Source organism: Nicotiana tabacum, chromosome 5 (genome assembly GCF_000715075.1).
Source record: "Nicotiana tabacum cultivar K326 chromosome 5, ASM71507v2, whole genome shotgun sequence".
In the NCBI taxonomy this organism is placed as follows: domain Eukaryota; kingdom Viridiplantae; phylum Streptophyta; class Magnoliopsida; order Solanales; family Solanaceae; genus Nicotiana; species Nicotiana tabacum.
In genome coordinates, this window is record NC_134084.1 from 130,601,301 (window position 1) to 130,673,389 (window position 72,089).

A 72,089-nucleotide genomic window follows, 5' to 3' on the forward strand; every position below is an offset into this window, starting at 1 on the left:
TGTAGCAACATTCCCTTTCTTCTTCTTCCCGAGTACCCCTCCATTACCGTTTTGAATGGCCTGGGTGGTCACCTTGATTGCTGAATAACTCATGATCTTGTTGGACTTGAGTCCTTCCTCAACCATGCCTCCCATTTTTACAACTTCATTAAAGGACTTACCTACTGCTGACACCAAGTGACCAAAATAAGTGGGTTCCAAAGCCTGCAAGAAATAATCAACCATCTCACTTTCTTTCATCGGAGGGTCAACCCCCGCTGCTTGCTCTCTCCAACGGAATCCATATTCCCTGAAGCTCTCACCGGGCTTCTTCTCAATCTTTGTCAACGACAGACGGTCTGGGATAATTTCGAGGTTGTACTGAAAATGGCAGGCAAAGGCTTGGGCCAAATCGTCCCATGTGTACCACCTGTTGTGATCTTGTCTGGTATACCATTCTAAGGCCGATCCACTCAGACTTTTGCTGAAATATGTCATCAGCAATTCATCTCTTCCACCTTCTCCTCTCATCTTGCTACAAAATCCTCTTAAGTGTGCTACTGGGTCATCATGCCCATCGTACAGATCAAACTTGGGCATTTTGAACCCCTCTGGCAACTGAACATCTGGGAACAGACATAAGTCCTTATAGGCCACACTTACTTGACCTCCCAACCCCCTCATATCTCGGAATGACTATTCTAAGCTTTTGACCTTTCTGATCTTCTCTTCATGCTCGGGATTTTTGGGCGGCTTCTCGGTCTCTGCCTAGAGATCAAGATGAGGGGTGCAAGAATATGGTTCTGGAACTTTAAAGGTGGGTTCAAGGGGATAGTACTGGTTGTCGTGAGTTTGGAACAGGGGTTCACTGGAAGATCGGTGTAATGTAGCAGGTGGAGGTGCCACAAAAACATGTGTAATTAGTGGGGGAGGGTATGGAACTTGTTTGGGTGGTGGAGCTTGAGAAGTATGAGAAGTGGCGCCATGGCATTATTGGTAGAGGGGAAAGGCTGGAGATGAATTCACAGTGGGAGGCTCCGGAGGTTGGGCTGATGGTGGGATATAAGCAGGGTTGGTGGGATAAACCGATGGTGGATGCCCCTTGGCCCAGGCTTGGTACATTTCAGTCATCTGCTGTTTTAACTTATACATCTCTTCCCTCATTGCATTAACATCTAGTTCTTCCACCTCTTTTGACGGGTCAACAATACTTGTCTCCGGTACTTGGTTGGCCATATTCAGCCTGTCTTTTGATCGGGTGTTGTACGAGTGAGTTGCCAAAATGCCAATCAACTAACCACCTGCCTGGACTTAATACATCAAACAACAACCTTGTTAGCGATTAGGCTTTAACAGATTGGCAACCGCACATTGTGCATGAATGCACCTAAAAGATTAACCATCTCTATTATGTATTTGATCGGTTGCATGCGTCATCCCGGCCTTTTCTTACTTTTAATTGAAAACTTCCCCCTTTTTCTTTCTTTTTCGTTTCCTTCCTTTCACTCTTGCCTCTGTTCTCTCTTTGTTTTTATTCTCTCTTGATTTCTTATTTTCTCTCTTTTCTTTCTTGTTTTTCCGCTCTTTTCTTTTGGTTATGGTCGAATCCTATGGAGACTGCCTACGTATCATGACCCCGCATGAATCAGACCAAGCGTAGTTCTTGGAGATAAGTGCGAAATAAAACATTTTTGGGATTTTCAGTTTTCATAAAAAAAACAAATATCAAAACTAACAAATTCCAAAAAACTAACAGATTTTGATGCAAAGATGAAATACAGACTCCGAAAATAGACTATCATACTCCAACAAAGAAAATACAGACTCGAAAACAATTTTACGGACTCTAGAAGAAAGAAAATACAAACTCAACATGACTGACAGACGCTAACAAAAAAGGAAATACAGACTCAAACGGAAAAATCATGAATACATCAATGCTCCTGGTACCCGCGGGACATCATTCGGTCTTGCCGCGGGCCTATATGCAAGCTCTCTTTGAAGTCGATCCAAGCCGTTCATTATCCGTTTAACAAATGTCATTATTGCTGCAAAGAAGGTAGTGTGAGTCATATCTTCACAAATCTGGCACTTCATAACGGTGTAGTCGGCGATGCTTCTAATTCTGTCTCTTATGGCACCTTTTTCTTGTAACAAACGCCCAATCTGCTGGGCCTTGGCTTCCAAAGTTTGCTCAGCCGCATGATTTTGCTCCTCAAGTTGTTGCAAATCTATTTCTAATTGTGTCAATGCTGTATAACAATGTTCCCTTTCAACCTTGAAGTCTTTTGCCTGTTTGATCATTTTGTTTTCCGTGGCGATGACCCTTTTCTTTAACCATGTGACCTCATCATCGTACTTTTCTTTCAACTGCTTAAATAGGCGTGCTCGTTCATCTGCGTTTTTAGCCAATTGCTTTCGAGCCTTGGCTAGTTTGCTTTCTGCTTTGTTCAAATCAAAACTATAGTCATTTACTTTCTACCTTAGGTTAGCTATGAGTTTTTCATCTCTGTCACTTCGGGCTGGATTTTTTGCAGCTGTTTTCATTTTCTGAATTTGGGCTCGAAGGGCCTCATTTTATTTGGATAGCTTTTTCTTTTCTCCTTCATCCGCCGCGACTTGCAAGCTATTCTCGAATTGAAGTTCTCTGACTTGCTTTCCAGTTTGCTTATGTTAGCCTTGTACTCGTTTTCTTTGGTCAGTCAGTCCCATTGCACTTGTACTCCGTCGGTGAATTGTTGGACATGGAGTTCTTTTGCGGGCCTTTCGAGCTCATGTTGAACTCGGGATCTTTTACCATACCAGGAAGTATAATTAGGCTCTACCGCGCCTCTGGATAGATCTCGCACTTGAGTATTAGGCCCTAAGAATCTGCACTGATGCCAAACCTGACGCACTTTTCCTTCTGGAAAGGCAACTTTTGGCTCTAACTCAATGACTTGCTGACTCAAATCTTCATTATGAGGGATGGTCTAGTATCGGCCTAACTAACGTAGGACTCTGTGCGGAGCATAAGGCTGGATACTCCGAAGACCCATCAACAGCAAAAAATACACCTCAGCCGACATATAGATTACTTCGTCGACCGAGAGCCAACCGAATGTCCATTCGATCTTATTTGCGGTCAAAGATCTCAAATGAGCATGCCATGCTTCCGTACCATCTGGAAACTCATAACCCTCTACTCGTTTTTCATGTTTTTCAATGCACTCGAGGCCAGTCATACCGCAATTCAAGTATCCGGGACGGTGGCAAAGGTGTTCCTCCATCCATATTTGTAACAGCATATTGCACCCTTCAAAGAATTTTGCTCCTTCTCGACAGAGAGTGAGAGATTTGTAAATTTCTGCCAAGATCAGCGACACTATAGTCCCATTCGCCTTTTTCATCGTAAAGTCGGCTATCCCTACTAGCCCCATCTCTATGTTCCCGTCTTTTCTCGGGCAAACCAAAATACCCAGGAACGCCACTATGAAAGCTAATCCTCTCCGAGATTCCCACTTATCTTGATTTTCAACATGAGTAAGACCGGTATCTAGCATTTTGAAGCCACGGGGATTCCCGTAATGTCGATACAGAAAGTAGAAGGTACAAAATCCTTTGGCCAAAGTTCCGTCTCGGATGTTTCGACTGATGCTTAACAAGTCCAAAAATTTGTGAGGGGTCACTATTCTTGGTGCTACCGGGTATTGACTTCTAAGATTCCCCTCGAAACCGGCATAGCCTGCTATCTCTTCCAGTGTAGGAGTTAACTCGAAATCCGCAAAGTGGAACACATTATGTGTTGGGTCCCAAAATGGTATCAAGGCCTCAATCACGTCTTTTCTGGGCTTAACCTTCAAGAACCCAATAAGACTGCCCAATGCTCTTATCACAACTTTTCTGTTGTCGCCTCCCAAATCATGCCACCACATATGTAGCTCCAAAGGGATCTCTTCACAGACTGAGAAAGGTTCATTTTGATTTGTGCTCATTCTGCACATTTATTAAGGTGATTTTAATTGAAAGAAAACCATGACTCATTTTGACTTAAGAGAAATGACCATTTTTCAAAATTTTCACAAAACATCCGACCTTGCCAACGTGGCCTTTCAGAACTTCGAAAACTAAGATTTTACGGTTGTGTCGGCTAACCAGCCAAAACCTTTAAAAGTGACCAAGAGTGGTTGTTCTTGCAAAAACAGCCTTCCGGCACCCTTTTTAGGGACATTCGGCTATTTCTGACAAGAATGGCTTCACCCTAATTATTTTCAAATTAAAGTAAATTTTTTGGGCTTTTGGGCTATTTTTGCAAAAAGGGAAGTTGGACCCCGATGGGGGTTGCTTACGTATCTCACACCCTGTGAGAATCAAACTGGCGTAGTTCGGGCGAATAAAACAAACTATTTTTGAAAACAAGACTCTTTTTTTTTATTATTTCATTGGAAAATAAAACTATTTTTTGAAAACAAAAACTTTTTTTCTTTTTTTCTCAAAAATTCGGCAGAGTTACGACACTATTTGGACATTGGTTTTTTTCAGAACAGGCGATTAACTCTCATACTGCTATTTCACTTTCCTCAACTTTTTCTAATATTCATAAGCCGGTCAGTATGCAAGTCTGCAGCAAATAAATGCACAAATAGCAAGTAGGATGTATCAGGGTGGTCTTTATGTTTCGGGTGCACCTGTCCTAGACAGACCTAACCCATGTGTTGAGTCTCCAAAGTCAAAATGCACATGATGCAAACAAACGTCCCTACTAGGGATACGGCATGAGGTATTGTTATACTATGTTTAAACCTGGGTTTATTTGTTCTATACATGGCTTACCTGAGCGGACAGCTCGAGCCGAGGGGGGGCAACGTACCAGGAATACAGAAGCTTCATCGACTTTGCAACTTGTCTGAACCTCGTTCTAAATTTGGAATATGACTCTAACAGAAAAGAAGTCACACGAAGTGCACATTTCTTCATGATTTAGAAGACTCAGAGAGAAGAGGGGATTTCGCAATAGTTTATATACAGTTCACGGAATATCCAAGTAGTAAAAGCAATCAATTAGCACATTAGGCTCAAATCATTTAACAAAATCAAATAATGGATAAAGCCAACTATAACAATTATTCTAAGCTCGAATTCTTAAACCCTGAACCAGAGATTCTTGGTTCAATGTCCCCAGCAGAGTTGCCAGAGCTGTCACACCTCCTTTTTTACTACACCCCCCTCCCCCGTAAAGGGTATAAGGGAGTTTTTCCAATTAAAGGACAATCGAAACGGGATTTACATTAAGAAATTCAGAGTCTCCACTTGGGATATTTATGGTGTCCCAAGTCACCGGTTGAATCCCGGATCGAGGAAAATATGACGTTGTTTAATAGTCCGCAAACCAGAAATCCGAGTAAGGAATTCTATTAAGCTGGGAGAAGGTGTTAGGCATTCTCGAGTTCCGTGGTTCTAGCACGGTCTCTCAACTGTTATATTCAGCTTAATTATCTGATTTTAAACAATTATGAACCTATGTGCAAATTTTAACTTTTAACCGCTTTTGATCCATTTTTGAAGTAGATTGAACGTCGTTTAAAACATGTCTTTGGATTGCGCCACATGAAATGTACGCGCAATCCGGAACACATTTTCTTGATTTGGGTCACATGAAATGTGCACCCGGGTTTAAGAAGGTAAAATTATTAAATAACGCGCCTAAAAGCAACTAACGCGTTGTTAACTTCGCGAGGGCCATGAAAATTTGCTAAATGGCACGCCTTGAATTCTAAGGATTTTTAAAGGAATAATTAAATAAGGGTCACGCATTTTGAGATTTTATTTGAGCGCAGAACACCTCAATTTATTCTAATTTAAAGGTTTCTCACTAATTCATGAGGACCATAAACTACTTGTACTATAATATGGCATATCTCCAATATTAAAGAAACGACAAATTAATTAAAAGGGCTACTAAAATTGTTATTACTCGATATTAATGGACACGGGTTCTTCTGCGGGCCAAACTAAGAGAATACATTTTATAAATGCAAGAGGCTAACAGTATGAAATCCAAACTTGGGCCCAGCGTGGGGCCTAATGGCTCATAGACGTAGGACATGTTCTGAATTACCAATTGGTTTCAGTCCAAGACTGACTCAAAGGAGAGTCAAAACTTAGACAAGGGCAGCTTCAACCAATGACGAGGTCCCTAGTTCGAGTCCACACATCAACATGGAAGCCAGTCCTTTATATTCATTTTTAAACTATTAAACCAAAGTCAATTCTGAATCACACTATCTCGTGTCAGACCCATTGAAATTTTTTGAGAAAAGCAATTGTGAAGTCTGATGAAATAACGTGAATACCTAACAATCACCTGAACAGGAAAAGCAACTGGAAAAGCAGTTGAATATAAACCTTACTCAAACTTCACACTGAATATAGCTATACATGCTTAATTTTATTACACATTTAGTCATATAATAACCATCCAAATCAGCTTAGAACAATGACATTTGCAAACCAGAACACCTATTTCACTCTCAACTGCTCTCAAACAAAACTGGACCGACCACTGAAATGAAACTTAATGATTTCCATCTTTAAATACATGTTCAATCTTAATTGTAGCAACCTTGTGACTAACAAGACATTCAAAAATCTACGCAATAATATGCATGGATCTCAAGCTGACGATAACCTCTAACAACAGCAGAACTTTGACATTAAACAAATGGAAATCAACAAATACTACATATAGTCACATTGCAGATTTACAATAAAAACTTCAAAACAGCCTGAGAAAACAACATGTTGAGATAAGACTCGACAAAGCAAACTAAAAAAAATCTAAGGGAAGATGATGTCTGGTAAAGGAAAGCACAATTATTCATTTCTCTTCAGCAAAGACATCCCATAAACCATTCTTTACATATTAGGGATTCAGGGCTAAGTACCTGGGAAATAAGAGGAAAACAAGAGCAGGTGAGTTTCAGTAGATGATCGAAGCAGCAGCAGCAGCAGCACAGTAGGACTCAACAAATACAGTCCATTTCAGCCACAAAAATGATGGGAAACAGTCCAGATCTATTCTCAATCAAATAGTAATCGAAGCTGACCTCAACCAGGCTTTTGACAAACCAAATGCAAAGCATTCTACTCTAGATGAACCAGAAATTTGTTTCAAAATATCAAAACTTCCCAAATTCAAAGCAAAATCAATGAAACAGTAGTTTTATCTCTTTTTTTTAGTCGTTTCTCTGTTTTCTGTATTTTTAAGCTCTTCCAAATCTGAATTGAGCTGCAAGTAACTATGCCTTTATAGGCAAGTCACTAGGGCAGCTTTAAAATATTCAAAATTGCACTTAAAACCTTCTGAAATTTTCATTTTAGCTTAGAAATCCCTAGTGTAAACCTCAGAATTTCAAAATAGCCTCCCACCCCAGCTTCTAGGAAGCTTCCTAGTTCAACTATACAAGATTCCCAAGTCTAAACTACCCAAATTACCCTTAACAGCCCGGTTTATTACCCCTGGGCCAGGCAGGCAAATGGGTCAAGTTGACCCAATTCGGTGGGTCTATTGAAAACTCGTTTCAACTCTCTATTGGGCTTTTAATCTTCCAATTCAGATCAGGAGATAGCCCATAAAACTCTCGAGTAATTACTTATAGAGTTTTCTTAAAAAAGAAAAATTGAAAAGGGACTCAGGCCCAAACAGAAATAGAAATCCCACTCTTTTAGACTTGGCACCAAAACAAAATAATACTTAAACACATTTCAAATTGTCATGCAAATGGACGGTGTGAAGGAAAACAAAAGAAAAAGAAAAATAATGGGGCACAAAATCAGAAACTGAAAGAAAGAGCTAGAAGAAGAATGAGAAGAAAACAAAAGAACGGAAATTAAATAATCAAGGTGAAGGAAAAGGAAATTACCCATGCCAAACGGACCAACTCTTGAGAACGAACCTGGCCTTCAATTTTTGGCCGACATGAACCCTAACCGTGTGTTTTCAAACGAACACACACTAATATGGTTAATTTCGACCTTTAATACAGAAGCTCGCAAATTTGGGTGCTGGAAATTTAGGGTTCACACTCTGATCTAATATTCGAGAAGATTTAGGGAGATCCGAAGGAAACTAGTTTGAGATTTGGAAAGAGAAGAGTGCGATGGTTGTTTGGTGTTAATTTGGGTGGGATCGGAGTAGGCGCCGCCGGGCTTGGAGCGGTGGAAAAAGGGGGCGGCGGGCTAGGGTTCTTGATGAGAGTCTCTAGAGGGGGGGTTGAACGACATGAAATGAGGGGGGTAGGGTAGCGTTTGGACATATAAATATCCTTACCTCCCCAGTTCCGATCCGTCCGATCAGATCAATTCAACAGCTCAGATCAACCCAGCGAAACGACGTTGTTTGGGTTTTGAGTAGGACAGACCGGGTTTTGCTAGTCTAGGCCTGGGTTAAACGAGTATTTTAGGTTGGAAAATCAAATTTGGCCCAAAAATCTGATCTCATTTTTTTGTTTTTCTTGTTTTCTTTTTTTCAATTTTTCCTTTAATTTCTTTTAAATAAAATTAAAATTAAAAATAAAACCTAAATTAATTCCTAATCAAATTATCTTATCAAATTGAATTAATTAATTCTAAATAATAATTACCACCACTAATTGAATACCAAATTAACGAAAAGCTACCAAAAATCGAAACTAGAATTAAAAATGCAAAAATAACTTACTTTTTTGTGATTTTTCCATTTTTATAAAATATTTAATTAATAATTAATTTTTAAGAAAATGCAAAGTTAAACTCTAAATGCAAATGTAACATATTTTTGTATTTTTCATTAACTAAAATACACACACAAAATGCAAACAAATAACAGAACATGTCACGAAAATCCACAAAATTGCGAACACTGAAAGAAATTATTTTGCTTTGAATTTATGGGAGTAATTCATATAGGGCAAAAATCATGTGCTTACACATAATAATTTAATTCACCTATGGGGTTAATTCCCTCTTACAAGGTTAGAAAGGAGACTTACCTCGCCCGAAGTTTTATAACTGGCTCCCAAGACATTTAATCAACTCAACTCAATGCTCAACGCTCCCAAAACTAGTCAATAAATGAGAAAATCCATAAATATATGCTCTAATACTCACAACAATTCAATTTAAACAATTTCCTAATTCCGCTCGAAAAGTTGACAAAATCGCCCTCGGGCCCAGATTCCAAAATGTTTAGATGATAAAGTTTACCCATAACCTAACGAACTCAAATATATAATTTATTCTCAATTCCATGCCCAAAATTGTGGTCAAAGTCCAAAAATACCAAATTACAAAACCCCAAATTTCCACTAATTTCCATGTTAAAATCTATACATAATCAATGTATTTAACTCATAAGAGGTGGGGATAACTTACCTTGCCATTGATGATGAAAACCCCCTCTTGGAACCCACCAAGAATCGCCCAAGCAAAGAGAAAAATGAAAGAAAATGGCCAAATCCTATTTTTAAAACAACTCACAGCCCAGCACTACCCTTCTTCGCGAACGCGACAATACCCTCGCATTCGCGAAGCACAACCTGCTTCAGCCCCAAATTCCTTCTTCGCATTCGCGGCCTGATGCTCGCATTCGCAAAGGCCAGATACCCAGACCCTTTGCATTCGCATTCCAGGCCTCGCGTTCATGTAGGCCAATGACCTCAAGCCCAACTTCCCTCCTTCCTTCTATGCGTTTGCGATTGACCATTCACGTTTGCGTAGTCAACTCAACCAACCCCTTCGTGTTCGCGACCTCCACTTCGCGTTCGCGAAGGCCAAATCCTGCAAGATCCAACCTTCCTCTTCGAGAACGCAGAACTCCCATTGCGTTCGTGAAGAAGGAAATCAGATACAGCACACCGGCAACAACTTTCCATCCAAATTCGATCCGAAACCACCCCGAAACACACCTGAGGCCCCCGGGATCCCGTCCAATCATACAATCCAGCCCCATAACATCACCCGGACTTGCTCGAGGCCTCAAATCACATCAAGCAATGCTAAAACCATGAATCGCACTCCAATTAAAGCTTAATAAACTTTAAAATTTTCAACTTCTACATTTGATGCCGAGACCAATCAAATCACGTCCGATTGACCTCAAATTTTGCACACAAGTCATATTTGACATTACGGACCTACTCCAACCTCCGAAATCAGAATTCGACCCCGATATAAAAAAGTCCACCTCCTGTCAAACTTCTCAAAACCTTCAAATTTCTAACAATAGCCAAATGACTCCAAAACGACCTACAGACCTCTGAATCCACTTCTGGACGCGCCCCCAATACCGGGATTACCATATAGAGCTATTCCCAGGCTTAGAATCCCAAACAGACATCAATAACACTGAAATGCACTTCAATCCAAATTTATGAAATTCTTCCAAAAATGCTAACTTCCATAATAGGCGCCGAAACGCTCTTGGGTCATCCAAGACCTGATCTGGACATACACCCAAGTCCAAAATCATCATACGAACTTGTTGGAACCTTCAAATCCTGATTCATTTACTTAACAATCAAACCATAGTCAATTCTTTCACCCTAAAGCTTCCGAAATGAGAATTTTCTTTCTAAATCAAATTCGAACTTCCCAAAATTCAATTCCAACCATGCGTACAAGTCATAATACTTGAAGTGAAGTTTCTCACAGTCTCAAACCACTGAATGACACACTGGAGCTCAAAACGACCAATCAGATCATTATATTCTCTCCCACTTAAACATACGTTCGTCCTCGAACGTACTGAGAATCACGTTGTAGTAGTCTAAAATTACTGTTTAACACCTCGTGCACCTAACCGTGCTACCACAACTCAGTTGAGCACATTAGCTCAATCAAATCTGAAGATATCCTCTTTCATTTAGGAAAATAAGTCTTAGAGCCCAGTTCCAACATCCAGAATTCTCTGTCAGGCTTGCTTCCAACATATGAATGTCGTATCAATCACTACACGTTGTACCAGAATATGACTGCACAAACTTTTTGAACTCACACCATGCAGCACATCATTCACAAGACCATAATAACACTCTCTGATAATAACACCCGACATTTCCCGAATCTGATGCTCACAATGCACCCTATGACATATATAAGTCCTGTTCCAACTCTCGCAATGCTGCCAAGACGAAAGAGATATGTAGAAATTCATAACCAATTGTCGAGTCAACAAATCATTACTCTATACTCTTGACAAGGACCACCACCTCATGTTGAACCAAACAATGGTATTTACTTTTTGATATACTTCGCATAATCCGATGGACTGACCCTGGATCCAATACTCTCGTCTCACCCAGTACGAACTGCTCAAGCAATAAGCCACCCCATACATGACCAAAAGTCTCATATGATGCCACAACGTGCCAATAATCTACAAACTTGAACATGATACATAAGAAAATCGAACGCTGGAAGGGACAACTCAACTCACGCAACTGATATGAACTCTCCTCAGAAAATGGGAAGCAAAACACATAAAAATATAATATAGGGGATTGTACTCAACATCACACTGTTGCAGCGTGCAACCCGATCCAAACAACATACCCGTGGTGGCGTGTCACCCGATCCACACATAAAATTTACCTAAGGAGATACTTACCGAGCTAAATTCCTCATTACTACAAAATTGCCGAATATCGGTCACCAGCATGCTAAGTGCATAATACCATCCCTGGGGAGACAGATAGTGCCATACACTACAAAACTCAAGCACAACTAAAGTGCGATATATGATATGAATCTCGAGAGTCATCCTACTCATATAACACAATCGCTACGCGGAACCTCAACACCTAGGAAAATTATCAAGCTGTCTCACAACTCATACGGCATAATATAGTATTACATGAAATAGCCAATGACGAAATAACATCTAACGTTCGAATACTCCTCCACAAGGAGCGTTATGCTGAAATGAACACACTCAGCCTGATACAGAGCCCATACTCATTTTTAAATCCACCCATCGACATCAAGCCGATTTTGATCGCACTGTACTAGGCTAATAACCTTTCAAGGATCCATAATAACTCCTTTTACTCACAAGAACGACCCTCATATCCGGAGCAAACCTCCACAGTCCACAACGCAATAAACCAAGTGCCCTTCAGTCACAAATTCTCAAATTAGGGATATTACTACAATCTTCATACTTGGTTTAAATTTTTAATCAATCAAGTGACTACATGTCACACTTATACAGTCTTCCCATGAGATACGCTCCCACGACCTTCCGCACTAGGTAACCAGTCTGCACATCCTCACCACCGGTCATACAATGATGTAAAGCAAATCAAGAATCCATAACCAGGATGCAAAGCCTCTTTTACAAAACACCAATCTCAGGTGACGCTGAAGACAATACCAGTTTACTCTAAACATTCAAATCCCTTTCCTGCTCATCCGAGCATGGGACATCCTTGTCAACACCAAACCGCTACCTTGATTCTCACTTTCGAATTCCATACCTCTCACTGAACCTAACATGCCAATATGTGATAGTATAAGAATCTCATCATGATTCCTGAACCACTAATATGGTAAACACTTCATCACATAGAAACTTTTTACTTAACTCATTCCAAGAGAACCATAGGAACACGCTAGTGAATTCTCATAACCGTAGAACATCCAAATCCTCAAGTAGTGGTCTAAACCATCATAACCCTTCCGGGATCCGCCTATACATAATGTCACACCTCCTTTTTCCTACACCCGAAGGTATATAAGGGAGTTTTTCCAATTAAAGTGACATTATTCGAAATGAGATTCGTTTATTTAAAGATTCAGAGTCGCCACTTGGGATAATTTATGGTGTCCCAAGTCACCGGTTCGAATCCCAAATCGAGGAAAAGATTGACTCTGTATTGTAGTCTGCGAACCAGAAATCCGGGTAAGGAATTCTGTTAACCCGGGAGAAGGTGTTAGGCACTCCCGAATTCCGTGGTTCTAGCACGGTCGCTTAACCATTTATACTTGGCTTAAATTATTTAATTATGTGTTTAGAAACTACATACATTTTTACCTTTACCGCTTTTAATTACGTGATTTACTCGTACTTAAAGAATTATCGAGTTACGCATACGTATACTTGTGTGGTTTGGCGTGTCAAGAGTCATGTCACGCGCACGTGTACACAATTCACAACACTTAATTAATTTAAGAAAAAAAACTTAGTCAAAGTCGCGCGGACGCGAACCTTAATTTATTTTTGAAAATTCGTAATTATGTCACGCGAACATGTCCACAATCACAATAATATTTTAAACGGCCCTAAAGGTTTCTCTAGGAATATTTATTATTTTACTTCTACATTATGAAATTAACACAAGAGCCATTTGTTACTAAGTGTCTAACTATGGCTTTCCTCAAATTTCCATTTTTTAAGACCCTAATTATTTAACACTAAAGTACTTGAGAAGTACCTTCCAAAAAACAAGGCTTTATTAAACCATTTTATTAGCGGAAGGGCCTGAATATTTTGGCAACGCCGGCTGCAAGCAAGGACTTCAGGATCGAATCCCTGAAGCCATACCTACCAGTGATCTCTCATAATTTTTTTAACCGTTGAGGAGGGGAGAAAAACTAGTCGGGCATGAATAAGAACTTTATATATATCAATCAACAATAATCCCCTTTTAAACAAAGGCATAAACTATATGGAAACATCAATTGGTTACAGTTAAGACCAGTCAATCTATACATACATAGCCAAAATTTCAGCAGAAGCTATTGTTGTATACAATCTATACCTTGAGCACAGTTGGACAACTTAACACATGAATCATAACAAGAAAACAAAAGTATAAATAGCAGAAGCTAATAGAATTTAACATTCAAACAAGAGTCTTATTCAAATTCCAATTCGAACATCCAAATCTGTATACAAATTCAATCTGGTTCCAACTTGTGGCACTTCATTTGTTAGCAAAGGGTATGAAGGAATACCTGGAAATGAAAGTCAAAAGGGGTGAGATCAGAAGTAAAAACAACAGCAATCACCAGCAGCAACAAAACAGTCGCAGTTATAATCCAGCTATTAACCCCAGAGAGTTCAATGAAACAGTATATGGAAGATGGTTTCAGCCAATTCGAAATTGAAAGCCAGAAAATAAAAATCAATGAAACAGTAAATTCCAGTTTTTTCCCCAGTATTTTTAGAATGTTTTCTTGTCTCCCTCTCTCAGAATCTCTTCCAAGTTTTCTTAGCTCTCTGCCCCTGTATATCCAGTGTATCCAGAGTGTATATTGAGTGTATACCGCTCTCTCCGCCCCCCTCTTTTTTTTCTTCTCTAATCTGATTTTCAGCTCCCTTAAATGGGCATTCAATTAGTACATTTTCCACTAATAATTTAACTTTTTATTTCTTTAATCATCCACTTAATTGTCCGCTCAATTAGTGCTTTAGTTAATTTGATAATGCAAATACTACCCTACCACTATTAGGAGATTCTCAATTAGTAAATTGGCCCAACCAGATTTTCCTCTTCTTATTCTCAATGGGTTTGGCTGAGTTTTGGTTTTGGGCCTGGCTAAATTGGCCCAACCAGATTTTCCTCTTCTTATTCTCTTTTCCTTTTCAATTTTCTTTTCCTTTTTCTTTTCAACAATTAAAACTAAAATCCTAATTAATTATAAAACACCAAATTAACTTTAAAATACTAATTAATTCTAACTAATAATTATCACAAATAATTAAATGCCAAATTAAAAGAAAATCACACAATTTGACTAAAATTACAAAAATATGTTATTTTTTTTTTTGAATTTTCATTTTTGTAAAACATCTAATTATTAATTAATTACTAAAAATGTAAAAATCAAATCTCAAATGAAAATGCTATATTTTTGTATTTTTAATGCATTAATAAAATTAAACATGCACACAAATATATGCGAACAATCAGGGAAATCACACAATAATTCCTAAAAATAACACATAATTAAAGAAAATACCTAATTTTGGGAATTCTTTTGGAGTAATTCGTATGAGGCAAAAATCGCGTGCTCACAGCTGCCCCTCTTTGTCCGGAAACACGAAGAGTTTTCGTGCAAAGATAAAGTGAGCGGATACGAGCGATTTTTGCCTGTTTGAACACTCCGTGGGAAGCATTTTTTGAAAGATTTGACCGAACCTCTGCTTCAAAGGTTTCCTACATATCCTTGGCTATAAAGGAATCAGGTCAATGTGGTTCGGGAAGTTTTGGTAGCTGGGACTACCATGAAGCTGCGATTTTGTTGTTACTGCTGCTGTTGCTGCTGATACTGCCTACTGACCTCCTTATTACATGACAAAAATGAAGAAGCTAGACTAAGCTATAATCTATGCTTTACAAAGATTTATTTCCAAACTTGATCTTGTGACTGATGTTGCCTTGTCGATTTGTGCTTCCTCCGCTATTTCTTTACTTCTGGCTCGACTTGTGGTCTTCCTTCTGATTTTTGCTGGGGATTTTTGTTGTAACCCTCCGCTTTACTGACTTCAAACTTCAATGTATTCCTCTGTTATATAGGCGGGCTCCCAACTTCAAAACTTGAAAAATGTAAAGACTGAAATGTATTCCCTACTCTCTAGGCGGGCTCCTGACTGCTAAACTTGAACTGTTTCTCCCTGTTCTCCAAGCGAGTACCTGATTGTTAGACTTGAAATGTATTCCTTGCTATCCAGGCGGACTCCTAACTGCTAACTTGAAATGTATTCCCTGCTCTTTAGGCGGGCTCCTGAATTCAACCAAAATAGACAAAAACAAAGGAAATTTTTCTGCCCCAGTTTGGGTATCTGGGAACATATGTAAGTGTAAAACGAATCACATTACCAAATATCAATAAGAACTTGAAAAATAAAACTTGAATTGTACTCCCTTGTTCTTCAGGCGGGCTCCTGACTGCTGAACTTGAATGTATTCCCTGCTCTTCAGGCGGGCTCCTGACTGCTAACTTGAAATGTATTCCCTACTCTTCAGGCGGGCTCCTGACTACTGAACTTGAATGTATTACCTGCTCTCCAGGTGGGCTCCTGACTGCTGCGCTTGAAAGTATTCCCGGCTCTCCAGGCGGGCTCCTGACTTCAATGAAACAGATAAAACAAAGAAAACTTTCTGCCCCCGTTTGGAGGTTGGGCACATATGTGAGTGTTAAACTGAATCATAGTACCAAATATTACTAAGAATTCGAAAGCTAGGTCCCATTATCTAGGGGGTCCTGACAATTCTTACCTAAACGACAATTTTAAATCTAAGTTATATCTTCTAAAGGTGTGAATTCTGCTAAATCTTGTTATTTAAGAGGGTCTTAAAGTTATCCCATTATCCAGGAGGGTCCTGAAAATTTCAAATTAAATCTCACCTTAAGAGTGACAACTTCAAAGGTAAATCATATTTCCTAAAGGTAAAACTTACGCTAAATCTTATTTTCTATGAAGGTCTTAGAATTAAATCCCATTGTCCAGGAGGGTCCTGAACACTTAAAACTAAATCCCATTATTCAGGAGGGTCCTGAAGAGCCAAGAATGAACTTACCTGAGCCATGCTTTCTTTCTGGAGGATCTCTGCATGAAGAACAAAATTCCTTGCCTCTGAACCATGCTTTTCCTCATGGAGGGTTCTTACAGATCGAACAAATTTTCCTTTCCCATTCTCAAACCTCCTTTGTGCTGACAAAATTTGGGCATAACATTTGAAAAAAATTCAATCTTCCAAGATTTGATTTGGACACAATATTTGTCCCTGTTTCAAACAAAGAAAACTTGTAAGTTTATAAATATGGTGGTTGCTTTGTGGCATTGACTTTGAAGGCGATTGCTCCTTCACTTCCCATGATAACTTTGGTTTCAACTTGAAAGACCTTGCCTGTTTATTGACTGACCACTTTCTCTGTCACCCTTATCACAAAAAATACCTTTGATCCGTTCAGACCCAATACCTTCTATCTATTGCATTGCTCATGAACCGGCATCTACCAAACCTTTGTGTTTCACATGATCCCCACGGTATATTGATTATTACCAACTTCAATGTACACATTGTTCTTTCCCAATTTAAATCACTGACCTTGGTCTTGAGGTCTATTGCTCCATTGCTTGCCATGATAGCTTTGATTTCTGAATGGAAGATCTTGCTTGTCACTGGTTTACCACCTTTTGTTTTTCCTTGTATTTCACATGGATCCCAACGCATGTTGATTGTTACCAACTCAGTGTATATGTTGTTCTTCCTTGACTTAAACCACTGGCCCTGGCCTTGAGGTCTACTGCTCTCTCGCTTGCCATGATAACTTTGATTTCTGCTTGGAAGACCTCGCTTGCCACTAGTTAACCACTTTTGTCAATCTTAACACAGAAGATACATTTGATCCGTTCACCTAACACCCTCTATTTGTTGCATTGTCTATGGATTGATATGTACCAAAGCTTTGTATTTCACAAGGATCCCAAAGCAAGTTGATTGTTACCAGTTCAGTGCGCTTGTTGTTCTTTACTGACTTATGATGCTTTGATGTGCTAGCCAGATCTCATTTTGTGCACTTGGAAAGCTGGTGGCAAATTTTGAAGTCATTTCTCACTTGTTTGGACCAAACAGACTCAGAAAAAGGAAGTAAACACGACAAAAGAAACAGAGTAAAGGACAAGGGAAAGAGATGATTCCTAACAAGAAAACTACAAATGAGAAACCTATCAGATTGGATACCAACTCTAACGACCATGACATGCACCTATGGTCTATTCTGTCAAGCAAGTCTGATGTTCAACTATTGTTGTACCCTCTAAGCCGTGAAACTGGGCTTCAATGCTCCGATTATCCAATCTGATTTACAATCCTTATTCGACTTGTAGTGCCCAAAGGGTTTTCACCATCAAGCCTCTCTCATTTGATTCTTTCTATCAACTTTCGTCGCCTCAAGGTGCCCGTGAAGGTTTTTACCAATAAGACTCTCATTTTTATTTCTCTCAACTCCCATAGCCTTACAGTGCCAGTGAGGGTTTTCACCGATAAGACTCTCTCATTTTCATTACTTTTCCTGCTTGGACCAGAGTGTTACCCTGATATGAATCACCTCTATTTGCTCGACTTGGCATCTCTTGAAGACTGATCGGAAGGTCTTTATTTGGACTGTAATGTGGGATTTTGGATGGGGTTTGAAAGAAAGGGTATCAAAGGCTCAAAACAGTTCGACGTGAGTTTAAAATTACAACTTTTGGAATCAGATTTCTTACAGCAAACACAACTTCTGTCCCAGTTTCTTTGCTTGGGGACTTTTGGATTTTTATTTTGATGAGACCGAACCGTGAGGCTGCCTACGTATCCTTAAAAGGAATCAGGTCGAACGTAGTTCATGACATAGGAATTGCTCTGTTGTTGCGATTTTTCTTTTCTCTTTCTCTTTTCTTTTCTTTTCTTTCTTCCTTTTTCTTTTTTTTGTTGTTTTGTTGTTTTTTTCTTTCTTCTTTTTCCTCTTTTTTTTCTTTTTCTTCTTTTCTCTTCTTTTTTTTTGTTCAATTTTCATTTTTCTTCTCTCCCTTTTCGTTCTATTCTTTTCTCCTTTTCCTTTACTTATCTTTCACGCTTGTGTTTCTGATCTTTGCTACTAATTCCGAAAGAGGGGTATGAAAGAAAATAAATGAGGCTCAAAGGGGTAACGAAGGATAAGGTGTTTAGATAGCAAAACAAAATGCCTTCGTCATTCCAATCTTCAAAACATGCCAAGTACAAACAACACAATTAAACAAACCAAAGAAAACAATCGTAACATCTTTTCATTGTACCAGACTTGATAACCATATCTACACATTCGCCTTCTACATCTGTTAAATATAAAGTACCATTGGACAACACTCTCACCCTCATTACCACGAACGGCTCCTGTCAATTTGGGCAAACTTGCCTTTAGCTTCAACTCGATGCGGCATGATGCATTTTAGTAGGGTTTTCTTTACGTTCTAACTGCCCCAGTTTCACACAATTCGGGCCGGAAGTAATATCAAAATGCCTTTAATGTCCCTATCATCTTCAAAATTGTTCCATTGTTTCATAACTAAACTGACTTTAAGACCAGGCCTAGAATTTTGCATGCATGTCATGTCACTAGAACCAGCATTAGACAAAAGACAAAATGAAAGGATAGAAAAGAACTAAACAAAGAAAACGACTAGAAATAACAAAAGACAGGACATTGCATTAGACAGATAGTAAAACGGTTCGAATAACAAAACAAGTAAAACAATCTGGGATACAACCCTGGAACAAACCTAGACAGCACTAAATGAGATATTACGACTAAAGGAACTAGACAAAATAAAAGGATAGAAGGGTTTGAGTCACAAGACAATATCCGAATTACAACCCTGAAATAACCCGGACAACAGAAATGACAACAAACTAAGCCACCAAAGCTCCTCCCTGGCTCACCAAGAAAAGAGCATCTTTCCAATCCTCAAACTCAACATCTTAGCCACTGACTTCTGCATCAACAATACTAGGAACTTCACACGTCTTCATCATATTGTTCTTAATAAATTGCTTTTGGGTTCCTTCCGCCGGCTCGTTCTTAAGATCAACCTCTGATAGCGCTGAAAGCTTAGTAACATGTGAGCCTCCGAGGCTCCCAGAAGAATTCTCACATTCCTTTTTAAAATAAATCATACCCACCATATGCGTCTCATTATGCACAGGCGATGGACTTTAGCTGGTGTCTGTTGCATCTGGATTTTGCACGACAATGTCGCTTGCATCAATAAGCTTCTGAATTGCATTCTTCAGATTCCAACACTTCTCTATGTCATGCCCCGGGGCATCTGAGCAATATGCGCAACTTTGAGAAAAATCAAACTTCATTGATAGGGGGTTCGACATTTTTATCTGGATCGGCTTCAACATGTCCAATTGCTTCAACTTTTGGAATAAACTAGCATATGACACTCCCAATGGGGTGAAATCCTTTTCTTTTTTCAGCAACCTCTCATTCTTAAATGCTTGATTGGGTCGGAAACCTGATCCAGGGGGTTTTTGATAGGCTCGTGAGGGTGGATAGGCATTTTGTGGAGCTGGGTAGGATCACCAGGTGCATAATAATATCCACAGGGACGATGTCGAGGCTGGAAGTGTTGATCGGGAAAGCCCATTGGATCATCTTTTCTATTTCTCTTTCTTCCACCCAAGCTTACTGGGATGTTCTGAATATTTTTCGAACAACTCATGATTTTGCCTGACTTGATTCCTTTTTCTACTAGCTCCCCCATTTTTAACACATCATTGAAAGGTTTCCCCAGGGCCGGGATCAAACAACTGAAGTAGGTAGGTCCCTGGGCGTGTAGGAAAAGCTCAACCATTTCTTCTTCACCAATCGGGGTATTGACTCGAGCATCCTGCTCCCTCCATCTGAACCCAAACTCTCTAAAGCTTTCCTGCGGTTTCTTTCCCATCCTAGATAGGGAGGAGCGGTCTGGGATAACACATGATCTGTATTGAAAGCACCGAACAAAATCTTGAGTCATGTCACCTAATGTAGGCCACTTACCAACATCTTGACGAGCATGCCAGTCCAAAGCTGCCCCAGTCAGGCTCTCACTGAAGTACGCCATCAACAAATCATCTTTCTCTCCAACACTTCCCATTTTACTGCAATAATCCCTCAAATGGGCTACTGGATCTTCACACCCATCATACAAGTTAAACTTTGGCACTTTAAACCCCGCGGGCAGGCGAACGTCAGGGGACACAGACAGTTCTTTGTAGGACATAATGCACTGATCTTCCCTTCCTTGTTTGTTCTTCGAGGATTGTTCAATGCCTTTCAGCCTCCTGGGTATCCCCTTTTTCCTTTCTCTTCCTGTGAACCTTTCATTTTCAACATGCAACTTATCCCGAGGGCTCTGTTTGTATGAGTTGGGAACTTTGTGGGCAACCTCTGAGGGGTAATATCGGGCATCGTGAGCTTTGAGTGGGTGCTCATTGTTGGGGATGGTGGAAAAGACAGGAGGGTAATATTTAGGAATGGTAATTGGAAGATAAGTGACGGAGCTACTAGGGTGGTTGGGAAAGCCATGGTAAGCGGGTGAATCTGGAGAGTATGTGGGATCATTTGGCACTGTGACCGGTGTTTGAGTAAGGGTAGCATTTAGGAAGCTACTTGGTGGCGGGGGTGGTGCCCTCCCAGTCATCCAGGCCTGATACATGTCCGTCATGTGTTGTCTTAACATCCTCACCTCTTCAACCAACCCCTTATCATGTTCAACCAACTGCTTTCGGGCACCGGTATCAACCAACTCAGTTCTGTTGTTGTCTGCCATTGCCTTTTGACTTGGTGTTGTGGAGAAGAGTTACCACTTTAAAAACCACAAACCAACCACCCTTCTGCTCTTGAATATAACAAAAGGAAACCATCACGTTAGCGTTAGGGCATTTAACATAAGATAATCTCACTTAATGTGCAATGCACCTAGCCACAGTTATCGGTTCTAAAATGACTTCGAGGGTACAAAGGTCAGTTGGCATCATCCCATTTTGTTCATTTCAACCTCTCTTTTCTTTGTTTTTCTGGTACTTCTTAGCTCGCTCATTTTCCTTCCCCTTTTTCTTTCTGATTATCGCTCTTTTTCTTCTTTCTCATTTCTCACATCCCATGACTTCACCTTTTTTTTTTCTCTCTTTTCCGTTTCCCTTTTTTCTTTCTTTTAACAGTAAAAAAAAGTGATTCGATCGAACCCTATGTAGGTTGTCTACGTATCATGACCCCGCATAAATCAGATCTTTGCGTAGTTCTGGAAGATCAGGAACGAAGTAACAAACCAACATTTCCTTTTTCATTCTCTTCTTCTTTTTTCCCTTTTTACCTTAGTGACTAATCCGATGAGAAAAGAGAAATAAAAGAAGCAAATATTTTTTTTTTGAATTTTCTAGACTGAATGCTCTATAACCTATTCTAAACTCAAGCTTAATGAGCACATATTTTTTCCCTTTTTTTTTGAAACAATACTCTATGGAAAATTATTAAGGAAAATCCTTACAAGAGAAAAAATATTTTTTTGATTTTCTTTTTCTTTTTTAAGAAGGAAATCTAAAGGCTAGATCAAAGAAAAATATTTTGAATTTTCACTTGATATCTTGAAGAAAAGACTTCGAAACAAGAAATGAAAAAGATAAAAAAAACTGTTTTTGAATTTGAATTTTTGATTACCTAAGGAAGAAACTTTGAAAATAAACCAAAGAAAAAGTATTGTTGTTTTCTTTTTCTTATATGTACAATGTCCTAAAATAAAAGAATTTTTTTTTCAAGTCATTTTTCATCAATTTCCCAAAGAAAAACCTCAACAGAAAATCTTTTTGAATTTTTGGATTTAATATCTTAAAAGAAAACTTTTAAAGGGGTACTAAAGAAAATTCTCTTTTTTTTTTTGAATATTTGGTCTTAATATACTAAAGGGAACATAAACAATATCCATGTTAAGTCCTAGATATTAATTGCCTAAAGGAAAAACAACCTCGAAATTTTTTCCATTTCTAAAATTAGTATTCTAAATAAAAGAAAATATAAAGCAGAAAATAACAATAACAAAGGACTTGACATTACTGTACAAAAGTAGAAAGTAAAAGACGACGTAAAATGAAGAACATCCTCAGGACATAAAAATAAAACAAATCTCCTTAAGCAACTCCCGACTAAGCGATCCTGACTGGATGGTCACGAGGTGTCTGTCATGCTTAGACTCCGGTAATAAATTCACACCTGTATAAGAAAACTTAAACCAACACTATGTGAGATAAAAACATTCCTTACTATACACATGGTTGACATGATTGAGGCTACTTTTGCAAAATGACTTATTTGGCCAAAAGGTGGCTATAAGTGCAAAATTTGGCTATGACCCCGCGAAGCCAAGAGCCTAAGATTTACTAGGAAGACCGGACCCTATGTGGGTTGCCTACGTATCACGCCCCGAAAGACGAGAATCAAGTTTGCGTAGTTCGGGTAGATTGGATACGGGCGAGAATAATAAAAAAACCACTAATTTATAGAAATCACATTTTTTTGCTTTTTCTTGAAAAATACCGAAACATGCAAAATCTTTTTGGATTCTCTTTTTGTTTTTATTTTTATTTTCTGATTTTTGACAAATAATGAAAAAGTGCAAAAAAAAAAATTGAATTTTCAAGCTCGCTTTATCTTCACACTTCAGCCTCTTTTTTTTCTTTTTTTCTCTTTTTTTTTTCCATTCGTCCTCAATTATCATTGGTCTGCCAAATGACCCTTTTACCCTTGAAGAAATGCAACATATAGCACATAGGATGCATCAAGATGGTCTGTTATTTTGGGTACACCTGTCCTAGACGGACCCAACCCCTGTGTTGAGTCCCCAAAGTCAAATGCACATGATGCAAACAAACGTGCCTACTAGGGATCCGGCATGAGGCTGAGTTATTCTAGGTTCAAAACCTGGGTTTATTGTTCTAGATCTGGCTTACCCGAGCGGACAACTCGAGCCGAGGGGGGGCAGCATACCGGGAATACAGAAGCTTCACCGGCTTTGCAACTTGTCCGAACCTCGTTCTAAATTTGGAATATAACTCTAACAGAAAAGAAGTCACACGAAGTGCACACTTCTTCATGATTTAGAAGACTCAGATAGAAGAGGGATTTCGCAACAATTTATATACAGTTCACGGAATATCAAAGCGGTAAAAGCAATCAATTAGCACATTAGGCCCAGATCATGTAACAAAATCAAATAATGGATAAAGCCAACTATAACAATTATTCTAAGCTCGAATTCTTGAACCCTGAACCAGAGATTCTGGGTTCTGTCCCTAGCAGAATCGCCTGAGCTGTCATACCTCCTTTTTCCTACACCCGAAGGTATATAAGGGAGTTTTCCAAATTAATGTGACATTATTCGAAATGAGATTCGTTTATTTAAAGATTCAGAGTCGCCACTTGGGATAATTTATGGTGTCCCAAGTCACCGGTTTGAATCCCAAATCGAGGAAAAGATTGACTCTGTATTGTAGTCTGCGAACCAGAAATCCGGGTAAGGAATTCTGTTAACCCGGGAGAAGGTGTTAGGCACTCCCGAATTCCGTGGTTCTAGCACGGTCGCTTAACCATTTATACTTGGCTTAAATTATTTAATTATGTGTTTAGAAACTACATGCATTTTTACCTTTACCGCTTTTAATTACGTGATTTACTCGTACTTAAAGAATTATCGAGTTACGCATACGTATACTCGTGTGGTTTGGCGTGTCAAGAGTCATATCACGCGTACGTGTACACAATTCACAACACTTAATTTATTTAAGAAAAAAAAACTTAGTCAAAGTCGCGCGGACGCGAACCTTAATTTATTTTCGAAAATTCGTAATTATGTCACGCGAACATGTCCACAATCACAATAATATTTTAAACGGCCCTAAAGGTTTCTCTAGGAATATTTATTATTTTACCTTTACATTATGAAATTAACACAAGAGCCATTTGTTACTAAGTGTCTAACTATGGCTTGCCTCAAATTTTTATTTTTTAAGACCCTAATTATTTAACACTAAAGTACTTGAGAAGTCCCTTCCAAACAACATGGCTTTATTAAACCATTTTATTAGCGGAAGGGCCTGAATATCTTGGCAACGCCGGCTGCAAGCAAGAACTTCAGGATCGAATCCCTGAAGCCATACCTACCAGTGATCTCTCATAATCTTTTTAACCGTTGAGGAGGGGGAGAAAAACTAGTCGGGCATGAATAAGAACTTTATATATATCAATCAACAGTAATCCCCTTTTAAACCAAGGCATAAACTATATGGAAACATCAATTGGTTACAGTTAAAACCAGGCAATCTATACATACATAGCCAAAATTTCAGCAGAAGCTATTGTTGTATACAATCTATACCTTGAGCATAGTTGGACAACTTAACACATGAATCATAACAAGAAAACGAAAGTATAAACAGCAGAAGCTAATAGAATTTAACATTCAAACAAGACTCTTATTCAAATTCCAATTCGAACATCCAAATCTGTATACAAATTCAATCTGGTTCCAACTTGTGGCACTTCATTTGTTAACAAAGGGTATGAAGGAATACCTAGAAATGAAAGTCAAAAGGGGGTGAGATCAGAAGTAAAAACAACAACAATCACCAGCAGCAACAAAACAGTCCCAGTTTTAATCCAGCTATTAACCCCAGATAGTTCAATGAAACAGTATATGGAAGATGGTTTCAGCCAATTCGAAATTGAAAACCAGAAAATAGAAATCAATAAAACAGTAAATTCTAGTTTTTTTCCCAGTATTTTTAGAATGTTTTCTTGTCTCCCTCTCTCAGAATCTCTTCCGAGTTTTCTTAGCTCTCTGCCCCTGTATATCCAGTGTAGCCAGGGTGTATATTGAGTGTATGCCGCTCTCTCCGCCCCCCTCTTTTTTTTCTTCTCTAATCTGATTTTCAGCTCCCTTAAATGGGCATTCAATTAGTGCATTTTCCACTACCAATTCAACTTTTTTATTTCTTTAATCATCCACTTAATTGTCCGCTCAATTAGTGCTTTTAGTTAATTGATAATGCAAATACTACCCTACCACTATTAGGAGCTTCTCAAATAGTAAATTGGCCCAACCAGATTTTCCTCTTCTTATTCTCAATGGGTTTGGCTGAGTTTTGGTTTTGGGCCTAGCTAATTTGGCCCAACCAGATTTTCCTCTTCTTATTCTCTTTTCCTTTTCAATTTTCTTTTCCTTTTTCTTTTCAACAATTAAAACTAAAATCCTAATTAATTATAAAACACCAAATTAACTTTAAAATACTAATTAATTCTAACTAATAATTATCACAAATAATTAAATGCCAAATTAAAAGAAAATCACACAATTTGACTAAAATTACAAAAATATGTTATATTTTTTTTTTTGAATTTTCATTTTTGTAAGACATCTAATTATTAATTAGTTCCAAAAAATGTAAAAATCAAATCTCAAATGAAAATGCTATATTTTTGTATTTTTAGTGCATTAACAAAATTAAACATGCACACAAATATATGCGAACAATCAGGGAAATCACACAATAATTCCTAAAAATAACACATAATTAAAGAAAAGACCTAATTTTGGGAATTCTTTTGGAGTAATTCGTATGAGGCAAAAATCGTGTGCTCACACATAATAGGCCATGATACTTGAATACTTCCAAATAAAATCACTTACGGCGGCCATCAAGCCTCGCACGTACTGCCATCGTGTTTTGCTTAGTAAAATTTGTAAAAATTGCACAGGGCGCCCTATTTGGTCGCCCCCATTTAACCTATATTCATTTTTTTTAAAAAGTTTTAACTTGTACCTACTTTTTAAAAAACTTCAGCCCCCTTTCTCCTCCTCCTTCTTCTCATTCGTTTTCTTCTTCTTCTTCTTCTTTTTTGGGGTAATCAGAGATCATTGTTATACAAAGTTCTGTTATGGAGTAATAAAATTCATGTGAGGTAAATTGATCTCAACGTATATGACTTGGGGATTAATCTAGTTTAGTAATCTAACGAAGAGTGAGAGGAATAGGGCTAAAATATGGGGATCTCTAGCTGCTTCACTCCAAAGAAATTGGGAACGAAGGCTTTAATTCTAATTTCTTCTCGCAGATAACATGATTTCGAAGCCTCGTTGATAGGTCATTTAGGAGGAGCGACTGGCGGTAGAAAGCACTTCTAGCTGAAAATATATTGCTAAAATGTAACAGGTAATTAGAGATGAATATAGATGCTTACACATTTTCATGTGTGACACAAGAGCAAATCGAAAATATTTCAGCTCTAGAGCTGAAGTTCGCCAGTTACAAAACAAAAACTTCAGCTCTAGAGCTGAAGTTCGCCAATTACAAAAAAAAATTTCAGCTTTAGAGCTAAAGTCAGTTACAAAAACAAAAACTTCAGCTCTAGAGCTAAAGTTCACCAATTACAAAATAAAAACTTCAGCTCTAGAGCTGAAGTTCGTCAGTTATAAAATAAAAACTTCAGCTCTAGAGCTGAACTTCAGGCCCGGGTACTAGAATGCTGAAGTTTTGTGTGATTGCCTTTGCTACTTCAGCCCCGTATGCTGAAGTTATGCGAAAAAGCGGGTACGCTTGCAATTTTTTGTAAAGCGGGTATAGATGCAAATGCCCCGTAAAATTTTCATTTGTGTTTTACTTCCTCTGGTCCATAATAAGTGACCAATTTGCTTTTTTATTTTGGTCCAAAATAAGTGTTCATTTAAATAGTCAAGAAAAAATTCAATTTGTTTTTACAAAATTATCCTTATGTACATATCCCTAAAAAGTTTTCTTACTCCTCACATTAAATATTTTATTAAGGGTAGTTTAGTCATACAAGATATTTTAGTATAGAATTTAGTATTTTCTCAATGGGCGTACCAAAAGCAAATTGATCACTTATTATGGACCGAAGGGAGTACTACTTTAAGTTAATTGTCAAATTGTTACGTAATCGTGGAAAAGGAGGAACGCCAAACAATTTCTTCTCTTATTTGGTTTGTGAATTGAAAGCGAAAAGGAAAATGGAGGAGGAAAAAAGTCCTTAGAGTGAATTTGCTTCACTAATGAAATTGTTTTCCAAGAGTTACTCCACATTTAAAAGAAGAAATGTTTACCTCATAAAAGATTGATAACAACAATAACAACAAATCCAGTGTATTCCTAAAAATGAGGTCTGAGGAGGATAATGAGTAAGCAGACCTTACCCTACCTTATAAAGATAGAGAGGTTGTTTTCGATAGACTCTCAACTCAAGGAACAATGGAGATAAAATAATAAGTAGCAAACAATAGTAACAACATAAAATATTAAGTTAACGGGTGCGAATGACACTGCATGTAATAGTAAAGAACCATGAATAAGAAAATACAAAAATAATCCTAGTACTACTGGTAAGCCTATGAGGAACACACTACTATCTGTCAAACTAAAACAATAATCCTCGACCTGCACACCTTTTTATCGTGTGTCATATCCTCGGTAAGCTAGAGCAATGACATGTCCTACCTAACTACCTCTCCCAAATACTTCTTAGGCCTGTCCCTTCCTTTTTTCAGACCCGCAATAGACAATTTCTCACACCGGAGCATCTATATCTCTTCTTTTCACATGCCCGAACCATCTCAGCCTCGACTCCTGCAACTTGTCCTCCATTGATGCCACTCCTACCTTATCCCTAATAACTGCATTCCTGATCATGTCCTTCCTGGTATGACCACACATTCATCTCAACATCCTCATTTCAGCTACTTTCATCTTCTGGACATGGGACTTCTTGACGGACCAATACTCAGCCCCACACAACATAGCCGATCTAACCACCACTCTGTAAAACTTGACCTTAAGTCCAGGTAGCACACTCTTATCACACAAAACCCCCTCGGAGAGACTCCATCTCATCCACCCTACTCCAATATGATGGATAACATCCTCGTCAATCTCCTCGTTGCCTTGAATAATAGACCCAAGATACTTGAAACTATCTCTTTTGGGGACGACTTGTGTACCAATCTTCACTTCCTCTCCTTCTTCATGCATCCCATCACTGAACTTGCACTCCAAGTACTCAGTTTTTGACCTACTCAACTTAAAATCCTTAGACTCCAATATTTGTATCCAAACATTCAACCTAGCATTAACTCCGTCACGTATCTCATGATAAGGACTATGTCATCAATGAATAACATACACCATGATACCTTCCCTTGTATGTGTCGCGTTAGCACCTATAATGCTAAGGCAAACAGAAATGTGCTAAGAGTCGATCCCTAATGCAACCCCATCTCCACTAGGAAATTATCCGAGTCTCCTCCCTCAGTCCTCACCCGAGTTTTCGCTCCCTCGTACATGTCCTTAATTACCTTATAGTATGCCATTGGGACAATGCTAGCCGCTATACATCACCTTAGGACCTCTCTAGGGACTTTATCATAGGCCTTCTCCAAGTCTATGAATACCATATGTAAGTTCTTCTTCCTTTCCCTATACTGCTCTACCAATCTCATTACAAGGTGAATGATTTCTATAGTAGACCTTCCCGGCATAATTCCAAACTAGTTCTCGGAAATAGTAACACTACGTCTCACCCTCCTCTTCACACCACTCTCCCAAATTTTCATAGTATGACTCGGTAGCTTGATATCCCTATAGTTGTTGTAGTCCTGAATATCACCTTTGTTCTTGTACAACGAGATCATCAAACTCCACTGCCATTCTTTGGGCATCTTCTTCACCTTGAAAACGCCATTGAACAACCCAGTAAGCTATTCCAAGCCTGCCCGACCCACTTCCTTCTAAAATTCTATTGGGATCTTATCAGGCCCAGTTGTCTTACCTCTAATCATCTTCCGCATTGCCCCCTTAATCTCCTCGCTCCTAATACGCCTGCAAAACCCAAAATCCCTTTGACTCTTGAGTTTTACAACACACCTAGCACGATGTTCCTTTCCCCTTCCTCGTTCAGGGGTCTATGGAAATACTTGTGCCATCTACGCCTAATACACGCCTCTTCCACCAGAACCTTACCATCTTCATTTTTGGTGAACCGCACTTGATCCAGGTCCCAAGCCTTCATCCCCTTAATCTTGGCTAACCTGTACAACTTCCTATCACCTTCTTTTCCCCTAAGATCCTCATATAATCGCTCAAAAGCAACAGCCTTAGCTGCCATGACTGCCAATTTTGCCTTTTTCCTTGCCTTCGTATAACTCTCCCTACACGTCCTCTGCTCCACCTCATCCGTGCTCCCCACTGGCTTCAGATATGTCACTTTCTTAGCATCCACTTTTACTTGGACCTCCTCGATCCACCACTAGTCCCCTTTGTGGCCTCCCGAATAACCCTTCGATACCCCTAGAACCTCTTTAGCAGATTCCCTAATGCATTTCATTGTCGTGATCCACATACTACTCGCGTTCCCACTACTCCTCTAGGCCCCCATGACCAACAACTTCTCCTCTAACTCCTGTGCCTTTGACTTAATCAAGGCCCCCCACTTAATATTCGGCTAGCCGTACACCGCTCTCTTCTTCCTTACTCTCTTGACCTCCTAGTACATTACCAGGAGCCTATGCTGCATCGATAGACACTCACTTGGGATAACCTTGCAATCAGTTCAAAGGCCCCTATCACCCTTCCTAAGGAGAAGGTAATTAATCTGAGTCCTGGTAACCTTACTCCGGAAAGTGACCAAGTGCTCCTCCCTTTTCTGGAAACACGAATTAGCTAACACTAGGTCAAAAGCTTTAGCAAAGTCCAACAATGAGGTACCGCCCTCATTTCTAATTCCGAAACTGAACCCGCCATGCACCTCGTCATAACCCCTAGCAGTTACCCTAATATGGCAATTAAAATCACCCATATGACGAGCTTCGCGGAGTGAGGAATATTACGCACAACCTCATCCAAATCATCTCAGAAGTGCCTTTTAACCTCCTCGCCTAGGCCCACCTGAGGCGTGTAAGCGCTAATCACATTAAAAGTGACCCCATCAACCACTAGCTTAATACTCATTACCCTATCATTTACCCTCCTAGCATCCACCACCATCTTCTTGAGATCCATATCAACTAAAATACCTATCCAGTTCTTGTATGTTCCTCCTCCTGAATACCATAACTTAAACCCGTTAACATCCCGAGCCCTTGTACCCTTCCATCTAGTCTCCTGAGCACATGCTATATTAATCTCCCTCTTATGTAGAATATTCCCTAACTCTATGGACTTACCCGTCAGTGACCCTATGTTCCACGACCCTACTCTTAGTCTACTAGATCCCTTTACCCCCTTCCCACCCTTGCCCCCTCCCCCTGGCCTACCCGAGGGCATGACCCTACTCTACCATCGTTCCGACTAGCCACCCCTCCAACAAAGAAACTAAGGACTATAACTTAAAAATAAAACTACTACAAATGCAAACAAGTGGAAAAGCTTCAATGTAGACTAAATTTTTTTTTCTTAATCACCCAAGATATGCGGTGATTTTGTTAATGGCAAAGAAAGGTAAACACGCAACAAAGGCAGACAACTAATGTAATATTCAAGGGTAAAAGGCAGGCAACAAAGCTATAAACATACAAGATACAAATACTAAGCAGGAATGATAGAACTTGGAATGTCTACGGATGCCAAAATGGTGTAGAACAACAGCAGCTATAGTCCGAAAATACCTACGCGACGTCCGCCTCTAGCTGCCCGCGCCTGGTCACATGCGCCTCTCAAGGCTCGCTAGATAATTTCCTCTGTGCAGAATCATCTACCGCCATTGCTACTCCAAAAATTCGACAAGCAGCCCACTGAAAAAGGACAGAAGACGACCAAGAAGAGCGCCACTGCCCGGCGGAGATGCCCGACGACGGAGAAAAAAAAACAAAAAAATTGGAGAAAACAAGGCGGGGGTAGAGGAGAAGATGGATAGTGGAGGAGGAAGAAAGAGGAGGCAGAAATAGGGGGAAGATAAAGAGACGAGGAGAAAAAGGGGGGGAGGGGTGCAAGATCCGGCGATCTGAGATGGGGATAGAGGAAAGAAGAGGGGAGGACGGAGGAAGGAGAAGAAAAACATGGGGAAATGTTAGAGAAGGGGGGGGGGGACTTACCTGACTCCGATGGAGGTCATCGGAATTACGCTGACGTTAATAGAGGCGTTAGGTTAGAGAGACGTCAGGTTATTTGGAGTTTGCAAAAAGATAAAAAACTATATTCAAAACAGTTCATAAAAGATTGAGAAATTATAAAAACTAACATGGTGTGATATTGTTTTCTTTGGATCAATCTCGTATGGTTTTCCTAATATGGGTTTCACCACTAAAAAAATCATGTAGGCTCCTAATATTTTTAGCTACCTTACACGTAATTCACTATCACGATCCACGAAACTGCCCCTCTAACCAATTCCACGTCATGATCAATGGGTCAATTTTTGAAATTCACACTCGCATTATTTATGGTAATCAAAACCCGCAAGTAAATTGGGTCCCACGCAATCACTCGGTCATTGTCATAGGTTATAATAAAGCAGCTAAATTCACATACAAACAGAAACACTCATCAGAAAGTCAAAAGTGCAACAGCTAACATTAGACAGTTAGTTGGCCTCATGGACAGTTGGACACACACTAGACTGGATACTACTCTTAGATGTTAAAACTGTAGCATTCTATCTTTTCTAACTCTCTTCACTCCCTCCAAACTCAATTACAATTTCAGTGGCAGAAAATCAGTGAAAAACGTAAGAAAATATTCTTTTTCTGTACATTAATTAGAATCTTTGGATTTCTTTTACCTATTTCTTAATAATCATTCCCACTAAACTTCTAATCTATATTCTGTATATAGTTCGAAGAAAAAGGGACAAGTTTTCACACTTTACTGAAAAATTAGAACCGGAGCTTTTCATTTCAGGGTTAGTTCGTATTTCCATTTGAAAAACAGTTCCTCCTTTGGCTTTTAACTTTTATTTTGGTTAACTTTGTAAAAGCATTGACGTTTTGAACATACTTGAAATTTTTTGAATTTTGAAATGCAGGTTATGTTAAATGCTTTGTTATGAAAGTAAATGTGATTCAATGGGAGCCCAGATGAATTCTTAGGTTTTTCTCCATCAATTATTACTTGGTAAAGGATTCTTCTTCAGTTCTTTGGGGGTCTTATCCTTTTACTAGTTTTTTTTGTTTGTTTCTTAATCGGCATCCGGTATTTGCAGTGGAACCTCGACTAACTAGATTTGCATCGCGTAAGGCCCATTAAAAAGGAAAATATTTTCTACTAAGATTTTTTTCATTCCTAGGGCTCGAACCCCCAAGACCTTTGGTTGAGACAAATTTTACTAGTTAAAAGGAGTGAACTTGATTATTTGAGTCTCTTTCATGAAAAAAATGAATAAGCTATTGATTCACTGGTTGACTAGATTTATTTGTTAGTACTTCTTTTATTTTTGATAGTTTGAAGTGGCCTTAACCTATGTTATGCGGACTTTTCATTTTGGGTGCCGCACCAATGTTGGCACGACACTAGTACTAGTATGAGCATGGAATTCATACCGGTGGGGTCAATCGAGATCAGGTACTTTGACCACAGTCCATAGAAAAATTTGAGGAAAAATGAAAAACGAAAGATTGAATTTTAGATGTTGTCTGGTAGTGCCTACAACTTGAGAATTCTCAAAATGAAAGATTGAATTATTGGCTGCACTCCTCAACCTATAAGTTTTCCACAAAATCCTCATAACGTAGGGTATTTCTATACATCTATTTTTAGAATTTTGAATTATTTTTAGCCGAATCCCCGCACTCGTATCTGTACCTAGATCCGTACCCCCTAATCTTAACATTTAAATTACTAAGGATCCGACGTCTAGATCCACTACTCGATCGGATATCCGATCAACATAGGTCTTAACATCTATAGACTGATAAGACAAGGAGCCAGTTTCTGCATTGTTATGAAGTTTCAGTGGCTCCTACTTGTAACTTTGATTTTTTGGAGTTGGGTTAATCTAGGTGTTAAAAATTCTTGAGAAATCCTTAGCACACTTGTGAATTTACAATGGTAAGAAGGATGCACAACTAGAATACCTGAATACAACTTATATAATTGTAGTCAAGCTGTTGAATCAGGCAGTTAAGTTATTGACAGATTCACTAAGATCGGAGAACCCCCGAGATGTTTATACAATCAAGTCCAAACGAAAGGACCGAGTAGATATCTTTCTTCACATTACTGGACAACTTTAGAACTCAAGGCTCTAGAACTTGAAACATCCTTTCAATTGGTATTACTATTTCCATATGTTTTGTTTATGTACTTTGTCCTAGCTGTGTCGCGAACTTTCAAACCTAACTGTTATTCAATTTTTACATGGAAGAAAACAGACGAAGATGGAGGTCAATGAAGGAGCGAAAATAGCTGTAGCTAGACCAGTTGCTTCAAGGCCTAGATGTCCTATTTACAAATCTTTCTCAGAGCTCTTGGCTGGTGCAATAGATATCTCATCGACGGATGTTCATTCTGAAATGGCTATTACAGCCATCAGACCGAGGACTGTCAGGTTGAAACCTGCAACAACCAATGCTTTAGTTGGAGATCTTTCTTCACAGGTCGATAATCTCTTCTTTCTAAGTTTCCATCATTTATATGGCCCCAAACCTCTTCTTTGTTTCTTTTTACTACAATGGTGCATCTTGAACAAACATTTCAGTCGTTTTCTGAGAAAAAAAATGTTACTTCAGGTTGCCACGTCTGGTGCACCAGTTGGTAGTCGATCTGATAACATCTTGCAATCAGTAGAGAAACCCAAGGTCCTGTATAAACCCATGGCTAAACTTGCACCAAGGAAAACCATTACACTCCTTGAAAATAAGGTTAGTTTCCTTTTTACATGGCTAAAATAGCTATGAAAATGTACTACTATACTCTTGCTCTGCGGCAATAATAATATCTAGCACATCTTATGGATAGGGAACCTCTGCATCCGATCAGCAACAAGAAGTAGCTGAGACTGAGGCTCATGTTCAATCAGCAAATGAAGTTAAACAACAATATGACCTCAAGACAGAATCTCAACAAAGTCGTTTAGCAAAATCAGGACAGGACAAAAAAATAGTGCATGCAACAATTGTATCAGAGAACACAGAAGAAGTTGAACAATCTTTAATCAACACGAGTAATGTTGATCGTCCTAGTTATGATGGATATAATTGGAGAAAATATGGACAAAAGCAAGTTAAAGGAAGTGAATACCCGAGAAGTTACTATAAGTGCACGCATCTAAAGTGTCCTGTGAAAAAGAAGGTTGAAAGATCATTTGATGGACAGATTGCAGAAATTGTTTACAGGGGTGAGCACAACCACCCAAAGCCTCAGCCTCTGAAGCGCAATTTATCAGATGGACAAGGCCGAGCAGCCGTATGCAATGAAACTTCAAAAGGAACAAATAACCCTGTATGGAGTAACCAACGTCCTCAGACGAGAGTAGGTTACATATGTAGGATGGAAAATCAGAACGATGTTGGATTGCCTATACAGTCAGCTTATTCCAGCAAAGCAGCATGCTTTTACGATCCCATTGCAGCTGCGGGAATGCAGACTGCTGCCCGAAATTCTGAAGATTCTGCCGAAGGAAGTAAAATGTTAGAGGCGGATTGTGATGAACCAAAGACTAAAAGAAGGTTAGAAGCAAGTAAATTCAATTATAATCAGCAATCTGAGATTACTGTTTCTACCGAACCCTTGATAGCGCACAATTTTTCATTCATTCTTGTGCTAAGTCATTTGTTTATTAAACTGATTAGTGACTACTATGGGATTTTACTTCCCAGGAAAATTGAAGGCCAATCCAATGGAGCAGGTACATCAGGGGAAAGTGCATTTCCTTATACACCAAACCAAAATACTACCGACTCTGAGATTACCGGGGATGGCTTTCGTTGGCGAAAATATGGCCAGAAGGTTGTGAAGGGAAGTTCATATCCCAGGTAAAATCCTTTTCTCATCCTTATGAACAAAAATAGTACACAAAGTCCAAGGAAATACGACACGATGGTGGAAGAAAACATAATAATTAATAACTCAAAGATCCATGCATATGATGAAGGTTACTTATAGATTTGGTAGTTTTTCCAATGGCAAACATCAAGTTCATAATACTCAGATTTTGTTAGGATATATATTTTGATGTGCAACATTTTATCTTAACCTCTTATGCTTCTACTCTTCCTAGTTAATGCGACCATCAAAAAGAGTTTTTCCCTTGCCGAAGTTAATTTTCTTAGAGGAAGTAAAGATTAAAAACCCAAAAAGATTTATGTTTCAGAAGCTCCATTATCCACAACGGACCAAAGTGTTGCAGAGAACTGTTAGTTCAGGAATTCTTACTTCATAACTTTTGTATCTTAGGAATATCACATATTTGCTCCGTAAGTGATGACAGTAAAATTTGTATCCTTATTAATAAATTGGCCTTTTACCTCCTGACTTATTTTCCTATTATCATGTCTTGATTGCTGCTATATACAGGAGCTATTATAGATGCACAAGTCCCAAATGCAACGTGCGAAAGTTTGTTGAAAGAACCACAGATGATCCAAAAGAGTTCATTACTACATATGAGGGAAAACACAACCATGGCGTTCCTAATAGAAGACCAAACTCAGAGGCATCCAAAACAAGCTCAAAATCTTCAGCTATGAAAGAGAAATCATAGTCGACGTGATCAGAAGAACTTCATTCCGGCAAAATAAATGAGTTATGCTAATATTATATTCTCAAGAAGATGGTTTAGCAAATGGGAAATTAATGAATTTAAACTTACTGCAGTAGTCGTTATATTTCCTTTGCTAAACTATCTTTCTATGAACTTTACGGGATATGACTATGTTACACCATTGAACCTGGAAGGAACATATGCTAGAAGAGTTATTGTTGAGCTCTTTGCAAAAGCATTAACTTTTGGCCTCTCGTGAAGTTGAGAAACAGTTATCTCATAATATGAATTCTCATTTGAGTAAATTATATATATTTTCCTACCTAATTCATAGGATAAGTTGGCAAACTTTTGCAGACAAAGTGAAGGGCTAATTCCTCCACTTACCATGCAGTTATCCCGTTGATTAATTAGTTTTGGAGTTAGGAATATGAGAGTATTTCATGTTTGGTGTAGATTTCAGTATTGATTTCTTTATATATTGAGATAAAGTATACATATATATTTAAAATTGACATAAAAAAGTATAATTATTCTGTATTTCATTACGAGTAACTATAAAAGCTGCTCATAACTATGCTTCTCTTTTGAGAAGGAGCATATGAAACGTCAGCCCAAAAGACTTTGAAATAGCAATGTGTTTGTTGGCCTAAGTAAAGTTTGTTTTGATGATTGACAAAGGAACTGTTACATCTTGTGTATTCGGCGTTATCATGTTGTAAATGAGCTAATTCGATAGGAAGATAATTTCTATGAGATATTTAAATGATGTGATAGCTATACGTTAAGATTGGAAGTCATTTGAGTTGTGATTAAAAATTCGACAAAGATTGCCGCAAGTTACGGGTTTAAATTTTACTGGAATTTGGATAAAATGTTGATGAGCTTTTCTCTCAATATACTGGGAGTTATGGTGTGTTCTACCTATGAATCGAAGGTCTATGAGTCTAGTTTCCAACGCAACAAACCGTTCGTTAATACGACTTCGGAGTAGAGAGATATTAACCTTTTCGTACAGGGGTGCACACTGTTACGGGAACGGTGTGCTTAGTCGGGTTTAGTTAAAAAATATTTATTTAAGTCATTCTTTAAAACTGAAACGCCTGCGTTTTATCCTCTCCAAAACAGAACCTAACACCGAGGGATTTCCTCTCAAACTCCTCTCATCCATCTAGCCATTGATAACAACAATTTAGTCATCCTCAAGATGGAGAACACCATGGTAACTTGGGAATCGTGAATTCTTCGGTGTTTCACTTTTCATAGCAAGACTCCGCCTTGAAGTAATTTCGAATTTTGAGTAATTCTGGTCACATAAGGTATGATTTAACTTCCTCTTTGATCTTTGTAAACTTCTACCATAAGAATTCCTAAGAAATAGTTGAAACCTCTATAGAAATGTTCTTGATTTTGTTAAGAAACCTCTCTTAATATGGCTTGATTGTTGGGGCTGTTCTATATGGTTTTATTGTGTTGTTTGGATCTGTGAAGACATGGATGGAATCTTGTCGATGAGGAGATATAGTAAAGTAAAATTTGGTGGTGTGTTGGGGGGAAATTAATCTACAAAAGAGTCTACAAATTCATGGCCACAAGTTGTTCACGTAAATGTCTAAATGAAGAATTATATAAGCTATGAGCTTGAATTTGATTTTGAATGGTTCGTATTATGTAGGAAATCATTCCTAAGGCTTTCGAGGTCTCGGAAACAGTATATAACTCATCGACAAGGTATGTAGGGCTTTCACTATACTTTTCGGCATGACTAGAATTCGAATAAACGTTTACCGAATTGTCTCGTCGGATTAGAGTTATTTCACCTTCAACTTATAAAGATGCTTAGACCTGATCCTTTCTCATAGATTGCTTACTCTAGAGGATATCTATGAATTCTTGGATTTCCTTGTTCCTTGCTTAAAAAGAACTAGAGCCTTTTTACTCGTTCTCCTTTCGACGTTCATATAAATCATGAATAAGTAACACTTACTTCAAAGGTATTCATAATACATAACTCTCATGTTCTTAGTACTTGTTGGCTCGTAGTAAAAAAAATTAAATATTTTAGCAACAACCATGATAGTCGAGGAATAATGATGGTAGGCCACTTTGACTCTTCTTAGAATACGTCTTTTAAGGTTGGTTTCGCATTGCACCTATATAATTCATGATTTAGTATATGTATGTATTTACTTTCATTACCGAGCCACACTATAGACGGCCGGGTATGACACATATCGTGTAACCACTGATCAGTTGGGATTACCGAGCTTCACGTGGCCGGGTACGATTCTACCGAGCCTTTATTATGGATATTATAGCCCCACAGAGGGATTTATTATTATATAATGTGATATATTATAAGTATCAATAGTGAACGACGATTTCACGAGCATACATTTATATCCATGTTGAATTTTAGTTTCCTACCGAGGCTAGTTTCAGAATTCAAATTGTCTCTCTATCTCTTCTCTTATTAATTACATTTTTCATGTTACACTTGTCGCCCTACATATTCAGTACATATTTCGTACTGACGCATTTTTATGCGCTGTGTTCATGCCTACAGGTTCGAATAGACAGAGTGGCGTGCCTCCTCAGTAGGACCCCCAGGATCAGCGTTGGGTTTCGCACTCCACTTCTTCGGAGTTGCTGACTTTGAGTCCATAGGTACTATTACAGATGTATATGTGTGGTTTTGGGCATGTCGGGGGCTTTGTCCCGCCCTGTTGAGATTGTCTTACACTCTTAGAGGCTTGCAGACTAGCGGTCATTGTATATATATATTTTTCGTATCGCCCTATCGGCCTTCTGGATAGCTGTTATACTGTTGCTGCAGCCTTGTTGGCCTAGGTTATATATATATATATATATATATGTCGTGTTGGGCTCTTCTTCCTGCAGGTTATTATATTTCAGATCATATCTCATGGTTGGTTCGCTCGAGCCTTCGAGCATCGGGTGCCAGCCGCACCTCCCAAGGTTGGGGTGTGACAAACTTGGTATCAGAGCAGGTCAATCCTAGGGAGTCTGCAAGCCGTGTCTAGTAGAGTCTTGTTTATGGTGTGTTGTGCACCACACTTATAAACATGAGGCTATTGGGCATTTAGGATTATTACTTTCTTCTTGATCTAGATCGTGCAATAAAGCCTAATCATAAGTGTTCATTCCTAATTCTCTTTTTGTTTACCTTCTCAGTGATGCCTAATACTACGAGACGACAAGTGGCTATGAAATTTATTCAATGGTTGGATGAGGAGGCAGGAGAGGGCAAGTCAGGTGCCACCTGCTAATGTATATCAACATGAGCCACAGAATGAGCCTGATTCTCAAGCTTCCGGGGCAGCACCCCCACCACCCCCAGAAGGGCGTAGAGGAGCTAATATACCTCCAGTCCCTCTCCCAGTTGTTCCTGATCAGGACCTAGACATGCGGAGTGTTGTACAATTGCTGACTCGAATAGTGGCCTCCCAGGCGCAACACCAGACCCTCGGTATTGCTGATAGGTCCGTGAGTGCGAGAGTTCGGGACTTTATCAACTTGGATCCTCCAGTATTTACAGGGGTTGATCCTAATGCTGACCCACAGGATTTTCTGGATCTTATGCAACGCACCTTACAAATTATACATGCCACGAATATTGAGTCAGTGGAGTTTACTTCTTATAGACTACGTGATGTTGCTGTGACATGGTATGAGACTTGGAAGCAGACTCGGGGGCCTAATGTGCCACCAGTGACATGGAAGGAGTTCTCTGAGGCATTTTTACAGCAATATTTGCCAATCGAGCTTCGAAGAGCCCGACGAGATAGGTTCTTACACTTAGAACAGGGTAATATGAGCGTTCAGGATTATAGCATGCAGTTCAACTCTTGGGCTAGGTATGCTCCTACGATTGTTGCTGATATGAGTGATCGGGTACACCAGTTTGTTAGTGGTTTGGGGGCACATTTGATAAATGAGTGCATTACAGCTTCTCTAAACCAAGGAATGGATATTGCTCGTATTCAAGCATATGCACAGGGTTTAGAGGATCGCAAGAGGCAACAACGAGCCAATCGAGAGCATGATAGAGGTCAACAGAAGAGAGCGCGGTTCGCAGGTAACATAGGAGAGTTTCGAGGTGGATTTAGGCCACAGTTTCCTCGGCGTCAATCTTATCCGGTAGCCAGTGCACTGTCACAGTTTCAGGGACAGCGACATGATCAGACCACTTATTCTGGTCCAGGTAAGAGTTCGCGTACCCCAGGTCCACAGTTTAGAGGCGAGTTCAGTCAGATGAGGCCTCAGTTTCCTAGATGTGATCGATGTGGACAAAATCATTTTGGACCATGTCGCTAGGGTTCTGATGCATGTTATGCATGTGGACAACCAGGTCATATTATAAGACATTGTCCGATGACAGGTGGAGGGTGTATGGCTCAGCCGACGGCATTTGCAGGGGCTTCTTCTTCTTCGGTACGTCCTCCTAGGTAGAGTATGCAGACATCAGCTGGCAGGGGTAGGGGAAGATTTGGCGCTTCTGGTTCAGGAGGTCAGCAGAATCGTATATATGCTTTATCGAGTCGTCGGGATTTAGAGTCATCTCCGTACGTGGTTACAGGTATACTATCCGTCTTTTCTATCGATATGTATGCCTTGATAGATCCTGGTTCTACATTGTCGTATATCTCCCCCTTTGTTACTAGTAAATGGGATAGAGAGCCTGAATTGTTGCATAAGTCATTTGAGGTATCTACGCCAATGGGTGAGTTTGTTATAGTTAGACGGGTATATCGAAGTTGTGACGTGAAGATTCATGACCGCCATACGTTAGCTGATTTGCATGAGCTAGAAATGGTTGATTTTGATATCATTATGGGTATGGATTGGTTGGCTTCTTGTTATGCCAATGTAGATTGTTGGACAAAGATTGTTCGTTTTAATTTTCCAGGTGAGCCTATTATTGAATGGAAAGGTGATGCTGCAGCGCCTAAGGGAAAGCTTATTTATTATCTTAAAGCTCGAAGGATGATTTTGAAAGGGTACATCTATCATTTGGTACGAGTGCATGATATGGAGGTGAAATCTCCAACTCTTCAATCGGTTCCCGTCGTGAATGAATTTCCCGATGTATTTCCTGATGAACTTCCTGGTCTTCCTCCAGAAAGAGAAATAGACTTTGCTATTGATATGCTTCCAGATACTCAGCCAATATCTATTCCTCCATACAGAATGGATCCTGCTGAGTTAAAAAAATTGAAAGCCCAGTTGAAGGATCTTCTGAATAAGGGCTTTATCAGGCCCAGCACATCTCCCTGGGGTGCACCAGTGTTGTTTGTTCGTAAGAAGGATGGTTCGTTAAGAATGTGTATTGACTATCGTCAGCTCAACAAAGTGACTATCAAGAACAAGTACCCCTTATCCAGAATTGATGATTTGTTTGATCAGTTGCAAGGTGCCAAATATTTCTCAAAGATTGACCTTCGATCCGGCTATCACCAGTTGCGAGTTAAGGAGAGAGATATTCCGAAAACGGCTTTCCGAACTAGGTATGGCTATTATGAATTCCTTGTGATGTCTTTTGGTCTTACTAATGCGCCAGCAGCTTTCATGGATTTAATGAATCGGGTTTTCAAGCCATTTCTAGATATAGTTGTAATTGTTTTCATTGATGATATTCTGGTATATTCTCGATCAAAAGCAGAACATGAGGATCATTTGCGTGTGGTGTTGCAGACTTTGAAAAATCAGAAATTATATGCTAAATTCTCCAAATGTGAATTTTGGTTGAATTCAGTGGCTTTCCTTGGGCATATCATTTCCAATGAAGGTATTAAGGTAGATGGTCAGAAAATTGAAGTAGTACAAAATTGGCCTAGACCCACAACTCCTACAGAAGTTCGTAGTTTCTTGGGCTTAGCTGGTTATTATCGGAGATTTGTTGAGAACATCTTTTCTATTGCTGCTCCAATGACAAAATTGACACACAAAGCCGTTAAGTTCCAATGGTCTGATGCATGTGAAAGGAGCTTTCATGAGTTGAAGAAACGCTTAACATCGGCACCTGTTCTAGCACTTCCTGAGGGATCTGAAGGTTATGTGGTATATTGTGATGCATCCAGGGTGGGATTGGGATGTGTTCTAATGCAAGCATGGGAAAGTTATTGCATATGCTTCGAGGCAGTTGCGTAAGAACGAATACAATTATCCGACTCACGATATTGAGTTAGCAGCCGTTATATTTGCCTTGAAAATATGGCGTCATTATCTTTATGGTGTTCATGTGGATATCTATACAGATCACAAAAGTTACAATATATATTTAAGCAGAAAGACTTGAACTTGAGACAAAGGAGATGGCTTGAATTGCTGAAGGACTATGATATGGATATTTTGTACCATCCGGGCAAAACGAATGTGGTAGCTGATGCGTTGAGTCGCAAATCCATGGGCAGCTTGAAGCATGTAGAAGTTGGGAAATTAGAAATGACTAAGGAGATATATCGATTGGCTAACCTGAGTGTGCGGATACATGATACAGGTGACCAGGGTGTAGTAGTCCAAAATATTGCGGGGTCATCACTGGTAGCTGAGGTAGAAATGCATCAATTTGAGGATCCAGAGCTAGTCAAGATTAAAGAGAGCATCCCTTTTCAGAAGAAGCAGTTGTTCGTGTAATCTTATAATGGAATTCTAAAATATAAAGGCCGATGGTGTGTACCTAATGTTGGGGAGCTTCGTAAGCAAATTATGACAGAGATGCACCAGTCTCGGTACTCAGTTCATCCTGGTTCAACCAAAATGTATCATGATCTTCGTCAGCTATACTGGTGGAAAGGCATGAAGAAAGATATAGCCACATTTGTGGCTCAGTGTCCCAACTGCCAGCAGGTTAAAGCTGAACACCAGAAACCTGGAGAGCTACTTCAAAATATTGAGATTCCAGCTTGGAAATGGGAATCGATTAATATGGATTTCATTACAAGATTGCCCAATTCTCGCCGTAAGTTCAATTCTATTTGGGTCATTGTGGATAGGCTGACGAAATCAGCTCACTTTCTCCCAGTTAGGACCACCTATTCAGCTGAAGACTATGCGAGCTTGTATATCAAGGAAATATTTCGGCTACATGGAGTTCCGTTTTCTATTATATCTGACAGAGGTGTCCAATTTACAGCTAATTTCTGGAGGTCTTTTCAAGAAGGGTTGGGTACTCTTGTTAACCTTAGTACAACATTTCATCCGCAGACCGACGGACAAGCCGAACGCACTATTCAGACACTCGAAGATATGTTGCAAGCTTGTGTCTTAGACTTCAAGGGAAGTTGGGAAGATCATTTACCGCTTATTGAGTTTGCCTACAATAACAGTTATCACGCCGATATTCAGATGGCACCTTATGAGACACTATATGGGAGGAAATGCAGATCTCCTATTGGCTGGTTTGATGTTGGTGAGACAAAGTTGCTAGGACCCGAATTGGTACAGCAAGCTGTAGAAAAGGTAAAGTTGATCCAGGAAAGGTTGCGTACAGCTCAAAGTCGACAGAAATCATATTCAGATAACCGACATCGAGACTTGGAATTTGATGTGGGAGACTGGGTATTCTTGAAAGTGTCGCCTATGAAGGGTGTAATGAGATTTGGAAAGAAGGGAAAACTCAGCCCTAGATATGTCGGGCCATATCATATTGTTCAGATAATTGGGCGAGTAGCCTACAAACTTGACCTGCCACCGGAATTAGAAACAATCCATCCGATATTTCACATTTCCATGCTTCGCAAATTCTTAGGTGATCCTTCTTGCATCGGCCCTATTGAGGATATTGAAGTTTCCGAGAACTTGTCATATGAAGAAATACCTATTATCATTCTTGACCGTCAAATCCGTAAGCTAGGGATTAAAGAGGTAGCCTCACTAAAAGTACTTTGGAGGAGCAATAATGTAGAGAAAATGACATGGGAGGCCGAGGAGGACATGAAGTCCAGATACTCTCATTTATTTGAGTCTTCAGGTGATATGCTTGAGACAAATATGGCAGGTGTTGCACAGATATCAACCAGTGACAACTGAGGTAATTAAGTTACGGCTAACCTTCTTATTATCATTATTGTATAAGTAAATGGTCGTGTGAGGCCAAGTTGATGTTATTATGATGATGTGTAGCCCTGTGTGGCCTTAGATATGTATGTTTGGGCTGATGACAGGTTTTGGATTGTCCTATTTATAGGGGAAACTCTGGCGAAAATTTTTTTAAAAAAATAATTCAGAAGTTAGGTTAACCGTTAACATTCGAGGACGAATGTTCTTAAGGAGGGGAGAATGTTACACCTTGTGTATTCGGCGTTATCATGCTGTAAATGGACTAATTCGATAGGAAGATAATTTCTATGAGATATTTAAATGATGCGATAGTTATACGTTAAGATTGGAAGTTATTTGAGTTGTGATTAAAAATTCGACAAAGATCGCCGCAAGTTACGGGTTTAAATTTCACTGGAATTTGGATAAATTATTGATGAGCTTTTCTCTCAATATACTGGGAGTTATGGTGTGTTCTACCTACCGAATCGAAGGTCTATGAGTCTAGTTTCCAACGCAATAAACTTTTCGTTAATACGACTTCGGAGTAGATAGATATTAACCTTTTCGTACAGGGGTGCACACTGTTACGGGAACAGTGTGCTTAGTCGGGTTTAGTTAAAAAAAATTATTTAAGTCATTCTTTAAAACTGAAACCCCTGCGTTTTATCCTCTCCAATACAGAACCTAACACCTAGGGATTTCCTCTCAAACTCCTCCTATCCATCTAGCCATTGATAACAACAATTTAGTCATCCTCAAGATGGAGAACACCATGGTAACTTCGGAATCGTGAATTCTTCGGTGTTTTACTTTTCATAGCAAGACTCCGACTTGAAGTAATTTCGAATTTTTGAGTAATTCTGGTCACATAAGGTATGATTTAACTTCCTCTTTGATCTTTGTAAACTTCTACCATAAGAATTCCTAAGAAATAGTTGAAACCTCTATAGAAATGTTCTTGATTTTTTTAAGAAACCTCTCTTAATATGGCTTGATTGTTGGGGCTGTTCTATATGGTTTTATTGTGTTGTTTGGATCTGTGAAGACATGGATGGAATCTTGTCGATGAGGAGATGTAGTAAAGTAAAATTTGGTGGTGTGTTGGGGGGGGAATTAATCTACAAAAGAGTCTACAAATTCATGGCCACAAGTTGTTCGCGTAAATGTCTAAATGAAGAATTATATAAGCTATGAGCTTGAATTTGATTTTGAATGGTTCGTATTATGTAGGAAATCATTCCTAAAGCTTTCGAGGTCTCGAAAACAGTATATAACTCATCGACAAGGTATGTAGGGCTTTCGCTATACTTTTCGGCATGACTAGAATTCGAATAAACGTTTATCGAATTGTCTCGTCAGATTCGAGTTATTTCACCTTCAACTTATAAAGATGCTTAGACCTGATCCTTTCTCATAGATTGCTTACTCTAGAGGATATCTATGAATTCTCGGATTTCCTTGTTCCTTGCTTAAAAAGAACTAGAGCCTTTTTACTCGTTCTCCTTTCGACGTTCATATAAATCATGAATAAGTAACACTTACTTCAAAGGTATTCATAATACATAACTCTCATGTTCTTAGTACTTGTTGGCTCGTAGTAAAAAAAATTAAATATTTTAGCAACAACCATGATAGTCGAGGAATAATGATGGTAGGCCACTTTGACTCTTCTTAGAATACGTCTTTTAAGGTTGGTTTCGCATTGCACCTATATAATTCATGATTTAGTATATGTATATATTTACTTTAATTATCGAGCCGCACTATAGACGGCCGGGTATGACACATATCGTGTAACCACTAATTAGTTGGGATTACCGAGCTTCATGTGGCCGGGTACGATTCTACCGAGCCTTTATTATGGTTGGGTATGTTATGGATATTATATCCCCACAAAGGGATTTATTATTATATAATGTGATATATTATAAGTAGCAATAGTGAACGACGATTTCACGAGCATACATTTATATCCATGTTGAATTTTAGTTTCCTACCGAGGCTAGTTTCAGAATTCAAATTGTCTCTCTATCTCTTCTCTTATTAATTACATTTTTCATGTTACACTTGTCGCCCTACATATTCAGTACATATTTCGTACTGACGCATTTTTATGCGATGTGTTCATGCCCACAGGTTCGGATAGACAGAGCGGCGTGCCTCCTCAGTAGGACCCCCAGGATCAGCGTTGGGTTTCGCACTCCACTTCTTCGGAGTTGCTGACTTTGAGTCCATAGGTACTATTACACATGTATATGTGTGGTTTTGGGCATGTCGGGGGCTTTGTCCCGCCCTGTTGAGATTGTCTTACACTCTTAGAGGCTTGCAGACTAGCGGTCATTGTATATATATATTGTTCGTATGGCCCTATCGGCCTCCTGGATAGCTGTTATACTGTTGTTGCTGTTGTTACAGCCTTGTTGGCCTAGTTTATATATATATATATATATGTCGTGTTGGGCTCTTCTGCCTGCAGGTTATTATATTTCAGATCATATCTCATGGTTGGTTCGCTCGGGCCTTCGGGCATCGGGTGCCAGCCACACCTCCCAAGGTTGGGGTGTGACAGGAACTAAAGCATGAACCAGGTCCATACACAGTATACACACGGGCAGATTCGAGCACAAGGAATGCACGTGAAGGAGATAAGCTTAAGTGATTATATTTGATATCTCCTGAACAAAAAAGTTGCATAAGTGATAAGGAGAAGGACTCCTTACTCGAGAGAACTCTATCCTAGATAAAAGAAGAGTTAGAAGTTGAAGATAACTAGAACTCTTCCACCAAGGAAGAATATAACATTGGAACTCTAATTATTTCCTATTTTACTAACTCTATATATTTCAGGATGTTCTCATTTTACAGGTACGCACAAACGCTGAAGTTAAAATGTGAGTTGAGAGCAAAATAGCAAGGCATTTTGCAAGCAATTCGTATGTGTGATTCAAATGTGCAAACCTAAAGCTATATGAACCAGATAGAAGAACCAGTTCCAAGTGTCTGTCTTTTATTCTAGTATCATTGTAGTAGGGCTTTCAAGTTGTACCTTTCAGCTTTATCTAGAAGCAATTGTACTAGGTACTCTGAGTGTTGTATTCAAGTTAGAGTTAACTTGAAGTTGTTGCAACAGCTAGAGGCTGACTGCCACAAAGGGTTAGAGGTAATCCTTAGGTATATAAAGAGTTTTGTAAATGTTGTTTTTGGCTCAGTGATTTAGTGAAGTGTTGGGAAAATCCTAGTGGATAGTAGGTCGTGATTTTTTCACCTTTTGAGCCGGTGTTTTCCACGTAAAAATACTTGTGTTCTTTACTTTTCGCATTTATTATTCTGCAACAGTAGTATAAGGAACACATAGAAGAACCAGGTCTCAGCTTTGCTTTGTATCTAGGGGCTCAATTCGAAGAATCAACTCTTGGGGTTCACACAGGATAATGATCAAAAATATTTCATTAAGTAGTTTGATACACACGTAAAACATAACTGTATCTCCTGAAATGCTATATCTATGCTGATACTAGTCTCCAGCACAAGCAACAAGCTGTCTCAAGTACAATCCACAGACAACAAACATAGACCACTTTATTTATGTATTACTAATGCAGAATCCTTCAAGTCCATGACATGAACAGAGCACCAGTTATTCGTAATTTAACAACGTTGATGGATCAAGCATTTTTCAATTTTACGCCTGCAATAAACAGATGGTGAAGAATTAGCATAGAATATTGACACTAAGCAATTAAAATACCAAGTTCTTTACATATGAGTAACTACCAAAAAGCGGCTCTTATATAAGTCGACTACTTTCTGGGGATCAACTTTTGTCTGCTTGTAACCATCAAGCTTGTCCACTTCCTGCAGGGCAATCACATAGCACAACCTATCAATCATTTATTGAATCAACTATGCCTCAATCCCCTAAACTAGTTAGGCGACCATAGAGCAGAATTGCATATGAGGAGGACAAGTCAACAGTAGAACCACTATCAGATTTAACTTCAAAACCTCACAATTCTATCTACTTAGTGAAGCAATAAAAATTTTGAACTTCTAGCTGTAAGAGAATAATCCACCAATCCCACCGCTCATAAACACCCGTCTTGGTTTTTCTCCTCTTCTTAGTTTCTATATGTTTTTAACAGTGTATATCCTGAACACTAGAAGTAGACCAGCTTTGGGGCAGCCACATAACTTCATTAACACAATTTTCAGGCAAGTTAGTTCAGAATAATCATACCTCGATCCATTTTGCTAGTTTTGGCCTCCCAGATGTGATATCATACTTAAACACCTCTTGCAAGAAGATTTGGAACCTTTCAACAAAGGGAGCATATGCTATGTCGACCTAATGCACCACAGTTTCAAATTTAGTATGATGAAATTTCAATATCCAGAAACATACATCTAGGATGTTCTAAGCGGTAATAGCTTTGCATATTATAGTAAAGCTACCATCTTACACTGTATATCATTGAGAGGGAAATACCTCAACAAAGTATATATATAGATTTAACTGACCTGACTGAACTGACCAAGGAAGAAAGGTCCATCGTCAAATTTGTCGAGAGCTGTTTCTAAGTAGTCAAATTGAGGTCCTGGTGCAAGTATGAACTATTGTTAACTTCTCATGAGGGAAATTACAAAATAGTATATAATAAATTTCAAAAGGCAAATCTTAAGAAATCTTACCAGCCTGCTTCTCAACATCTCCTTTAAACGAAGTATATACTTCTTTCAGGAATGTATCACTGTAAGCTATCAACTCTTCAGCATACTTCTGTTTTTCAGGGTCCTAAACCAATTTACAAGTATCAAATTTAAAAGTTCTGCTTCTTCTTTTTCACTCATTTGGTTCCATGTCAGGAGGAGAGGAGGGTTGGAAAATAAGAATAAGTCAGTTTAGGCCAAGAATGAATTTTGCAGCTTACATCAGGTAGAAGAGATGGCCCCTCAAAGTTGCTGTCGACATATTTAATCAGATCGAGACTCTCTCCAATCACTTTGTTGTCGTGTTCCAGAGAGGGCACCTATTGAAGAACAGAAAAAAAAAAAAAAATCAGAAGCAAAGGCCCCTCATTCATGTATTAGAAACCATTAATTTGAAGGGATAAAAGTTATTTTCTAGTAGAGATTTCTCGCATTTATAATTGGCGTATATCACACAGTAGGCAATTCCACTTACATTTTTCCATAAGGCTCAACACTTTGATATAACATTGCAGCTAGCAAGAAGTTAAGCTCTGTAGAAATAATGAACTTTGTGCTTTAAGGGGTCGTTTGGTAGGATGTATTAGGGAAAATAATACATGTATTAGCTTTGGTATTATTAATCCCTTGTTTGGTAGCGTTTTTCAACCTATGTATAACTAATACTTATATTAGTATACACCTTACTCAGTACTATTCTATACATAGCAAACTATGACATTAGCAATACCATGGTTTTTAATACATGGATAAACATGTATAAAGACAGAACAGGTTTTAATACACCAAATCAAACGGTCGATAAGAAATAATCTCAGCATAACTAATCCTCGCCTAACTAATCTCAACATTTTTATTACACCCTATTCAGTATTATTTTTATACACCCTACCAAACGATCGTTGCATCAAGAGAATTTACCTTATTTTGCGGGTAAACTTTTTCCTTGTACCAAGCAGGCCTGTTCTGAAGATCAATTGGAACTAATTCGATCTTATCTTGCAAACCCTGCAATTGTCAAAAACTTCAAAGTTTATTTACTTCCATTCACTTGTTAATCATACATTCATTTAGATAAATTCAAGATTCTAAGTAATACAGGCATTGTCACAACTAAAAAAGAAAATAAGAGTAATTACCAAGCTAATTAACAACTTTAAAATATTAATACGGATATGAGTTTTGCAGTAAACGAACCTTGACATTTCTGGTAATCCATACACGCTGAGCAAAAGGGCACTGGTAATTGATATACAACCTTCAAAAATAAAAGAAAAAAAGAACCCCACTTCATAATCTATCAAAAAAGAGGCATCCCGTACACAAAGCATCCCACATTCACGCTGGGTCGGGAAGAGCCGGATCCCTAAGGATGTGATATAAAAAGCATACCCTAGGGATGTGATATACACACTGGCTACTCCCACGGTTCGAACCCGTTATCTATAGATCACACGAGATAACTTTACAATTTACGACCTATCAAATAAAACAAATAACCAAGAAAAAGAAACAGAGATAGTCAGAAAAAGGGTGACCTGGTAGTTCCGTCAAACAGAGTCGGGGGTTCAGAAGTAGAATCAAGAGATGGAGGAAGAACTTCTTGTACACTTCTGTAGAAACCAAATGAACCCCATCAAAAACCAGCAAAAAGGGGAAGTGCAAAATTGATTTTATTTCAATATGTAGACATACAACTATCTGTATTATAAAAGAATATTAAAAGAGGATGCTAAACTTACGAAGTAGCCATATATAGTTGCTGGTTTTACTGCTGTAGCTGTGAAAGATAGAAATGTGGGGGTGAAATTTGATGATCAATGAGAAGGGAAAATGGAGGTTTTATAGCATGATCAAGGTATGGTGTGAGCAGAGCAGTGACGAAATAATTATTGAAAAGGAATAACTTTAGGGGAATGTTATAAATGATTGTATTAAAAGTTTAAAACTGGCAGAATAGTTCGGGACCCTCAACTTTGACAACTTTTGTTTAGCACTAATTATCCAAACTTTCCCCGATTCCCGCTACCCGCTCTATATCTATTTATTCTAAATATTTTAATGTATTCATTAAATCAAATTTAGTTTATTAGTATTAGTACATCATTGAATATACAATTCCAAAAATTCTTTCACATCCGATTCTTTCTGTTTTTTTTTCAAACAAAAAGTTAAAATACGAAAAAAAAATCAGAATGTGCGGCTTCCTTTGATTGTATTTGGACGCCAAAGCAGTCTCATTCATAGATCCGCTATCATCTGCAGTCATGTACCATTCCACTTTTTCCTATTTAGGGTATTATCGCACCAGAATTTATTTATAACTGCTAGCCCAATAAAACGTATAAATTTTATATAATTTTTGTATATAACATACAAAATGTATACATATAGAAAAAATATACAAATTTTATTAATTTTTCGGCTATTATTTTTACAGCGGCTATACAATAATTTTTCCTTCCTATTTCTTGGTCAATTCGATTTTTCTTTGATATAAAATTATGTTAGAAAACCTCAAAGATTAAAATATATCTAATTTTTTTCAAATTTGTTTGGAGTAATACCTTATTACCCCCTAAATTTATCACCGATTATTAGCTTCGTGGGCCAAGCCAGCCCAATTGCTGTTCTAGATGATCATGGAATTATGTACACTTTGTGCCCATGTCAACCGATAGCTAAAATGGAGTGAGAGTTTTGATGCTTTCATTCTTAACCAATAATCATCAACAACATAACCGAATCTAGGCAATATATGTATATGTACTAGAGCGAAATAGGCAAAATACCTTATCACCCCTAAACTTATCACGTATTATTAGTTTCAGCCTTAAACTATTCGTGGTCTTAATTATTCCTTCAACTAGGTCTTTTGAGAGCCATTACCCCCCTGGACGCTGAAGTGGCAAATTTTGTGGGTGCACTCGCCTGCCACGTGAATTTTTCTGTATATGTGACATTTTTTTTGAAAAACAAAATATATTTTTACCTTTTTAAGTATGTTACCTTTTTATATAATTTTTTTCGAATGCAATTTATAATAAAACTTGGATAGAACTACATTATTTAGGCTAAATTTTTTTCTTTGACTAAAAATAATAAAGTTTTAGTAAATCTTTTTTTGAATTTGACCTGAAAATAAAGATTTATACAATTGAAATAAATAGTCAAGGCATCTAAACAGTTATAAAAATACATAGTTTGAAATTAATTATTTTGGCTATAATTTTTTATATAGCTCTAAATTATGGTGCTCTAAAAATATACTTTTTACATATTTTACCTGAAAAAGTAAAAATACACAGTTGAAATAAATGGTCATTGCATCAAAAGAATAAATAAAAAGAGTGAACAATTGCAAGAAATAACTTATTATTTCTAACATACTTATTGCAGAAATGCAGGGCAAGGCTGCGTACGATAGACCTTTGTGGTCCGGCCCTTCCTCGGACCGTGCGCATAGCGGGAGTTTAGTGCACCAGGCTGTCTTTTTTTTAGTGATCTAAAAATGTATCCATAGAGTAATTTATTTTTGGCAATTGTACACTCTTTTTATTTCTTCTTTTGATACAATGATTATTTATTTTAACTATGTATTTTTTCTTTTTTCAGGTAAAATCTCTAAAAAAAATAAATATATTTTTAGAGCACCATAATTTAGAGCTATATAAAAAATTATAGGCAAAATAATTAATTTCAGACTATGCATTTTTATAACTTTTTAGATGAATTGACTATTTATTTCAATTATATAAATCTTTATTTTCAAGTCAAATTCAAAAAAAGATTAACTAAAACTTTATTATTTTTAGCCAAAGAAAAGAATTTAGCCTAAATAATATAGTTCTATCCGAGTTTTATTATAAGTTGTATTCAAAAAAAATTATCTAAAAAAGTAACATACTTAAAAGGTAAAAATATATTTTATTTTTTTTAAAAAATACCACATATACAAAAAAATCCACGTGGCAGGCGAGTGTACCCACACAATTTGCCACATCAGCTTCAAAAAAATCCATAGCTCTCAAAAGGCCTAGTTGAGGGTGGTAATTAAGACCACGAATAGTTTAAGGCTATAACTAATAATTCGTGATAAGTTTAGAGGGTGGTAAGGTGTTTTGCCTATTTCTTATTATGCTCTAGTACATATACATATATTGCCTAGATTCGGTTATGTTGTTGATGATTATTGGTTAAGAATGAAAGCATCAAAATTCTCACTCCATTTTAGCTATCGGTTAACATGGACACAAGTGTTTATAATTCCATGATCATCTAGAACCGCAATTGGGCTGGCTTGGCCCACAAAACTCACCAACCCGACCCGCGAAATCTGAGTCCCAAACAGGCGCACATGTAGAAATCGAGCCTGGCTGGTCCCGGGATTCTTGCCCCATGGATTTGGTGGAAAATCAGAAATAGTCTGATTTACAATTGCTAATTGAAAATTAGTACAGTTTCAAAAGTAAACAAAATTTAAACACTTTTTCACGCAAAAATAAAATATGAACCAAAACACCATTAAAAATTTGGAAAAAATTCCAGCATAATGTGCTGGAATTTCATAGTATGTTGGGTTCCAATATAATATGTTGGAAGCTTATATGCAGGAGCTTCATTGTCCAACTTATTATGCTGGAACTTTTCGTGTTTCAGCTAGGATATTTTTGTCCAGATTTTATCTCCGCATAAATTGGTGACTATTTTTCAATAACTTTACAAACGTTGGATGTTTTTCAATTACCAGTCCGAAAACTAGCTAGCCCATGCTATTTTGCCAAGGGTCCAGCCTGACCCAAAAGAGTAAAAGAGTATCTTTTTCAAACAAATAATAAAAGAAAAACGATTGGATTTTGTAACCATTAATCAACGATCGTATTGATTTTTACCTAATTATACTATAATAGAAACCTATTTATCATATTTATTTAGATTACTTATTAATTACTTTGTATATCTATATTTACTAGTTATATACAAAACCATAAAAAAAAGAAATTCAAGATCCGTTAAATCTAGCCTATCAGTTACATGATACCCTAACCACCATTTCCAATAATCCCATGTATATTTAAGATTCTTTCCTTTTCCAAAGGATTACAAAAACAACTTCTCTCTTTCTTAACAATACCCAAAATTGTTCTTACCCACACTAAGAATACTGTTATCCCCCCAAAATTGCAGATTCTTTTCCTCTTCCAATGCTTTTTGAAATTCGGTTTCTCTCTTTCTTACTAATCACCAAAAATCTATATTTCTTATTGATACAATGGAGACGAAATTCAGAATATTACTCTAGAATCAAATTGTGGGTAAATTTTGAATCTTATTTTCTTTCTTTCTAAAATCTTTATTTTATTTGACTTGTATATGATAATCAATACCTAAAAAATACTCGATACAATACTAACACGATTATATTAAATTTTTAGTATAGAGTTGTGATGGAAAGTTGAAGAAGATGAAGATCATAATTGTATCATAATTTTTCAGAAATGTATCCCGATTATATTATAATTGTATATGTATCATAATTGTTGTATGATTTGTATTACAAAAGTATGATAATTATATATTTATTGCACATTGTTGCGAGCAGTTGTGAGTTCGTGATGAATTTCACAGTTTGTATCACAAATATGATAACTGTATATTAATTTATTGATATTGTATCAGGTATTATTTTGGATATTAATGTACCATATACAAATTAGATATAACTGTAATACAAGTATGATACATTTCTGTTTTAGGCATTGATGTATCTGATTACAATTATGATACATCTATCATACAATTATCATATAATTTTTGAATATTTTTTAATAATATAAAGCTATTGGCAATGGTGGGAAGAGAGAAGATGGAGATTCTGGGCCTAGATTAAGAAATTTTGATGTAAAAAAAGTTGAGAGAAGAGGAGAGGGAAAAAAATGAAAGGATGTAATTGAATCCCTTAATTGAATACACTAATAATGGGGTGAGAGCATTTTAAGAAGCAATGTATACATTTTGTAAGAAAAACCTAGATATTTATTAAAAACTGCAAAACATAAAAAATATAGGTACATAAGTTTCTAATATAGTATAACAACGTAAAAATCTTCCTTTTCACTTCCAACTGTCAATTTGACATTTTTTTGCTTGTTGTTTCCTAAATTTTTGTTATTTACAATATCCCATAACACTTAAAAACTATTTTTTAAAAAAAGATAAACATTAACCAACCGAAAAGTAAAAATTATGATAAGTAGTGGCAAAGCCATATGTATTCAAAAGTGTCAATTGACACTCCTTCATCGAAAAATTACATTGTGTAGCTAAGTAAAAATAATTTTTATGTATATATATTATATATTAACTTCCCTTAATTTATTTATGGATTTATATTCGATCCTGTTTAACCCAAAAAAATGGTTTTCAAGGTCAAAACAATCATTTTATATGATGGGCCACAAGCAACCGATTCAATCCGAAAGATATAAAATTTCATTAATACAACGTGATAGAGAAGTGGGAAATAAATTCAATGACATATAATATAATTAAAATACAGCAGAGAAGAAAGAATTCTTATTGAATGATCCTTGATAGGATAATGAGCCGAACAGAGCTTGAAGAGCCGAACTATGGCTAACTTGGGAGCAAGATGCTATGAATTACAATGTATAGAATTGTAGAGAAGAACATTAGGTTCCCCTGATGGTGGTAAAGGTATGTCTATTTATAGGGCTAAATCTAAGTAACTAGTCTCCTTGAATTTTGGGTCCATTATGAGCATTTACACAATCCATCCATTACTTTTGGAAGACTTATAACAGCTGTGTAAATGCTGAAATTCTGTAACGGATGAGTTAATTCCATAACTCATGAATTAATTCCATAACTAATGAGTTAATTCCGTAATTAATGAGTCAATCTCGTGCCTGTTGAATCAATTCTGTGCCTGTTGAGTCAATCCGTGCCTGTTGAGTCAATCTCGTGCTTGTTGAGTCAATCTCGTAATTGATTACCTTGTTCTGACCGTTACAATCATTTATTGAATTTATTAATAATTGATTTGTAACTGATGGTGTAATGATGGTAAATCCCATAAAATCTGGGATTAATTTATTCCTTCCTCATTTATAATTATGAGATATTCTCTCGTGCTTGATCTGGGCTATTTCATGATGATCAGTTCCGGGGCTAATAGGCATGGTATGAGTATGTTCGGTCCCGGGGGTGTTTCACATATCATCTTTACATGTCATTCTTCACTTTTCTTCACACTTTACTGACACATGTCTTCATTTAATAGACCCACATGGCGAGTCTAATTTTTACTAATATAGATAGTGCCCCACTTTCCGGTTACTCACTATGATGTGACCGGAAAGTGGAAGATTTTATCCTTTTCATCCTTGCCTCTGCCTCATTAAAAACCTTGCCAGAAAAACCCAATAGGGACAAAAACCGAGCGAAGGAAAAAAGAGTGCAGAACTTAGATATTCAGATGATAACTCTGTCGCTTATGTTCCTTTCGTCAATAATCGGTTGGTTTACCCCTGTCTTGTTTCGGGGGTTGAAGACAAATCTTTGCCTTATGTTTGCAAAGTTTGATATATGTATTTCGACTTTATTTTCTGCCTATTTTAATGTTTGGGTTTTTGTTTCACCCTTTAACTTTACATTAAAAATGCTTCAATGGTCCGTGACTTTTTTGAATAAGCACGAATTATAAAAGAGGGCCCTTTTATGAACGACACTTAATGAAGAAGACGTCTCAACTTCATAATGGTGTAAATATACAAAAGAGAGATAGGAATTTTCACATGTTTTTCTTTAACAATGTTTTGAAGAAAGTTTTTACATTTAATTTTCATAGCATTTCACATGTGTTTGTGTATCGTCTATAACTCGTTTTGCAACTGTTTTTTCTTTTAACAGATTCGATATAAGCTTGCACTCGTAACTGTTTTTCTTTTGCAACAGTTTTTTTTTTGAATTAGTACAAGGAGATAACTATTTTTGTTTACAATTGTTTTAAATATAAGGGTATGAATTTTTACCCATAACTATTTTTATTGATAACAGTTTTCAAATGAATACAAGGGTAATGTTTTTTCATCCGTAACTGTTTTCAGTTACAACAGTTTTTGAGTAAGTACAAAGATGTGTATTTTTACCCATAACTAATATTCTGCCTTTAACCTTTTTTGAAACATTCATTTATATTTACGGATATGTTTTCAAAGGTTTTCGAGTCAGGCTTGTGTTTTTGGCTTGTGACTTTGCCTTCTATATATATAGTCCCCAAGTGTTAGAGCTTTGAAGTATGAAATCTCGAGCATTTGATTATTCCTTTCATGTGGTCCATTTCCTGAAAAGGAAAAACATACGGGACTCGGAGGTATATATTTAGATGATGACGGCTTAATCCTCCTTTTTTTACCAAAAAGGTTGTAACCTAGACCGGAATTAATACAGTGTTCCTCGTGTCTTTCGGGTCTAATATCATCATTTGGTATTTTAGAGATTTTATTCGAGTACTAATTTTTCTTGGCACTTTAGAAAATTATTTGAGTGCTTATACTTAGTCTTTTAGACTTAAAATATATATTTGGATGCATCGTTACATGTGCGGCGTCTTAATGTTGCACCTTTGGGTGTCTAACTTTTATGTAAAAGGGGGCTCTTTTATATACTTTAAACGCTATGACGAGGACGTCTCCTTTTTATTCAGGCGTAAAATAGGATCGATTGATCCGAGTAGACTTTTAGTCTGAGGGAATATTAATCCCGGTAGGATTTACAAGAGTATTGACCCCATTAACATTTATGGGAGTATTGACCCCTGTAAGACATTGAGTTTGAGGGAGTATTGATCCCAAATAAATATATATCTTAGTAGATTTGTCCTGAAGAGACATTTAATCTAATTAGATTTTGAATCTAAATTGGAGTATATGAACATACTTCCAAGTAGAGAGGGACACATGTCCGAAATAACATTTGAGATTTACGGGATAATCGATCTGAGTCATAATACAATTAGCCATTAAGAAAGGCTTAGATATTTAGCTTGAATGGTCATTGTTGGACCGAATATAAATCGTGTGTTTGTTCAAAGTGAACTTTATGCTGGTGGCTTATTTGTATACATTTATCTTGACTTAGATGTAACACTCTCGTTTTTTATCGTGGGATTCTTGACTCTGACATGGAGTTATTGATCCTTTTTGTGTACGTGTAGTATATGTATTTTTGAAGAACTCATTCAACACTGTTTGAAGTGTTTATGCTTGATATGAGTAATACAACTAACTGAGTTGAGCTGGTAAATAATGTCAGGTCAAATTGACTAATCTTCAAGTGTGAGTAATCTCCCTAGTGTTTGAGTTTTGAGGTATGAGAACTCTAATACTGGAATCATAATTTGAACAGTTCGCGGTCTAATAGTCCCCAGTAGGATAGTTAGTTTCGATATTGATGGACTTTCAAATGGTCCAGTTCCAACATAGGGACGGTACCGAAGCTCTTTTTATCAAATATTTTGTACTCTGGCCGGGAACTACGGAGGTTCCAAAATGTTGTCGAGGGTCATGACATATCATGATTTGAGCTATTCATACTGACTTTGATGAGTTTTTGATTTGAAGTCTTATTACTAGAGTAATTTTCACTAATTTCTTTATAAATTTCTCGCATCATATATTTTGTTTGTTTGGTCCATGTGGTTTTAGCTTTTGGAGCCTTGAATATTCTCAAATATAATTCTCCTCCAACAAGGCAGGTAGTACGGGATGAGACGCACTCAGAGTTATCGAGAGCATGCTTATCTTTGGGTAAAGTCCCATTCTAAATAAGAGATGGCTCGATCCTGAGGTTGTTTGATACAGAAATGATATTTCTCAATAAGTGCCCGGGGTTACTTTCTAAGTCAGTGATATCAGCAGTAGATCTGAGACTAACACATCCGGCTCGATTTTCTTGGGCTGCATAGTTTCTTGGATTTGATCAATCGTTAAATCAATATTTTTGCTCTGAGTCCCCAAGCTAATTTAAGCCCTGTAGCATATGCTTCATACTCGGCTTTGTTGTTAGTAATAAAATAACTTTTATGAATTATCTAACTACTTTCCCTGATAGGCATTAAGCATTGCCCCTAACTCGGGAGGTTTAGTACTTGTGGACCTAATTGTGTAGAAGGTCGAGATCCCGAGAATTATCCCAGAAATAACATGTTTGGGTAATATGTTCGAGCTAAAATTAATCATGAAATCTACGAAATTTGTGATTTTATAGTCGTACGTTGCTGATAAACAATATCATATTCACTTAGTTCGACTACTCATTTAGTTAGCCTTCCTGACAGTTCATGTTTATGCAAAATATTGCGTAATGAAAATATAGTGACTACGAGAATTGAATAACATTGAAAATAAGGCCTTAGATTTAGGGAAACTACAATTAATGCCAACTTATCAAAATGTAGATATGTAGTTTCCGTATCTAAGATCATTTTATAATAGATAGGAGAATGTGTACATTTATCTTCTTGAATTAAAATTGCATTTACCGAGACATCCGAGACAATTTGGTGTACCAACAATCATCTTTCTCCTCAGAATTTTGAAAGTAATGATGCATTGTTGTTAGATAGCACGTTCGAATGATTCGACTTTTCGGACTAAACCGATCTCTCGAAGTCTATAATTTTATCTTTTATTATTTGACTCTAGTTTCTTCTTTTTCTTGGCTGGATTATACCGCGGGTCAATATTGAGCATATAAACCTTTTCCTCCGGTAGTACACCTACTATGTTAGCATGGAGGCAAGCAAAGCAATTTTTGTTAGCATGCAAAAGTTTAATCACCTTACCTTTAAAATCAGTTGTCACACCTCCTTTTTCCGCCCCCGAGAGGGTACAAGGAGTTTTTTCCAATTAAAGGACAATCGAAAGGGGATTTATTTGTTTATTTCAGAGTCGCCACTTGGAGATTTAGGGTGTCCCAAGTCACCAATTTTAATCCCGAATCGAGGAAAAGAATGACTCCATATTACAGTCTGCGTACCAGAAATCCGGATAAGAAATTCTGTTAACCCGGGAGAAGGTGTTAGGCATTCCCGAGTTCCGTGGTTCTAGCACGGTCGCTCAACTGTTATATTCGGCTTGATTATTTGATTTTATACAAATATGAACTTATGTGCAAATTTTAACTTTTTTTACCGCTTTCATAATTATTATTATTATTTTTTTACAAGGAACTGCAACGTTGTGAAAATGTATCTCGAACCGCGTTACAATCAATGTACCCGTGGTCGTCGACACACTTTGACTGCGTTGAGATTTGGATCTGGGTCACATCAATGTGCACCCAAGTTTAAGAAAATTAAATTATTAAAGGCGCGCCTAAAGCGACTAGCGTATCATCTACTTTGGGTAGGGCCGTGGAATTTTGCTAAACGGTCCATCCCGAAGTCTAAGCAATTTAAAGCAAGTATTTACTGAGCGCCCCGCAATTTTGTATTTTTATTTGGCGAGGCTCATCTCATTCTTATTTTTAAGGATAAACCTATAGTGACTACATTTCTTCTATTAAGTTTGTCTCTAAAAATAAAAGAAAATTTCTCAAAAAAAAACATAACTTATTAGTTATTATTTTACGGCTAATGTGAATGGAAAATTGCGATCGAGTTTGTACAAAGAAAAATTAATTTCATTCTATATTCTATTATTCAATAATACTGGAACATGAGATTGACACACCATAATATCAAAACAAATTAACTAGTATTTGATTAATTTAAACTAACATTATTAGATGAAGAAGTTATACATATGCAACCCCATTACTCATTAATTAGTCAACTACATTTTTATACAAAGAAAGAAAAAATTCTATTCAAACACGAATCTAAACAGGAGGAATTCAACAGGAACAAAGCCTGATTAATATTTCATTTCTCTTCAAGCCGAGAGTATACAAGTGTGTACCTGGAAATGGCAGTACAAGAACAAAAGAAGGAGGAGTCAGCATCAGTAATAACACAGCAACAGCAGATTCAGCAACAAAATCCCACAGCAAATAACATCAACAAAACCCAGCAATAATCAGTGTAACAATGGTCAGAACCAAACTGAAAAACCTCGGAAAGCCTGACTGAAAAATTCAATAGCACTAAACGCAATCCACAGAAAGCAGTAACAAAGTTCTGATTTCAGTAGTAAAGAAAAGGACCTCACTTTCAATTTTTAGCTCTCAAAGACTGACTTTTAATTCTGAAAAATTAGCTTATTTCTCACTTTGAAGTTCTAAAATTTTTTCTTCTCTCAAAATTCCAGTCTCAATCCTTTTTTTTCCCAGTCCCCTTCTCTATATCAACTCCCCTATTTATAGGCTAGAACTAAACATTATTTATTCAAAATTTTTCACTTTCAGCCTGTATATTCCCTCTCATGTGCATTTATACACTTTTATCATTAATCTCATGCTTATTTTCTGATTTTCCACCCTTAAAGATACCAGACAGGGTGTATTCTGCACTAATAATTCCCTTTTCATTAAATAATTCATTAATTATACAGTGAATATTAACTGGCAGGCTACTAACACTAATCATTTTAAATCTTTTAACACCCAAAAATATCCCTGAAAAATCCCCTATTATTATTGTCTTGCCCTCACTCTTAGCAATATGTATTTAAACCTCTCTGATTTACAGCCACACCAAATCACTACACAGCTACAACCAATCCTTAAGTCAAATTCACACAAAAGATTCAAGCATCAAAACAGACCAACAAAGTGATTCATGCTGCATTCGTCCAAACAAAGCAGTCACAAACTAACTATTCGACGAAGTTATTCAAATCGAATGTAGCTTATAACTCAAACAAACAGAAGAAAAACCTTGACCAAATAAAAAGGTCTTGAAGAAGAAGGAGAATTAATGAACAAAACAAGATTACAAAAATAACACTTTAAACAAAGAATCAATAATCCGAAAAATAGAATGAACCAAACAAGATTACAAACAACACTTAAAACCAAAAACCATAACAGAAAATAAATCAAATGAACTAAATAATCTTGAAAGAAAAATCTGACACTTGAACGAACCCAAGTCGAACTCGGAGTTGAACATATTGGAGGTCGAACGGACTGTTTGGTTCACTGCTGTGCGCGAGGAAGCGACGGGGAGGCTGGTTATGGTCGTTTTGACATGAAAGAGGAGGACACCATGGGCTATGGCGTGAGGGTTTTCTTCAGTTTTCTTCTTCTTCAAAATGAAGAAGATGAACAGTAGCTTTTTTTTTTCTTTCTCCTCTCAATTTTTCACGTTTTGTCCCCTTTTTTCTTTTCTCAAAATTTTTGCTTTTAAAAATTCTTTCAATCCCTTCCCTTCTCACGTTCTGTCCGCCCCCTTTTCAAACTTTTTCAATCCCTTTTTTTTGCTTTTAAAATTCTTTCCATCCCCCCTTTTCACGTTTTGTCCCCTCCTTTTCACGTTTTGTCCCCTCCTTTTTCAAAATTTTCAACTTTCTCTTTTCTCTTTCCAAAATTTTGCTTTTTTTTAATTTTTTTCCAAATCCCCCTTTTCAAATCCTCATCCGTGTATTTTGTAGCTTGCAAAGAACATGGACCCCACGTGTGTAGAGGTCCAAGACTTGTGTCCCCCATGCGTGGTGGGATTCCCCGTGTATGGTGTTCCGTCCGTATTCCCCACGCGTGTCCCCCATGTGTAGTGGACTCGGATTATTATGGGCTAGGTCCGAAAATTAGGCCTAAAAACAGGTAGTTTGAACCCAAATATTATTCTTTTGCCCGGACCCGAGAATAAAACCCGATGTTATTCAGTTAATCCTATGCAAGCAAAATAACTACCAAATTAAGACTAACATTTAAAACAAAACTTATTTCTTTCTTCTTTTTTTTTTTAGTATTTTTTCAAGATTAAAATAGCTACAAAGCATAAATAAAACTATTTTGTCATTTTCGTTTTTATATAAAGATAAAATATAAAGTACTATTTTTTTTATTATTTTGTATTTTTCAAAATTAAAAGGGCTACAAAAACGTTAATAACTCTTTTTTTTATAATTTTCGAAATTATACAACGATAAAAATATAAAGTACTATTTCTATATGACTACAAAACATTAATAAAACTACATTTTTTATAATTTTCGAAATTATATAAAGTATAAAAATAAGGTACTATTTTTGTATTTTTCAAGTTTGTGAGAAATACATAAACTAAAATTTACCTATATATTTTCTTTTTGTAATTTTTCTTTTGCGACGAAATAAGGTAAAATAGTCAAAATAGCTATATTATACTCAATTCAAATATTAACGTTTTGTAACCCTCTTTTTTTTATATAAGAAAAATTCTAAATTAAGCTATAAACTAAATTAACTCCAAAAATACTAATTAAACTCCTAACAAAAATTATCATACACAATTAAACACCAATTAAAACAAAAATTGCATAATTTGACATTAAATGCTAACAATGCAAAATATTCCTACTTTTGTGAATTTCATTTTTTGTAAAACAAACTTAATTAAATACTAAATGAAAAAATGTGATATATTTTATATTTTTATTAATTAAAACGAATAAACATGCACAGATAAACATACAAATAATTACACAAAAATACCACAAAATATCACAAAAATTGCACACCAAGAAAAATTATTTTAATTTTGAATTTTTTGGGAGTAATTCTCATATAGGGCAAAAATCACGTGCTTACAGCTGCCCCTCTTTGCCCGAAGACACGAAGGGTTTTCGTGCAAAGATAAAGCGAGCGATTTTTGCCCATCCGAGTACTCCGTGTGAAGCATTTTTTTGAAAAAGATTTGACCGAACCTTTGCTTCAAAGGTTTCCTACATATCCTGGGCTAAACAGGAATCAGGTCAATGTAGTTCGGGAAGTTTTGGTAGCTGGGACTACCGTGGGACTGCAATGTTACTGTTGTTGCATGCTATTACCACTGCTTACCGATCTCTTTGTTACACCGTGCTTAAAAGAAAACAAGAAGCTAGGCTAGACTGCAACTTGTTCTTGTTGCCTTGCTTTCTTGTCGGCTTGTGTTTCCTCCGGTGCTTTTCTTCCGTGAATTTGGGGATGACACTGGCCCTTTGCTTTTCTGAATACCAATTTTCATCATTTTGCTCGGTCCGCTAGGGATATGGCTTCCTTCATTAAGCTTTTCGGCGGTTCCTCTGGGGATACGGCTCTCTTCATCAGATCTGTTATACTGGGTATAATTTAATGTTCACATGCCACTTCTTTCAAGACGCGTCTTTTTTTCCTTTTGACTCATGCGCTTGAAACTTGTGCTGGGACCTCTTGTTGCAACCTTCTGCTTTCCGGTGCTGGGGATTTTTATTGTTTCCTGCTGGGGATTCCTGTTGTAACCTTCTACCTTCCGGTGGGTTACTGATTTCAAGATCTGCAGTATAAGACTCAAAAGTATTCCTCTCGTTATACAGGTGGGTGCCTGAATGCAAAAATATGAAATGTATGCCCGCATTCTACTGGTGGGCGACCTAGAACAAAAATATATTCCCGCAATGTATTCCCGCATTATACTGGTGGGCGACCTAGAACAGAAATGAAAAGACAGAAAATGTATTCCCGCATTATACTGGTGGGCGACCTAGAACAAAAATGTATTCCCGCATTATACTGGTGGGCGACCTAGAACATGAAATGAAAAGACAGAAATGTATTCCCGCATTATACTGGTGGGCGACCTAGAACAGAAATGTATTCCCGCATTATACTGGTGGGCGACCTAGAACGGAAATGTATTCCCGCATTATACTGGTGGCGACCTAGAACAGAAATGAAAAGACAGAAATGTATTCCTGCATTATACTGGTGGGCGACCTAGAACAGAAATGTATTCCTACATTATACTGGTGGGCGACCTAGAACAGAAATGTATTCCCGCATTATACTGGTGGGCGACCTAGAATAGAAATGAAAAGACAGAAATATATTCCCGCATTATACTGGTGGGCGACCTAGAACAAAAATGTATTCCCGCATTATACTGGTGGGCGACCTAGAATAGAAATGTATTCCCGCATTATACTGGTGGGCGACCTAGAATAGAAATGAAAAGACAGAAATGTATTCCCGCATTATACTGGTGGGCGACCTAGAACAGAAATGTATTCCCGTATTATACTGGTGGGTGACCTAGAACAGAAATGTAATCTCGTATTATACTAGTGAGTGACCTAGAATAGAAATGAAAAGGCAGAAATGTATTCCCGCATTATACTGGTGGACGACCTAAAACAGAAATGTATTCCCGCATTATACTGGTGGGTGACCTAGAACAGAAATGTATTCCCGCATTATACTGGTGGGCGACCTAGAACATGAAATGTATTCCCGCATTATACTGGTGGGCGATCTAGAACAGAAATGTATTCCCGCATTATACTGGTGGGCGACCTAGAATAGAAATGTATTTGTTTCCTCGTTCCTCCGAGAAAATTTTGACAACGATAGAAAATTTTCTGCCCCGGTTTTGTTGACCTTTCTGGCATCGCGTCCTTCTGCCATCATCAACCTTTATTTTCCTGCAGCAGACAAAAGGACTTTGTTAGTTTTAATCCTAGTGTTAATTTTCCGGTTTTCTTTTCTTGGTCTGTGCCCCCACCACTGGTTGGGGGAGAAAGTTGCTTGCTGGGGGTGACCTGTCTGATGGGGATGATTTCCCCCTTTTCTGCTTTTCTCTTTACAGAATCAAACTGTGGGAGTCCGCTTCCCTCCCGAAACCACTTCTTTAGGAGTTTTATTTCCTCCCAGAATGGAAAGGCATAGCATTGCATTGCCTGGGGATATCTTGCACCGGATTGATTTCCCTTTCTTGTGGCGTCTGACCACTTCGGATTTGGGTCCGGGATTTATCAACATTCTGCGGGGAAACCTTCTCGGAACTTGGTCCACAAGTTCTTCACCAGTCATTTTCCGCTCTCTTTATGTCACCCTTCTTTCTACACAATTCGTCTTTTGGTTTTGCAGCCGATGCCTTTTGTCTTATTGCCTCGGCTCTTGGCCTATCCTTTCGTATTTTGCTTTTGTACCCCTTCGGCCTCTGGTAGTAAACTTTGAAAAATCTTTTTCAAAACGAATTCTTAGCAAGAAAAATGAAAAAGATAGAAAAGGAGGAAAATCTCTCTGAACCAATACTTGGTGGAAAAAGGAAAAGAGAAGAACTTATCTGGAAGACATGACTGGTCCTTGTGATCATGACATGCACCGTAGATTCCTGACCCAGTCTATTTGTATCAATCAACTTGCCTGATGACCTTACTTGCTGGGGATAAATGGGTGTCCATTTCTTTGCGAACGCGGACCCTTTTGTTGATCTGTCTTGTCGCCTCATAGTGCCCTTCGAGGGGTTTTCACTAATGAGACTCTCTCTTTTCTCTCAGCTCCCGGCGCCTTATGGTGCCTGTGAAGGTTTTCACCGATAAGACTCTCTCGTTTTATATCTCTCATCTTTCGTCGCCTTGTGGTGCCTGCGAAGGTTTTCACCGCCAAGACTCTCTCATTTTATTTCTTCAACGGAGAATTGGAGTGTTGTCGATATGACCCTCTCTTTTGGAGATTCCTTTGGACTATCAATTCATTTCCAGTTTTATGATCCTCTTCTTCGCCGGGGATCAGTGTATTATTCTCGGCTTTATTTGCCTAACTTGGCACCTCTTGGATATTGATCGGGAGGTCTTTTGGACGCCGATGTTGGTTTTGGTGTGGGGCTAAAAGAAAGGCTATCAAAAAATGAAATAACTTTGATGGGTGATCCGCTATAACTTTTGGAATCAAACCTTTGTTGGAACTTTAAAACATAACCACTGCCCAGGTTTTCTTGCTTGGGGGATTTTATTTTTTACACTATGTTGAGCTACGTGCGTTACGCACACTGTGCCTATTATGCACACTATCTACACTATGCACACTATGACCGAGATGTGAGGCGCCTACGTATCCTCTTTGAGGAATCAGGTCAAACGTAGTTCCCACGGTTTTTGTTTTTCTTGTGATTTTATCTTCTTCTTTTTCATTTTCTTTTACAATTTTCTTTTTCTTTCTCTTTTTTTTTCTTTTTATATTTTTTTTTTAGTGATTCCAAAAGAGAGATATGAAAGAATAACTTAAGGCTCAAAAGGGGGAAACAAGGGTAAAAAGTGTTTGGATAGAAGAAAGAATTGCCTCCGTCATTTCATTATCCAATAAGTACCAAGTACAAACAAATGAACCAATAATTGCCATAATCAAAGAAATTACGCATAATATCTCTTGACTGCATCTGAATTGATAGCCATGTCAACACATCTTCCCTCGATATCCGTCAAACACAAAGCACCGTTGGACAATACTCTGGTCACGATATAAGGCCCTTGCCAATTTGGGGCGAACTTGCCTTTTGCCTTGACCTGATGTGGGAGGATCTTCTTCAATACCTGCTGCCCTATTTCAAACTTCCTGGGGCGTACCTTCTTATTGTATGCCCTTTCCATTCTCTTCTGATATAGCTGACTATGGCACACTGCTGCCAATCTTTTCTCGTCTATCAAGCTCAACTGTTCTAGTCGAGCTTTGACCCATTCATCATCATCAATTTCGGCTTCAGCGACAATCCGGAGGGACGGAATTTCGACCTCCGCTGGTATTACGGCCTTAGTTCCGTACACCAACTAATAAGGAGTTGCACCTATGGAAGTCCGGACGGTAGTGCGATAACCCAACAAAGCAAAGGGTAATCTCTCGTGCCATTGTCTGGACCCTTCCACCATCTTCCGCAATATCTTCTTGATGTTCTTATTGGCTGCTTCGACCGCTCCATTCGCCTTGGGACGATATAGGGTGGAATTGCGGTGTGTAATCTTGAATTGTTGGCATACCTCTCTCATCAGGCTGCTGTTAAGATTTGCACCGTTATCCGTGATGATTACTTTTGGGATCCCAAATCTACAGATGATATGGGAGTGCACAAAATCCACCACTGCCTTTTTAGTTACCGACTTGAAGGTTTTAGCCTCAACCCATTTGGTGAAGTAGTCAATGGTTACTAGAATGAACCTATGACCGTTGGATGCTGCCGGCTCGATAGGTCCAATGACATCCATGCCCCATGCCACAAACGGCCAGGGTGCTGACATCGTATGTAACTCTGTTGGCGGAGAATGAATCAGATCTCCATGTATCTGACACTGATGGCATTTTCTCACAAAAGAGATACAGTCATGCTCCATGGTAAGCCAATAATACCCTGCTCGAAGTATCTTCCTTGCCAATACATATCCGCTCATATGCGGCCCGCAAACTCCAGCATGTACCTCTGCCATGACCGTCATGGCTTGACCGGCGTCTATACATCTTAACAATCCCAAATCCGGGGTTCTTTTGTACAAAACTCCTCCGCTAAGGAAGAAACCATTCGACAAATGCCGAAGGGCTCTTTTTTGGTCTCTAGTGGCCTGTTCCGGATATATCCCCATTCTGAGGTACTCTTTTATATCATGAAACCAAGGCTCGCCATCTGCTTCATCTTCCACCGCGTTGCAATAAGCGTGCTGATCACGAACCTGGATGTGCAGAGGGTCAACATACATTTTGTCAGGGTGGTGCAACATTGATGCTAAGGTGGCCAATGCATCCGCAACCTCGTTATGAACTCTCGGGATATGTTTGAATTTCACCGATCGAAATTGCTTGCTCAGATCGTGCAAGCATTGTCGATAAGGTATGAGTTTCAAGTCCCGTGTTTCCCATTCGCCCTGAATCTGATGTACCAATAGGTCCGAGTCTCCTAAGACCAAAACGTCTTGGACATCCATGTCCGCAGCCAATCGCAGACCCAAAATGCAAGCTTCATACTCAGCCATATTATTGGTGCAATAGAAGCGTAGTTGAGCCGTAACAGGATAATGGCGTCCTGTTTCAGAAATGAGTACTGCTCCTATTCCAACCCCTTTCGCGTTTGCAGCTCCATCGAAGAAAAGCTTCCAACCCGGTTCCTCGGATAATGCCAGCTCACTTGTATGCATCACTTCTTCGTCGGGAAAATACGTTCTTAAAGGCTCGTATTTTTCATCAACGGGATTCTCTGCCAAATGGTCGGCCAGCGCTTGGGCTTTCATGGCTGTCCTCGTCACATAGACGATATCGAACTCTGTGAGCAGAATTTTCCATTTTGCCAACCTCCCTGTGGGCATAGGTTTATGAAAGATATATTTCAATGGGTCCAAACGGGATATGAGATAAGTAGTATACGAGAACAGGTAGTGTTTCAACTTTTGAGCTACCCAAGTTAGGGCGCAGCATGTTTTCTCGAGTTGAGTGTACTTGACCTCATATACTGTGAATTTCTTGCTAAGATAGTAAATGGCCTGCTCCTTCCTTCCTGTGTCATCGTGTTGCCCCAGTACACAACCAAATGAATTTTCCAGGACCGTCAGATAAAGAATTAAGGGCTTCCCTGGCTTAGGCGGGACCAACACGGGTGGATTAGACAGATACCCTTTGATTTGGTCGAAAGCCTCTTGACACTCTGCCGTCCAACTTACCGCAACATCCTTTTTCAGCAGCCGAAATATGGGCTCACAAGTTGCTGTGAGTTGAGCGATGAACCTGCTGATGTAATTGAGTCTACCCAACAGACTCATTACCTCTGTTTTGTTCTTTGGCGGTGGCAAATCTCGGATGGATTTGATCTTAGATGGGTCTAACTCAATACCCCGTCGACTGACGATGAATCCTAACAGCTTTCCTGATGGAACCCCGAATGCGCATTTGGCCGGGTTAAGCTTGATATCATACCTTCGGAGTCTTTGGAAGAATCTCCTTAGGTCTGCTACATGGTCTTCCTGACGACAAGACTTTATGATTACATCATCTACGTACACCTCAATTTCTTTGTGTATCATGTCGTGAAACACAGCAGTCATCGCTCGCATGTACGTTGCCCCGGCATTCTTCAGTCCGAACGGCATTACCCGATAGCAGTAAGTTCCCCATGGCGTAATAAAAGCTGTCTTTTCTGCATCTTCCTCGTCCATTAGGATCTGATGATATCCCGCATAGCAATCCATAAAGGATCCGATCTCGCGCCCAGCGCAATTATCTATCAAGATATGGATGTTGGGCAATGGAAAATTGTCCTTGGGACTTGCTTTGTTGAGGTTGCGGTAGTCGACGCACACCCTGATTTTCCCATCCTTCTTTGGAACTGGTACCACATTGGCCAACCACTTCGGGATATCGAGTGACCCGAATGACCTTCGCCTGCAACTGCTTAATCACCTCTTCTTTGATCTTTACACTCATTTCTGTTTTAAATTTCCTTAGCTTTTGCTTGACCGGAGGGTATGCCGGGTCAGTGGGCAATTTGTGAACCACTAAATTGGTGCTTAATCCCGGCATATCATCATATGACCATGCAAAAACATCTTTGAATTCCACGAGGGTTTTGATCAATTCTTCCCTGACATTCGGCTCAATATGGATGCTGATCTTGGTTTCTCGGACATTATCAGCGTCTCCTAGATTCACAGCCTCAGTGTCATTTAGGTTAGGTTTGGGTTTTTCTTCAAATTGGCACAGTTCTTGGTTTATCTCTTCAAAGGCTTTATCTTCGTCATATTCAGATTCATCGTCACAAACGACCTCTTGTATCATTAGGTCGGATTCAAATTGATTTATTAGACTAGGTCGAAGATCCGCTGTGTATACCATGTCATTAGAACTAGTAAAAAGAGAACTGTTCAGAAAGAAAAAGAACAAAACAAAATTAAAATGAGACAAAAGAAGAGAACTTTATTAAACTTGCGGGATAGAAGGGTTCACACTTTTACAAAACAAAAGTAAAATTTGGATTACACCCTGGAATAATCCGAACAAAACAAAACAAAAAAAAAACATAAATCAAAGCCTACTACCAAGACTCCCCTCGGACAGGAAGAGGAGTAACCGTCCAATTGTTGGTCTTGGCCTCAGGCCCCACAAATTGTATCTCCGCTCTGCTGGAACTCTCTCCAGCTTCTACCATACTGACATCAGTGAATAGCCTCTCGAAACTCTGATTCAGGTTCCCATCCATACCAATCAATGGTCCTAGAATATTTGGGACTGGCGGCCCCTTGGCACTTGCTCTGACAAATGACTTTGAGAGACATGGCACCGGCTTGGGCAGAAACCAAACTCTCTTCTTCATTTTTCGCGCTTGCTTCCTATCTGACGCGGTTGGTTTGAACCCCAAACCGAAGTTTTCCAAGTTCTTGGGCAGGGAAACAGGTTGGACAATCCCCTGAAGCTCAACTCCCAGGCCTTTTCCCGGCACGAACTCGTTGCCCAGCATTTCCGAGACCATCATAATTGTTGCGGAAGCTACCCTAGGGTACTGAAGGATCTCACCCTCAGAAATCTTGTTTGCCGACATTGTATCGAAAATCTGGTAGACCCAAGGACCTTTCTCATCATCGGTCTCTATGAATGGCACAATGGCGCCACCCATGGTGCATGACATGTCCTCGCCGTGTAGTATGACCTCTTGTCTATCCCACTCGAACTTGACCATCTGATGTAGGGTGGAAGGCACTGCTTTGGCTGCATGGATCCATGGTCGTCCTAGCAACATGTTATAAGATACTGTGGCTTCTAATACCTGGAATTCCATGGTAAACTGGACCGGACCGATGGTCAATTCAAGCACAACATCCCCCACAGTGGCTGTTCCATTTCCGTCAAATCCTCGGACACAGATGCTATTCTTGTGGATTCTTCCGTGGTCGATCTTTAACTGGTTCAGAGTGGATAATGGAAAAATATTGGCACTCAAACCGTTATCCACCAATACCCGAGCAACTACCGAGTTTTCGCATTTGACAGTTAGGTAGAGAGCTTTATTCTGCTCCGTACCTTCCACTGGCAAATCATCATCTGAGAATGTTACCCTGTTCACCTCGAAAATCTTGTTGGCAATGGTTTCTAGGTGGTTTACAGAAATCTCGTTGGGTACATGAGCTTCGTTTAATATTTTCATCAGGGCCCGACGATGCTCCTTAGAATGGATTAGTAATGAC

At 38.2% G+C, this 72,089-nt stretch overlaps 2 protein-coding genes across 6 annotated transcripts; one reads left to right on the plus strand and one right to left on the minus strand.

Annotated features, from left to right (window-relative positions):
• The first annotated feature begins 32,081 nt into the window (after positions 1-32,081).
• On the plus strand, positions 32,082-36,561 carry LOC107809683 (WRKY transcription factor 44-like). 4 transcript variants are annotated; one of them, XM_016634339.2, is made up of 8 exons: positions 32,082-32,235; positions 32,343-32,409; positions 32,533-32,621; positions 33,871-34,102; positions 34,235-34,366; positions 34,464-35,173; positions 35,324-35,479; positions 36,021-36,561. In XM_016634339.2, exons 4-8 carry the CDS (start codon positions 33,884-33,886, stop codon positions 36,205-36,207), a joined length of 1,404 nt encoding a protein of 467 aa, XP_016489825.1. In that variant the 5' UTR covers positions 32,082-32,235; positions 32,343-32,409; positions 32,533-32,621; positions 33,871-33,883; the 3' UTR covers positions 36,208-36,561. The 4 variants fall into 4 exon arrangements, with proteins under 4 accessions (XP_016489825.1, XP_016489824.1, XP_075110170.1 ...); XM_016634338.2 differs by having other exon boundaries at positions 33,878-34,102; positions 36,021-36,560; XM_075254069.1 differs by lacking the exon at positions 32,343-32,409 and having other exon boundaries at positions 32,088-32,235.
• An 11,142-nt stretch (positions 36,562-47,703) lies between these two features.
• On the minus strand, positions 47,704-50,861 carry LOC107759987 (glutathione S-transferase L3). Of its 2 annotated transcripts, none has more exons than XM_016578004.2 (10): positions 50,721-50,861; positions 50,517-50,591; positions 50,176-50,236; positions 49,900-49,986; positions 49,200-49,298; positions 48,961-49,063; positions 48,790-48,866; positions 48,509-48,616; positions 48,046-48,126; positions 47,704-47,959 (listed from the first exon to the last, which is right to left on the minus strand). In XM_016578004.2, the coding sequence occupies exons 1-10, from the start codon at positions 50,729-50,731 to the stop codon at positions 47,954-47,956; spliced, it is 708 nt and encodes a 235-aa protein (XP_016433490.1). In that variant the 5' UTR covers positions 50,732-50,861; the 3' UTR covers positions 47,704-47,953. The 2 variants fall into 2 exon arrangements, with proteins under 2 accessions (XP_016433490.1, XP_016433491.1); XM_016578005.2 differs by having other exon boundaries at positions 50,517-50,588; positions 50,721-50,860.
• Between the last annotated feature and the right edge of the window lie 21,228 nt (positions 50,862-72,089).

Bases quoted from the DNA above. Each gene is read 5' to 3' on its own strand.
- LOC107759987 (XM_016578004.2), bottom strand. The intron at 48,867-48,960 runs GTAAGATTTCTT...TACTTGCACCAG, and splicing joins AGATGTTGAGAAGCAGGCTG to GACCTCAATTTGACTACTTA. The intron at 48,617-48,789 runs GTCAGTTAAATC...GTGGTGCATTAG, and splicing joins TCCTTGGTCAGTTCAGTCAG to GTCGACATAGCATATGCTCC.
- LOC107809683 (XM_016634339.2), top strand. From the start codon at position 33,884: ATGGAGGTCAATGAAGGAGCGAAAATAGCTGTAGCTAGACCAGTTGCT. The intron at 35,174-35,323 runs GTTAGAAGCAAG...TTTACTTCCCAG, and splicing joins GAACCAAAGACTAAAAGAAG to GAAAATTGAAGGCCAATCCA. The intron at 35,480-36,020 runs GTAAAATCCTTT...TGCTATATACAG, and splicing joins AAGGGAAGTTCATATCCCAG to GAGCTATTATAGATGCACAA.